Raw genomic sequence first — 72,089 nt, 5'->3', positions numbered from 1 at the left:
CTTAAGGCAGCATGAATAGGACTTGAGGTGTGCTCATGGGGTAAGGAGGTGCGTAGAGAGAAAGTTGGAGGTCCTTTCTGTTTTATTTTAACTGGGTTGAAATCCCACAGCACTAAGATGGACATTTCAAACAGCCACCTTGGAACCCGATAGCCCTGTGACTGCATCCAAACTTTTTCCCGGGTCTGCCGCAACCCCTTCCCCACAATGAAAATCCCATCCTTGCAGGCACATTCTCCAGTGGCAGGTGGTTCAAGAAGTTTCCCAACTTGCCCTGCCCGCCTCAAAGATGGAAATCCGCGTCAAAGTCACCATTTTCCTCACGGTGGTTGACACATGGAACAGATTACACTTATTGGTACCAATGCTGTTTAGTACTGTTATCAAATAAATACTACTCTTCCCTGTCTTGCACCTCTCGTTATAACATGAATTGTATGTGAATCACCAGGTCAAACTAGACAGTGCTGGAAAAACTCAGCAGGTCTGGCAGCATCTGGGGGGAGAGAAACAGAGTTAACGTTTTCAACCCAATCTGACCCTCCATTTGAACTGAAGAGATGGAGAAATGTGATGGGTTTTATGCAGTTGTAAAAAGGGCGGGGGTTGGGGTCTGATGAAACAAAAGGGAAAGTCAGGCCAGAGAGAGCCACCTTATTATCCTCACTGCTGATACCCCTATCTCATGCCCGCAACGTCCATTCTATGACCCTCAGTCTGCCATCATTCACCTGTGCCTTGGGCCGCTCTACGATCTTGAATCTCGGGTGGGTGCATTGCCAACTGCAGCTATCGCTCTCCCTGCTGAGCAATACACAGCTGCCAGTTGTTGATTGGCCAACAGCATACAGGGGTGGGATTTCTGTCCCTGGGGTCCTTGATCCCAGAGATGTCCTGCTGCTGCCCATTTAAGTCCTTGTTCAGCTCTTAATTCATCAGGACTTTCCAAAAGGAGGGTGGTGTGAGGCTCTGACTAGTTCTCCAGCTGGTGAGTAAGGCCACCATTGCCTCTGATAAATGCTGCCCACGAAATGCCATATTTGTGAAACTAACTGTGGGTTGGTGCATCTCAGACAGCAATTTATATTCTTCTGCAATTCAGTTGAATTTGCAATATCTGTGCATAAATAATGATGGGCAGTATCACAGTTACTTTGATAGTAATGTCAATAACAGCATTCCATAAAGTGATGAAACAATAAATTAGTCCCAACTGTTTCAAGTAGTCTAAGCACATCTCTGGTGGCAGTGCTGCTGACAGCCTCCTGAATGGTGATAAGACTGAATATGAGCACTTGTTTGCCATAATTGGATATATTTTGCCCAGTTTGACTGGTCTGCTACACAGAGCTCTGAACCAGCACCTACTGTGGGATAAAATGACCACTTAGCCGAGTCAGGAATTTGGTGTTAAGTAGTAAGAATAGTGAAGTTAAAAGTAGGAAAAAAACAGACGACACATTTTAAAAATTTATAATACTGAAATGTATTCACAATATATTTTTCTGATGGCATTACATTTTGAAGATACTATTCAACAGTAAAAATGTTCATAACCATGATAGATTGTCTTTCTTATCAGCAGGAAACAAATATTTTGGTTATTATTACTCTATTTTGGAAATTAAAATTGTACTTTGTACAATTCAAGCACATAACAGTACTTGAATATTGGAAATAAACTAATGCTAAATGATTTTTCATTGCACGATCGTGGATACTACTACATAACACCTTTCACATATCTTTACTTGATGATGATTAATCATAATATGAAGAAAATATAATTACATCAACCACAAACAATTCTTGCCTGGAATGCTATCTCTATTGATGTCATAAATGTCATATTTTAAACATGTATAGAACCACAGACTTCCTACAGTGCAGAAAGGGACCATCTGGCCCATTGAGTCTGCAGCAGTCTACCAAAAGAGCATCTCAGCATACTTCAAGCAAAACAAGTCAGTAGGTTTGTTCATTACTATGCGTAATAGTTGTGATTTAAAATATTGAATTAGCAGTTATCTTTTGTTACTGTGCTTAGATATGTATTGTCAGAAAACTTTTAGCATAATTTATAGGTTTTGGCGGATTTATCAAGATTTCTACAGGCAAAAAGTGTTTTCCATAGCAATAACCACAAGCTACTACAATTACAACCTAAGACATGTTTATTGTCTATTTTTGGTCTTCACGTATTGGAACATGCCCAGAAAAATCAGTTGACAAGGTGGAAATCGGAAAAGCTTTTAAGGAATGAATTTACTCCAATTTCAACTGCCTAGCTTTGTCTCATTCACTTCTATGTAACTACAACGTCCAGTCACTGGGGCAGATCTAAAACAAAATAAAGACAACAATAAGAAGAAAAGTAATATTTCATGAAACTACAATTAAAATTATGTTTGGATTTCAGTTCTTAAAATCTGACATTAGCTACATTTCCTGTGTTCAACATGTGTGGTCCTTGCTTATTCAGCAGGATAGGAGTTAAACATCTTTCAGTATTCTCCAATATACTTCTTCAATATTTATCTATTTAATTAAACTATTTATTTTTTTTGCACAGCATTAAGATTGGAATATTTTAAGCTAATCCACATTGTTGCAATTTATCATTTATCCAACATTTTTAGCAATCATCATCCAATTCTGAATAGAGGAAATCAGGGATCATCAGCCAAGAGATTTCTCTTCCATATTAATGATTCTACATAGCTGATTCTCTTTCTATTGGAAAATGTGACAGAAAAATCTGTATTTTTGTCGCATATAGAGGTTTCTATAATTCAGTTGCTAGTCATCTATACCAGTAAATAAGGTAACATGTAGTAAAACCAGTGGCATCGGCAGTGGGGATGTACACGCAAGTTCCCAGTGATACCCACCATAAGCATTAGTCTACTCTTGATTATCAGTAGTGATGGAAGGGGTCATCAACAGTGCTATCAGGTGGCACTTGCTTAGCAATAACCTGCTCACTGGTGCTCAGTTTGGGTTCCACCAGGATCACATAGCTCCTGACCTCATTATAGCCTTTGTTCAAACATGGACAAAAGAGCTGACCTCCAGAGGTGACGTGAGAGTGACAGCCCTTGACATCAAGGCAGATTTAACCGAGTATGGCATCAGGGAGGCCTAGCACAAAGGAAGATAGTTGTGGTTGTTGAAGGTCAATCATCTCAGTTCTAGGACATTACTGCAAGAGTTCCTTGGGGTAGTGTCCTAGAACCAACTATCTCCAGCTGCTTCATCAATAATTTTTCTTCCATTAAAAAGGTTAGAAGTGGGGCTGTTCGCTCATGATTGGACAATGTTCAGCACCATTTTTGATATTGAAGCAATCTATGTAGAAATGCATTAGACCTAGACAATATCCAGATTTGAACTGACAAGTGACAAATAACATTCATGATAGATAAGTGCCAAACAATGACCATCACCAACAAGAGACAATCTAGTTATCATCCCTTGACATTCAATGGCATTACCATTGCTGAATCCCCCAGTCTCAACTTCCTGAGGGTTACCGTTAACCAGAAACTGAACTGGACTAGCCATATAAATAGTGGTGCCCAGAGCAGGTCAGAGCCAAGGGATCCTATGGAAAATAAGCCACCTCCTGACTTCCCAAAGACTACTTTACGGCACAAGCCAGGGGTATAATGGAACACTCTCCAGTTGCCTGGATGAATGCATCTCCAACAATAGTGAAGAAGCTTGACATCATTCAGGACAAAGCGGCTCAATTGATTGCTACCTCTTCCAAAAACATTAAACCCTCCACCACCGATGAACAGTGGCAGCCGTGTGTACCATCTACAAGATGCACTGCAAGAACTCACCAAGGCTCCTTAAGCAGCACTTTCCAACACAGGACCACTTCCATCTCAAAGGACAAGAGCGATCGATATATGGGAACACCACCATCTGGAAGTTCCCTTCCAAACCACACAGCATCCTTACTTGGAAATATATGGCCATTCATTCACTGTTGCTGGATCAAGATCCTTGAACTCCCTGCCTAACAGCACTGTGGGTGTATCTACACCACATGGACTGCAGAGCTTCAAGAAGGCAGCTCACCACCACTTTCTCAATGGATGGGCAATTAATGCTGGCCCAGCCAGCAACGTCCACATCCCATCAATGAAAAAACTCTATATGTATATTTCAACAAAATCTCTTGATACGGTGTCACATATGAGATTAATCCAGCACATTGGAAGGCAAAAGATCAAGAGAAACTCCACAGAAATTCAAAATCAGCAAGTCACAGATTTCATCAGAGGATGTAGTATCACATGAGGAGGGAAGGTAAAATGCATAGCTGGAGGATAACAAGTGTATGGAGTGGACTGTCACACAAATTGACAAGTAGCTGGAGAAAAAAAAATATTAAAAAGTTAGAATCTTGGAACAAACTGACTGACCACAATAGCTTTTCCTGGTTCTTTACATACCCAACTTCCATGTTACAATCTCATGCCACCACAATCCCATTTGCTCAGAGGAACCACACAGCCAATAAACACAACCATTCCTTCATTAGGGGAGGTCACTGAAGAGCAAATTGGAAACTGGAGGTCTATCGAGTAGGACATGCCGATGTCTCCACTTTCAGTGTGGTTCATAAGATGCCCCTTGATGGGAAGGGTGCTTGCATGGACACCACTTGCATGTGCCGGAAGTCTCGGAAATAGCGCTGCCATGACATGAAACCACTGCACTGCTTGATTTGATGCACTGTTTACGAACTTGGACAATCTTGGCCCAGTCAAATTATTTGCTTGTCTCTTACCAGTGAACATCTGCTCAGCAGAAGGGGATTCAAGTAGTATGGTTAGTTGAGGGGCTAGTCACCCAATTTACAGTACACATAATTTAGAACAATTTCTGCGATTGCAAAATCTTTGGAAGTACTCCACAGTTTTTCTAGTGGGGTAGTGGTGAATTCCTGTATTTGACAGGAGGTATTGCTGCATTCCAACAGGGAGGGAAGAACATTTGGTAACCTGCTCAAGGAAAGACTGTAACAGGTATCAAGGGCAGCAGTTGCAGTGTGCTGGGTCTGAAACATGGTATGGAAAGGAAGCAGACACAGCAGAGAGGTCAAACTCTGTGTGATGTCTTCTGCAAACTTAGAGCTGGAATCATCCTTTAGTGAGCTGGCACACAAGCTCGCCCTTCACCTAGCCCAGTGCAGACTCCTTGTGCCCAATGGCTTATCACATCTTGATTCAAACACTATGCTCATCTCCCAGATGGATGCAGTGCAAGTATCAGAGCTGACCACAGTGCTGCTCAGAGCAAGTGATCAGGCTGCTTCATCAGAACTGTGCTGTTGCTTTCTCTCCTTGTCCTGAGGCTACTGTGATTGAAAAGACAGCTGTTCTTTGGTTGTTAAGAGCAAGAAATCAGAAGGGGAAGATTGGAATGTGAGAGGGGGGAGCAGGGATGATGCAGTGGAAAGCAAGATGTCCTTAGTCATCACACCATCAGCATCTTGCTGCTCATGCCAGAAAACAGGATGAGGGTGAACTAGGAATGGAGGAAGGAATGAAGGTCAGAACATGCCATCATCCTCAATGCTGTCAGTGATACAGAATGCTGTTGCAACCAGCCCCATAACCTTGAGAACCATTTCCTCTTGTCACCTAAGAAGATACAAGTGTCCTTGGCCCCCATTTCCTCTGCTCTGCTTTTGTTTGTTATTTGTTGGCGGCAATGGGAAGGGCAGAATACCAGTTAGTATGTTTGGGTTAGGCTGGAGAACGTGGGAGCAGTGCGACTGGGCTAGGCTGGAGAATGTGGGAGCAGTGCAACTGGGCTAGGCTGGAGAATGTGGGAGCAGTGCAACTGGGCTAGGCTGGAGAATGTGGGAGCAGTGCAACTGGGCTAGGCTGGAGAATGTGGGAGCAGTGCAACTGGGTGTCAGGTTGGCACTCAGGTTAGACCAACTTGGACCAAAAATACAATCAGGAAAATGAGAAAGCAACATGTTTGTGCAGCCTACATCCACAGCACAGGCAGGTCTGACACTTAAAAACTGTGCAGAATAATTTTTAGCCTGTATGTTCTATGGCAAATTTATAAGAACAAAAACAAAAAAAATTACAGCACAGGAATAGGCCCTTCATCCCTCCAAGCCTGCACCGACCATGCTGCCCAACTTAACTAAAACCCCCCCTACCCTTCCGGGGACCATATCCCTCTACTCCCATCCTATCCATGTATTTGTCCAGACGCCCCTCAAAAGTCACTATCGTATCTGCTTCCACTACCTTCCCCGGCAGTGAGTTCCAGGAACCTACCACCCTCTGTGAAAAAGCTTGCCTCGTATATCTCCTTTAAATCTTGCCCCTCGTACCTTAAAACTATGCCCACTCGTAATTGACTCTTCCATCCTGGGAAAAAGCTTCAGATTATCTACTCTGTCCATGCCCCTCATAATCTTGTAGATTTCTATCAGGTTGCCTCTCAACCTCTTTCGTTCCAGTGAGAACAAACCACGTTTCTCAAACCTCTCCTCATAGCTAATGTCCTCCATACCAGGCAACATCCTGGTAAATCTTTTCTGTATCCTCTCCAAAGCTACTTCTGGTAGTGCAGCTACCAGAATTGAACACTATATTCCAAGTGCGGCCTAACCAAGGTTCCATAAAGCTGCAACATGACTTGCCCATTTTTAAACTTGATGTCCAGGCCGATGAAGGCAAGCATGCCGTATGCCTTCTTAACTATCTTCTCCACCTGTGTTGCCACTTTCAGTGACCTGTGTACCTGTACACCCAGATCCCTCTATCAATACTCTTAAGGGTTCTGCCATTTACTGTATATTTCACATCTGTATTAGACCTTCTAAAACGCATTACCTCACATTTGTCCAAATTAAACTCCATCTGCCATCTCTCCGTCCAAGTCTCCAACCGATCTATATCCTGCTGTATCCTCTGGTGGTCCTCATCGCTATCCGTAAATTCACCAACCTTTGTGTTGTCTGCAAACTTACTAATCAAACCAGTTACATTTGTCTTCAAATCATCTATATATATTAAAAATAGCAAAGGCCCCAGCACCGATCCCTGAGGAACACTACTAGTCACAGCCCTCCATTCAGAAACACACCCTTCCAGTACTACCCTGTGTCTTCTATGAGTGAGCTAGTTCTGTATCCATTTTGCCAGCTCCCCTCTGATCCTGTGTGACTTCACCTTCTGTACCAGTCTGCCATGAGGGACCTTGTCAAAGGCCTTACTGAAGTCCATGCAGACAACATCCACTGCCCTACACTCATCAATCATCTTCATCACTTCCTCAAAAAATTCAATCAAGTTAGTGAGGCACGACCTCCCCTTCACAAAACCATGTTGCCTCTCACTAATACGACCACTTATTTCCAAGTGGGAGTAAATCTTATCTTGAAGAATCCTTTCCAATGATTTCCTTGCCATTGATGTAAGGCTCACCGGCCTGTAATTACCTGGATTATCCTTGCTACCCTTTGTAAACAAAGGAACAACATTGGCTATTCTCCAATCCTCTGGGACCTCCCCTGTAGCCAGTGAGGATACAAAGATTTCTCTCAAGACCCCAGCAATTTCCTCCCTTGCCTCTCTCAGTAGTCTGGGGTATATCCCATCAGGCCCTGGGGACTTGTCTATGTTAATGTTTTTCAAGACCCCCAGGATTCTGTGCTAGTGATCACATTGCAGTTGGAGGTTTAAAATATAAAAGGTCTCTAAGTTTATTCAAGAACAGAATACTGTAATTGGGTTCCTTTTTGATCTCAACATGATCCAAACTATCTACACACTGTTCCTCAGAATCATCATCCACCAAGTCCTTCTCGTTGGTAAATACTGATGCAAAGTACTCATTTAATATCTCTCCCATTTCCTCTGGCTCCACGCATAAATTCCCTCCCCTGTCCTTGAGTGGGCCAATCCTCTCCCTGGCTAGCCTATTGCTCTTAATACGTATGTATGTATGTGTGTTGCAAAGAATCACACTGACAGCATTCACTGAACATTATAATAGATGTAGAAACACTTCAGTTCTTCATTACAATGCTCAGAGAAGATGTGGGACAAGTTGTGGCAAGAGATGATATAGACCAAAAAGTGGAGCAGAAATCAGAGTGTTAAAGGCCGATGGGCAGATTTGAACTTACATCTTTTTAAAGGCCACCTTCTGGATTATTGGATCATATCAATTGAAAATATTTTCTTCATCAGCCTATCTCACTACGCTGCTCATTCTGTGGTGACAATTGTGCAGACTCTATTGGGTTTCTAATTAATTCCCTCTGGATGCGTCCCAAGTATTAGAAGTGCTGTTTCAGCGTCTTTATCTCTCCAATTCTTATATCGGCCATTTATACCTGCAGTCTATATGGAATTATCATTAGTCATTTCTACAGCTGATACCCCAAGCTCTCCAGGGAACCAAAATTCCAGTTGTTCTTTCCCCCCACCTGCCCCCCCCCCCACCTCCACCCCCTCCACCCCCACCCCCCCCCACCCCCTCCACCACCCCCCCCACCCCCCCCCCACCCCCCCACCCCCCCCCACCCCCCCCACCCCCACCCCCACCCCCACTCCCCCCCTCCACCCCCCCCACCACCCCCACCCCCACCCCCCCCACCCCCACCCCCCACCCCCCCCACCCCCCACCCCCCCACCTCCACCCCCCCCACACCCCCCCACCCCCCCCCCCCACCCCCCCACCCCCACCCCCCCACCTCCACCCCCCCACCTCCACCCCCCCCACCCCCCCCACCCCCCCCACCTCCACCCCCCCACCTCCACCCCCCCCACCCCCACCCCCCCCACCCCCACCCCCCCCACCCCCCCCACCTCCACCCCCCCACCTCCACCCCCCCCACCCCCCCCACCCCCCCCCACCTCCACCCCCCCACCTCCACCCCCCCACCTCCACCCCCCCCACCTCCCCCACCCCCCCACCTCCACACCCCCCCACCTCCACACCCCCCCACCTCCACCCCCCACACCCCCCCACCCCACCCCCCCACCTCCATCCCCCACCCCACCGCCACCCCCCCCACCTCCATCCCCCACCCCACCGCCACCCCCCCCACCTCCACCCCCCCCACCGCCATGTATTCTTGGAACTGCAATTTCTCCCTGAGAAATGGGCATTGACCTTTGAGGATTCTGTGCTAGTGATCACATTGCAGTTGGAGGTTTAAAATATAAAAGGTCTCTAAGTTTATTCAAGAACAGAATACTGTAAACAGAAGCATGAATAACAATGAAGTGCAGTCAGTGACTTCCTGCATTCTTGGGAAGCTGGCAGTGAGTTATAAATGTACTACCATAGCCATTTGTAGCTGTATGAAATTCTTGACATTGTGGTATTCTTGATGAGAACTGTTAAGATCCTGTTTACAATCAGTGCTTGAGGAAATTGGGCATTTAATGTATGAGCATCTCATCTTGTATGCGGTATTCCAGTGTTCTCCTGTCCATTATGATAGATTGTGAACAATCTTCTGAGAGAATAGCCCAAACCATCCCATCAAATACTGCAACCAGAGAAATTTGGGTACAGAAAATGGAATTATGCATTAATCTCAGGTACTGCACATTGACATGGAGGATTCTTTACTGTGCATTGCACATAAGCATTGATTAACTGTGAGCATCAGCAGTTAATGGAATTCATAGCAAGTTACCTTATCTTCCTGTTGGTGAAAGGCCATCATGACAAGTTTATTGTTACTGTCTTGTAAACACTATGGTTACAGGAATAGGGCAAAGGTTTTGCACTCCCTGACAAAGGTTCAAGTTCTTACCCCATCAAGGGGGAGACTGCTAGTTCCAAGCTGCAAATTCCAGTGGTTTTACAGTAGGAATGCAAGCAGTTTCTGGCTTTTTAAAAACAAGAAAAGACCAGAACACAAAAGCAAAATACTGCAAATGCTGGAAATCAGGTAAAAACAAAAATTGCTTTAAATACTTTTCTGGCAAAAGGTCAACTCAGCCTAAAACATTGGGCGGGATTTTCCATGCGCCCTTATGTCATGTTTTATTGCTACTAAGAAAGCAATAAAGAAAGGAAAGATAGATTATGAAAGTAAACTAGCACAAAATGTGTCCAAAGATGTGCGGGTTAGGTTGATTGACCAGGTTAGAAATTGCCCCTTAGAGTCCTGGGATGTGTAGGTTAGAGGGATTAGCGGGTAAATATGTGGGGGTAGGGCCTGGGTGGGATTGTGGTCGGTGTAGACTCGATGGGCCGAATGGCCTCCTTCTGCACTGTAGGGTTTCTATGATTTGAAAATATAAAAAGTGATAGTAAAAGTTTTTACAAATATATAAAACGGAAAAGAGTGGCTAAAGTAAATGTTGGTCCCTTAGAAGATGAGAAGGGGGATTTAATAATAGGAAACAAGGAAATGGCCGAGGCCTTACACAAGTTTTTTGTGCCGGTCTTCACAGTGGAGGACACAAATAGCATATCAATAATTGACGGTCATGGGACTGTAGGGGGCGAGGACCTTAAAATGATCACTATTACTAAAGAGGTAGTGCTGGGTAGGCTAATGGGACTAAAGGTAGACAAGTCCCCTGGTCCAGATGGAATGCATCCCAGGGTACTAAAAGAAATGGCAGAAGTAATAGCAAATGCATTAGTTGTAATTTATCAAAATTCACTGGACTCTGGGGAGATGCCAGCTGATTGGAAAACAGCTAATGTAACGCCACTGTTTAAAAAAGGAGGTAGACAAAAGGTAACTACAGGCCGGTTAGCTTAACATCCGTAGTTGGGAAAATGCTGGAATCTATCATTAAGGAAGAAATAGCAGGACACCTGGAAAAGAATGGTTCAATCAAGCTGACGCAGCATGGATTCATGAAGGGAAAGTCATATTTGACTAATTTACTGGAATTTTTTGAGGATATAACGAGTGCGGTTGACAGAGGGGATGTGGTGTATTTAGATTTCCAGAAGGCATTCGATAAGGTGCCTCACAAAAGATTGCTGCATAAGATAAGAGTTGGGGGTAAAGTGTTAGCGTGGATTGAGGATTCGCTATCTAACAGAAAGCAGAGAGTCGGAATAAACGGGTGCTTTTCCGGTTGGCAATCAGTGACTAGTGGCGTGCCGCAGGGATCGATGCTGGGGCCTCAACTATTTACAACATACATAGACGACCTGGAGGAGGGGACCGAGTGTAGGGTAACATAGTTTGCGGATGACACAAAGATGAGTGGGAAAGCAAATTGCGTGGAGGACACAGAGAGTCTGCAGAGAGATTTGGAAAGGCTAAGTGAGTGGGCAAGGATCTGGCAGATGGAGTATAATGTTGGTAAGTGTGAGGTTATCCACTTTGGAAGGAATAACAGTAAAATGGACCATTATTTAAACGGTGAAAAATTACATCATGTGCTGTGGGACATTACTGTGCAGAGGGACCTGGGGGTCCTTGTGCATGAATCACAAAAACTCAGTTTACAGGTGCAGCAGGTAATCAAGAAGACAAATGGAATGTTGGCCTTTATCGCGAGAGGGATGGGAGTATAAAAGCAGGGAGGTCATGCTGCAACTGTACAGGGTACTAGTGAGGCCGCACCTAGACTACTGTGTACAATTTTGGTCCCCTTATTTAAGAAAGGATATATTTAGCTTTGGAGGGGGTACAGAGAAGGTTCACCAGGTTGACACCAGAGATGAGGGGATTAGCTTATGAGGAGAGATTGAGTAGACTGGGCCTGTACTCATTGGAGTTTAGAAGGTTGAGGGGAGATCTTATAGAGACATAAGATAATGAAGGGGCTAGACAGGGTAGAAGCAGCGAGGTTATTTCCACTTACAATGGAAACAAGAACTAGGGGGCATAGCCTCAAAATATGGGGGAGTCAATTTAGAACAGAGTTGAGGAGGAACTTCTTCTCCCAGAGGGTGGTGAACCTTTGGAATTCTCTGCCCAATGAAGCAGTAGAGGCTACCTTGTTAAATGTGTTTAAGTCACAGATAGATAGATTTTTAACCATTAAGGGAATTAAAGGTTATGGGGAGCGGGCGGGTAGGTGGAACTGAACCCACTATCAGATCAGCCATGATCTTATTGAATGGCGGAGCAGGCTTGAGGGGCTAGATGGCCTACTCCTGCTCCTATTTCTTATGTCCTTATGTTCTGCGGCAGCGGAGGTGGCCCTTCATTGGCTGGCAGCAGGACCTTCTGATCCCACCGCTGTCAACTGGTTTCCTGTTCAATGGACCTCCCCCCGCTGCATCTCCACAGATGCTGCCTGACCTGCTGAGTATTTCCAGTCTTTTATAGTTTTATGTTAGAAAATACCAGAAGATCAATATAAATCAGCAAAATCTAAGACCCAAGCAAGATAGTACTGCCCCCAGTAAACTCTCCCTCCATTTGGAGACCTCGTCCCATTATTGCCACTTCTTGGAGCCTATCACGGTCTTTTATTTGGTGGTTCCAAAAGTGGTGATAACTGCGGCATGGTGGCACAGTGGTCAGCATTGCTGCCTCACAACGCCAGGGACCCGGGTTCGATTCCCAGCTTGGGTCATTGTCTGTGTGGAGTTTGCACTTTTCTGTGACTGCGTGGGTTTCCTCCAGGTGCTCCAGTTTTCTCCCACAGTCTGAAAGACATGCTGTTTAGGCACATTGGCCAGACTAAATTCTCCCTCAGTGTACCCGAATAGGCGCCAGAGTGTGGCGACTAGGGGATTGTCACAGTAACTTCATTGCAGTGTTAATGTAAGCCTACTTGTGACACTAATAAATAAACTTAACTTAAAAACTTAAACTGAGTCGAACAAAAAATTCCTGACTCACCCTCTTGTCACTATTGATACATGTCAGTCGGTACAGAATGGCAAACCCAGTAATTAGGGGAGGGAAATCCAGGTCAGAGTGTCGAGGCTACAAAGACCTTACTGTAAGATTTAGCTTCAATTCTGCTTTTAACTAGTCCAATTTGACAAGATCACAGAAGACAGACCAGCCCAAAACGCTATAATGAATACAGAACTATTAACATGCTGCACAAAGATGTAAAGAGCTAATTAAAAAGATTCAGAAGCATTACCACAAGATATAATGAGCCAACATCAAAACTGTAAAAATATTACCCTGACATGTAAGAGAAAATAATACATAATTTTAAAAAAGCATTGCAACAATATTAATTAATTTGCACAGGCCACATTATATTGCAGATGCTATTCTGATCATTAATAGATAATACCGGAAGTTAAATGGACCAAACTTCCAATCTTAACACAGGGGGATTGATTCTCATTTTTGACCAGCTGGTCACTAAACATTGTCCAGAGTGAGCAGAGAAATGAAATCCTGGTGGGGAAATTTGCACCGCTCCTTATAGGACTCATCAGATATTCTTCCATTAATATTACCAATGTGCATTCCTGCCTGCTAGTTATTTCTTTCTATGCTCCGCTTAAGGTGATGTGTGACGTGTGGATGGTAAAGACAAGGCCCCAGATTTTGCTGAAAAACAACTGTGTGCGAACAGCAAACACACTTATTTATCTATAAATTGACCTATATCACACTTATTTATCTATAAATTAATATATAAATAATAAATGTATGCTGAGGAAGCAAGAATCTGTAAATTGTGAACTGCCACAAATAGCTGACCTATTTTCACAGCTCTGTGAAAACAGCACCTCACCCATAAGCACCCTACCTTCTCATGGAGTTACATCATTTTGCATATTAATTGCTGATAAAACTCGCCACAAAAAGTAAATCTAGTAATTAACCGAGTAAGTACACTTTTAATGATGTGATAATTGTTAACAGCTCTCAATCAATCTCTCTAGCCCAAAAAGTAAATTATTACACATGTGGAGCACTATTGTTTCAGGTTGTGAATTGCTTTCAGGAATAGCAGAAAATCACACTTTAAATTGTAATTTATCTTGCTTTTCCTTTCTGTCTCTTTTTCTCTCTCCTAATCCAGTTTTTCCTTCCACTTTATTTTCCTTTATGCATCTGATTTTACATCAAATTCACTGTCCTCCTCCCTACCTCCTCAGTTTATCTCATTGGTTAAGGAGCCACAATGTCTGTCCTGTTGTTCCCCAAGGTACCAGATGCCCTCATGTGCTCAGTGCACCATTTAAAGCCTAAACGTGCACATTCAAGCCTAACAAAACCTTGGCCAGTAACTCCAAAGATTATTCTCCCAATGAGATAATTACCGAGAGTTTTGGTGTGATCGTTTTCGACGGAGCGATCTGAAGCAGCCAGAAAACTTTGCAAAGCCACATCGGCAGTCAATGACCTGATAGATGATGGGATTGTACATTGCAGCTGACTTTGCAAACATGGTTGGTACAAAAGAAACTTTAATTGGCACTGAGTCAGGAGCACCAAAGGCTGACCAGACTGAAACAACAGCATATGGAATCCAAGCAATCAGGAACCCTGCGCATATTAACATTGTCACCTGGTGGGGAAAAAAAGAAAAACATGCTTATCAATCGTCACAACTATCAACAATTGCAAGTAAGCATGATTTCAGTATTTAATGAGAATTGATACCAGAAATACAAGCTGAAAATACTCAGCAGGTCAGGCAGCATCAGTGTTCAAAACCTAGGGTGAAACTGGCCCAATACAGGAATAAGTTAGAACAGCAAACTCATTGCTAAAAATGTGGCTTTGAATTCTCACAGATAATTTTTGCCCGAAAGCATTTAGGTTGCTCCATCCTTCATCAGAATTTAAAGGGCTGATTCACTACTGCCACTCTTCTGATAGAATGTGAATGCCAGAAATTGCAGGCATGAGCCAAGCCACTGATTAAGTTACAAAATATGGATCTGCAATTTTCTGTCATGTGCTCCCTGTAAGTATTTCTGGAAATATGGGAGTTGAGGGTTAGTCCTTGTACATCTTCATACAGCCACAGCAATGTGTTGATTCTCAACTGCCCTCCAAGGGCAACTAGAGTTGACTATAAATGCTGGCCAGCCAGCAACGCCTATGTCCCATGAATGCATTTTTAAAAAATTTGGTGGAGCGCTGAAAATTGATTAGGATCTATCTTTACTATCTTTAAAAAAGGAAGGAGACAAAAGGCGGGTAACTATAGGCCGGTCAGCTTAACGTCTGTAGTAGGGAAAATGCTGGAATCCATTATTAAAGAGGAGATAGCAGGGCATCTGGATAGAAATGGTTCGATCAATCAGACGCAGCATGGATTCATGAGGGGAAAGTCGTGCTTGACGAACATGTTGGATTTTTATGAAGATGTGACTAGGGCGGTTGATGGAGGAGAACCGGTGGATGCGGTGTTTTTGGATTTCCAAAAGGCGTTTGATAAGGTGCCCCATAAAAGGCTGCTGAAGAAGATTAGGGCACACGGAGTTGGGGGTAGTGTGTTAAAGTGGATTGGGGACTGGCTATCCGACAGGAAGCAAAGAGTCGGAATAAATGGGTGTTTTTCCGGTTGGAGGAAGGTAACTAGTGGCGTGCCGCAGGGATCGGTACTCGGGCCGCAACTGTTTACCATTTATATAGATGATCTGGAGGAGGGGACGGAGTGTAGGGTAACGAAGTTTGCAGACGACACAAAGATAAGTGGAAAAGTGAATCGTGTGGAGGACGGAGAAGATCTGCAGAGAGATTTGGACAGGCTGAGTGAGTGGGCGAGGATATGGCAAATGGAGTATAACGTTGATAAATGCGAGGTTATACACTTTGGAGGAAATAATAACAAATGGGATTACTATCTCAATGGAAACAAATTAAAACATGCTACCGTGCAAAGGGACCTGGGGGTCCTTGTGCATGAGACGCAAAAGCCCAGTCTGCAGGTACAACAGGTGATCAAGAAGGCAAATGGGATGTTGGTCTATATTGCGAGGGGGATAGAATATAAAAGCAGGGATGTCTTGATGCACCTGTACAGGGCATTGGTGAGGCCGCAGCTGGAATACTGTGTGCAATATTGGTCCCCTTATATGAGGAAGGATATATTGGCATTGGAGGGAGTGCAGAGAAGGTTCACCAGGTTGATACCGGAGATGAGGGGTTTGGATTATGAGGAGAGGCTGAGGAGATTGGGTTTGTACTCGTTGGAGTTTAGAAGGATGAGGGGGGATCTTATGGAGACTTATAAGATAATGCGGGGGCTGGATAGGGTGGAGGCGGAGAGATTCTTTCCACTGAGTAAGGAAGTTAAAACTAGAGGACACAGCCTCAAAATAAAGGGGGTTCGGTTTAAGACAGAGTTGAGGAGGAACTTCTTCTCCCAGAGGGTGGTGAATCTCTGGAATTCTCTGCCCACTGAGGTGGTGGAGGCTACCTCACTGAATATGTTTAAAGCGCGGATGGATGGATTCCTGATCGGTAAGGGAATTAAGGGTTATGGGGATCAGGCGGGTAAGTGGTACTGATCCACGTCAGATCAGCCATGATCTTATTGAATGGCGGGGCAGGCTCGAGGGGCTAGATGGCCTACTCCTGCTCCTATTTCTTATGTTCTTATGTTCTTACTAAGGAAGAAGATACAGCCTACCTAGCGAAAGAGGAGGTGGCTGACATACTGGCTGAGTTAAAATTAATAAAGAGGAAATATTAAAATGGTTGGCTGCACTTAGCCTAGTCCAGGACTGGTTGAGGTAGATCCAAAAGATACTGATAGGAGTAAGGGAAGAATTTACAGGGGACATAAATTTCCAATCCTCCTCAGATACAGGGGTGATGACGGAGGGCTAGAGACTGCAAATATTCACTTTTGCTCAAAAAAGGATATCATGATAAACCCAGCAACTACAGGCCAGCTAATTCAACCTCAGTGACAGGAAAGCTTATCAAAACTATTGGGGTGATTTTGAGCCCGCACTCTCCGTCTGCGGGAATGGCAGCGAGTGTTCAAAATCCGGACAATGCGATTGGCGCTGAGTTTCTGAGTTCTAATCTTACCGGTCCTTCACTGGTGGAGAGGTGTGAAACACACTGCAGAAAGCTCATTTTAATACATTAGAACATAGAACATAGAAAAACTACAGCACAAACAGGCCCTTCGGCCCACAAGTTGTGCCGAACACATCCCTACCTTCTAGACATACCTATAATCCTCCATCCTATTAAGCTCCATGTACTCATCCAGGAGTCTCTTAAAAGACCCTATTGAGTTCGCCTCCACTGACGGCAACCGATTCCACTCGCCCACCACCCTCTGTGTGAAAAACTTACCCCTAACATCTCCCCTGTACCTAGCCCCCAGCAAATTAAACCTGTGTCCTCTCGTAGCAGACATTTCCACCCTGGGAAAAAGCCTCTGAGAGTCCACCCAATCTATGCCTCTCAACATCTTATACACCTCTATTAGGTCTCCTCTCATCCTTCGTCTCTCCGAGGAGAAAAGACCGAGCTCCCTCAGCCTATCCTCATAAGGCATGCCACTCAATCCAGGCAACATCCTTGTAAATCTCCTCTGCACCCTTTCAATCTTTTCCGCATCCTTCCTATAGTGAGGCGACCAGAACAGAGCACAGTATTCCAAGTGGGGTCTGACGAGGGTCTTATATAGCTGCATCATTATCCCCGGACTCCTAAACTCAATCCCTCAATTGATAAAGGCCAGCACACCATACGCCTTCTTAACCACCTCCTCCACCTGCGGGGCCGATTTTAGAGTCCTATGGACCCGGACCCCAAGGTCCTTCTGATCCTCTACAGTACTAAGAGTCTTTCCCTTTATATTGTACTCCTTCATCCCATTTGACCTACCAAAATGGACCACGACGCATTTATCTGGGTTGAAGTCCATCTGCCACTTGTCCGCCCAATCTTGCATCCTATCTATGTCCCTCTGTAACTTCTGACATCCCTCCAGACTATCCACAACCCCACCAACCTTCGTGTCGTCGGCAAACTGACCAACCCATCCCTCCGCTTCCTCATCCAGGTCATTTATGAAAATGACAAACAGCAAGGGCCCCAGAACAGATCCCTGGGGGACACCACTGGTGACCGACCTCCATTTAGAAAAAGACCCATCTATACCCACTCTCTGCCTCCTTTGGGCAAGCCAGTTCTGGATCCACCGGGCAGCAGCCCCTTGGATCCCATGCCCTCTCACTTTTTCTAGAAGCCTTGCATGGGGGACCTTATCGAACGCCTTGCTAAAATCCATATAAACCACATCTACCACCTTCCCTTCGTCAATGTGTTTAGTCACATTTTCGAAGAACTCCACCAGGCTCGTAAGGCACGATCTGCCCTTGACAAAGCCATGCTGAGTATTCTTGAGCATACTAAACCTCTCTAAATGCTCATATATCCTGTCCCTCAGGATCTTCTCTATCAGCTTACCAACCACTGAGGTTGGACTCACCGGTCGGTAATTACCTGGGCTATCCCTATTCCCCTTCTTGAAAATAGGAACCACATCCGCAATCCTCCAATCCTCCGGCACCTCTCCCGTCTCCATCGACGACGCAAAGATCATCGCCAGAGGCTCTGCAATCTCCTCCCTCGCCTCCCACAGTAACCTGGGGTACATCCCATCCGGACCCAGCGACTTATCTATCTTGATGCCATTCAAAGATTCCAGCATATCAGTAGCGAGCATTCTCTCCAGGACTTACCCCCTCACCGGATATTCAGTAGGCACCAGTGCGACGTCACGCCGGTGCCATTTACAACAGCTCTACAGAGGCGTGAACCTCCAGGGGGTTGTCGGGAGGGAGCACTCAGGAAGCCAGCACCCTCCGTGGTGTATACTGCTAAGGGCGCACTGGAGAGGACTTGGGGGACACAGTTAAGTTCAACTCAAGGCAGGGGATGGGGGTCCCCTCAGGGAGAGGGATTGAGGGGGTCACTTGTAGGCCTTACTTTCCCTTCATGTTGGGGCACCCCTTGCTTTAAAGGGATTGTGAAGGCTTGTATGTGGGCAGCCCTTCCCCTGTCCTCCTTCCTAGGTTCCTCTCCATATCACAGCTGAGGGAGTGCCCTTCCTTATTGGGGGCTGACAAGAGAGTGGGAGGGACATAGCACTCCCATTCTCAGACTCCACAGGGATGAGGTGCTGGGTGAGCATGGTGGTTCCCCCAAGTTTGGTGGCATGAATAGGCAGGGTGGAGGCTCTGTGGGTGAACCAAGTGAAATTTAATGCCAAACATGCAAACCAAAATGCTGATCTTACTGCAGTACTACCTATATTCACCCATGCCCACTAAAATCCTATGGTTTCTTAATCTCCCCAAGCCTCCCATCATGTCGAAGTGTATCCCCAGGACCCACAGCTGAGGTTGAGGCGACCTGCTGACTTCCACGCCCTTTTGCCCGAGATGACCTTGGAAGGTGTCTCCTCGAGGATCGGGACCTTGAGGGTCAAGCCTGCTTTCGGGCAGCACAGATGTTTGATTGCTTCCCTCCTCGGTCTCAGGGGCTGGAGATGTGTCGCTCAGAGGGAGGTGTCAGGTGGGCTGAAGATGCCCAGGGTCCTCTGGCTGGAGGGCCCCAGGCTGTTCTTCTGCTGATCCTTTTCCCTTCGGGCTCCCAGGCGACCCCGTGTTCCTCCATGAGATGGAGGGGCAGCTGGAGGGAGATCCAAAAGCCCCACTGTTCTCTGGCACAGACGTACATGGATTCCTACCAGTGCCTGCACCAGGCAGTCAATGACCTGCACCATGGTGCGGACATCGCCTGCTATTGAGTGCATATCCTGTGCTAAGGTCTCCACTGCTGACGCCACCCTCCCAGTGTTGGGCCTCGGTGCGCTGCAGTGACGGCACCATCTCCTCGGATAGAAAGTGATGGGACTCCCCTAACTGGCCTTGCAGTCCGAGGAGGGATTCTGTCATCCCTTCCTGATATTCACAACTCTGCCGTTGCAGCTCCAGCAGCTGTGGGATGACCGGGCCCAGGGGCACATCATTAGCCTGGGGCTCAGCTGAGTCCTGGGTGTTGGCATCCCTCCGGTTCCCTGGGACATCCCTGCCTCTGCCTGCTATGGATCATCAGAAGCCTGCCTATGTACTGGACCATCGAGGTGTGAGTATCTGCGCTGATGTCAAGGGTACCTCTTCAACCGGGGGTTTGAAGAAGTTCCCTTCTGAACTGCTGGAGTCCAGTGGGTGCAAGGATGGTCCGGCCTGCAAAAGAAGGGACATCATATCAGTGCATTAGAGGGCATATGGAGGGAGCATTGATTACTCATTTGAGACTTGAGGAACGATAGCATATGTGTTGAGGACTGGCATGTTTCTCTGCTGCCCCCATTTCATCAGCAGTGCAGGCACGCTCTTCTCCCTCCCTGGCCACGTCAAGGGCTCACTCCTCAAAACATTTCAGGGTTTCTCAGTTCAGACAAGACTCCAGCTGGCTGCGCCCACTCACACCTATTGTGGTTGAGGTTGTCCTGCAATGAGACAGATAGGGACAGTGTAGGTGGGACTGTTGACATTTAAGATGATGATGAGGTGTGTCAGGCATGGGGGTGGGAGCTGGAATTGTTAGCACTGCTGCCTCACAGTGCCAGGGACCTGGGTTCAATTCCGGCCTTGGGTCACTGTGTGGAGTTTTCACATTCTCCCATGCTTGCATGGGTTTCCTCCAATTGCTCCAGTTTCCTCCCACAGTCCAAAGTCCAAAGATGTGTGGGTTAGGTTGATTGGTCATGATAAATTGCCCCTTAGTGTCAGGGCGATTGGGAGGGTAAATATGTGGGTTTGCAGAGAAAGGACCTGGTTGGGATTGTTGGCAGTCCAGGCTCGAAGGGCTTCTGAACTGTAGATTCTATGAAAGGCCAAGGTGGCTAAGGCGGAGAAAGGAGTGGGGGTGCCAGGAATGTGCAAGGGGGTCAGGAAGTGGTTCACTTGTCCTGGCTGAGTGAAGGAGATTGTTCATCTTCTTTCAACACTGCTATCATATCTTCTTCTGGAGTGCGCTTGCACTGACCAGGGCTACCACTGCGTCCCAGGTCGGGGTAGTGACCCTGCTGGATGGCCATCTCCTGGAGCGGGGGCAGAGGGTGTCCTGGCTCTGCTCCATTCCATCCAATGTCCCCTGCAGTCATTGTGGAACAAGTGCTGGGAAGCCGTTTATATGAAGCTCCCCATTGCTTACAGCAGTTAAGTCATTGAGGGGTGGGTGAATCAGAGGGACCATGCCACTGGAGCAGTGTGAAACTTGTGGGTATAAAATATATTACGAATGAGGCATAAGATTCGGCCCAAAAACATGCCTGCAGATAAACAGGATGCGGATAGGACCGTGAGCGACAGCCATGTTGGCGTGCAACAAGGGAACATCCGCAAAACCTTCATTCAAATGACATATCACAAGTAAATGGCACACTGCCCAAACACTTGTCCCTCTTGTGCACTGAATCTTGTGTCCTTTGTTGCAGGAGATGATCCCGATGCACTGGGCCCATCTGGAATCACCGCCTCTCCAAGACCAGCACCAGTTAGTCGACACTGGCTTCCACCACACAATCCACCAGCACAAAGACTATCACCTCAGTGGGACATGTTAGTGCTGAGGCTTCTGCATCACTCTCTGGTGCACATCACATATCCGTTGATGTACGTCAGGTGGAGGCTGGAATGTCTGAGTGTCCAAGGCCTCTGGCATGCGGAGGCCTGCCGGAGCCAAGGACTCAGCTGACCCCATGCCAGGTGCTGGGCCACTGCGATTAGATCTCTCAGCTGCAGCCACAGAGCCGGGGAATACAAGAGGGTGTGTCGGCAACACTATGGCAACTGCGAAGTTGTTTTGAGAAGTTCAACAGCCTTCGGATGCAGAAGATGATGCCGGCATTGCATGGTGCCTTGGCCAACTCTGGAAGTGTGGGGTCCACTGTGGAAAGCCTGGGGCAGGAAATAATCGACATGGGTGCCAAGACTGAAGGCATGGCCAAATCACAGCGAGTCATGACTGAGGGGCTCAAGAGCATGGCTCAGTCACAGCAGCCCATCTCTGAAGGGCTGCAGAACTTGACTTAGTCCCAGAGGGGACTTGCTGCAGGCATCAAAGGCTTGGCCCAGACTCAGAGGGCCATTGCTGAGGGCTCGCATACCATGGGACGAACATAGTTGGGCCTCCAAAACTGACAGGGCCAGGTGACACTGAGGCTTCGGAAGCACACTCCAGCTGCTCCGATGGGCCATGGGCTTAAGGGCACTCCAAGGGAAGAGGAAGGGCTGGATCCCATTCTGGGGTTTTCCAATCGGGAGACTTTGGCTGTTGCTGGGTCTTTTGATCCCCCTTTCCTGACACCAGGGCATCTCATGGGCAGCAGGATGAACAGGGTGGCACGGATATGTCTGTGACACCAAAAAATTGACTGGGGTTCTCCAGGTCCCAGTTTTCCAGGGGACACCTGGTAAGGGCATCCAGGCCCGGGGTGTAGATCGAAGCTGACCTCTGATGTACATCCTGGGCGGGGGGGGACACCTCAACGTAGGGGTAGAACTCGTAAGATTAAAAAGTTGTTGGATCACCAAGAGGGCACAGGTGAAGGACTCTACTGTAGTTAGGGAAAGGGTAATATGCACTGCTAAATCTCACAAATAAATATTATTGCACCCCACAGCTATGATTAATCTGTGATTCGCCTCTCACGGAGATGACCACAGCCCGAACATTCCCAGAGAGACTCAGAGCATCATTCTACATGGGAGAGGTCCACCGAGAATGTGATCCCCATTTCCCTGTGTCAGAGCCCTGACTGGCATGGAACTCAAAGCACTCATCCCAATCAGTCCCAACATTAGGAGCACAGTAGGCCCATGGTGTCACACAGCCTGGCATGGCATCCCCAGCGTCCACTGGGCCCTGGGACCGTCACCACCCCCCCCCCTCCAAACCAGCCTCCCCTTACCCCATCCAACCCCCCTCCCACCTCCACAAGCACGAGGGGCTTTGTATCGGGTATGGGCCCTTGTACCGGATATGGGCCCAGGCGCCAGTGTGTGATCAGAGAACAAGTAAAAATCAGATTTATATTTCACCAGAGCAGCATCACAGTGTGCCACATATAATTGTCATCACCCTCCTGCCATCCCAGCAGCCTGGGGTGGTCCTCGAAGACTCCGGGGCTGTCAAAGCTGCGCAAGATGCAACTATCATGCACGCTCCCTGGGTAGTGCGCACATACGTGCATGATGTTCATCCAGTGGTCGCCAACCACCTGAACATTCAGGGAGTGGAACCCCTTTCTGTTCATGAACAGGAGTGCCTGACGTTTTGGGGGCCGCAGGGCGTTGCGTGTGCAATCGATAGCCCCCTGCACGTGTGGCATCCTAGCGATGGTGGCAAAGCCTGCAGCCCGGGCTTCCCGCTGGACCTGGTGCACATTGAAATTAATGCCCGGGCGGACAGGGCATCTGTGACCGTATGGACACACTTGTGAACCGATGACTTGGAGAGCCCACAGAGATTCCCACTGGCGACCTGGAAGACCCAGTGGCATAAAGGTTTAGGCCTGCCATGACCTTCACCGCCACCGAGATCGACTGCCTCCCTCTCCCTCGAGATGCTGCATTGTTTTGTAACTGAGCCGGGGTCTGAAAGCTCACTGTACAACATGCATGTCCTGAAATGCCAGGGTCTCTATGTGCCCTAGCCCCCTCTTCAGGTCAATGGGCACCAGTCTCCTGCCCCGACAGGCGGCCCCTGTTCTTCCGCTGCAGCCTCTGGCCTGGATTGGCCTTGCAGTGCGCGGACGTCTCCTTCCCCCTCCTTCTCCTCCGAAGCCACAAGAATGACTGCCAGGCCCATTGCTTCCAATCCAAAATCCAGCTTTCCTCTGTTTCGGTAGGTGGGTCGCGGGGACATAAGCCTGGATGGTAGCAACCCAATACCATCCCCTGTGCCATGCACCACCTCAGCAGGTTGGTGATCATCACTGTAGCCTTGCTATGAAGGGTTTGGAGAGAATATGGGTGGCTGTGGGCGGGATCCCCATTGGGAACCCTTGAAGCATAGACATGAGTGCACCCACCTGCATGTCTGGTGCACTGGCTTCCAGGAACAGCTAGCAGTTCAGACAGATGGGGGAGAAGCACCCTTGTGACTAGCATGGGATGGGTTCCCATTGAGGGAAGCACTGCAGAGTCCATGCAGTGTGCAGAGCTGTGTAAACACTTGCAGAGCTCCCCTGATCGGGTCAACAGCTGCCAGACCTGCTGCTTCTTTCTGTTAGTGAGGCCTAGGATGGAAAGTCTGCAGTCAGCCACGGTGCCTGTCCAGCAGACAGACGGCAGGTTAACTATGGTGACGTCAGCTGAATTGGGAGTCTACCTCGCATGCAACCCCTCGGGGGTTGTGCAGAGGGCAGGGGGAATGCACGCAACATGAGCCCTAAGCTAGCGGTGACCCCTAGCCGCAGGACCCTCATACTGGCATGAGCCTCCCCCTTCCAAGACCCCACCCCACCCCATGGCCGCAGCTGAGAATCTCTTCCCCCTTCCCCCTCCCCCCAGAGGCTGATGCTCACCTCCCCGCTTGCTTTTGTCACTGCTGTGCCTGAACCACATTTATATGGAGCAGCTGTGATTCTTGCTGGTGTGATGTCTCACCGACTAGATGGTAAACGTACGTGAATGTGAAAACAGGCGCTCCGCACTCGCTAATAATACTGAAATCCAGTCAAATGCATGCTAAGGCATGTCACACTCATTCTGGATGTGAAACTGTTCACACTCTGAATTGGTGGCTGGAAAGATGGGCAAAGGCCTGGGTCTGGGCACATTTCCGATTTTTCGCTTCGCATGCAATCTTACACCTCGCATCGCCGAACAACGGGCGGGACATGGTCATAGGATCTCGGCCTTAGTGTCATAAAAGTCTGAAAATGGGAGTGTTTCACACTAGTCTTCTGGGCAAGCATGGCACTGCAATGTATGATCACAGATTTTGTGAAGCCTTTATATATTTTGATCGCATAGTGCTTAAGGGGTAATACATTTGATTTCCTGTGGCTATATCTAGACCAATTGGCCAAGGAGGTCCGACTGATTCGAGATAACAAGGAACATATTTATCTTCACTCTCGGTAGAATAAATTGCCTGCCCTTTATAGAAACTAACCCAACCCGCCAACCCATTGATCTGTATTCAATTAAAATCAGATTTAGCTTTAGCTTGTAATCAATGAGTTTAATCATGAGTTACACCATAAAACATGACTTGTATTTCATGCAGTCCAACTAAGTGCAAAGGTGTGTGGGTTAGGTGGATTGGCCGTGCTAAATTTGCCTCTTCGTGTCAGGGGGATTAGCTGGGGTAAATGCATGGGGTTATGGGGATAGGGCCTGTGTAGATGGGCCAAATGCCCTCCTTCTGCACTGAAGCGTTCTATGATTCTATGTCATTTTCTGATCAATTAACAAGAAAATGTCCGGAAAAAGCTCTGCTTGTTGTTCCTCAAGGAATTAATTGAAAGATTAGGAGATTTTCATCCTGAGTTCTGCCACTTCCTCAGCAAGATTCAAGACATCAGGAGAGAAATGTCAGAAAGGAAAACATTCCAGCACATCCCTGGCACTTCCAAATATTCCCACATAAAGTGATGTTGGGTATAGAGTTTGTCAGCCCAACTATAGGCAAGTTTATTAACAAGAATAATAGATGAGGGAAACACTTCATGTAATGTATTTCCCAATCATTGCATCGTAGCAATATTAGCAGTTGAATTGGTGACTGGGCTACATTGTTGTTCCTACTGTCTGAAGCAGATTCAAGTAGATAAGAGCACTGTCAGGACCTGTCAACAATATTCAAATCATTCTGACTATTTAAATAATCAGCTGTGGTCTAAGTGCACAAACAGGAAGAAGCACAAAGCATTCCCACCTAAAAAAAGGCATTTTTTGTGAGCCTCTTAAATATTGGCGGTAGATAAATAAACAAATTACTACTTACCTTTGTAAGCTTCATTTCCAGTAAATGGTTATTTTGAATTCTTGGAGTGAAGTGTGCAACTTCTTTGGCAGATGATTTTACTTTGGTTATGATTTTCACATAGGAAAATACTATGATGGTTGTTGGAAACACAAGGCAGAAGAATAGTATGCTTATAATGAAGAGCTGTCCGCCCACAGAGGTCTGGGCAAGCCACCAGTTCAGCGTGCATGATGTACCAAAAGGCTCAGGAGAATAGTCGCCCCATCCAAGTAAGGGAACTGTGGCCCAAAATGCAGCATACAGCCAGACGAAACCCAAATACATGAAGGCATGGCGCCTTTGAAGCCAAACACCTGCAAAATTAACATAGTTATTGAAAAAGCTGGTGACTGAACTACTGCTGTTGCAGAAATTCATACTTATATGTTACTTACCATATTGGAAATGGCAAATTTTCAGGTATCTGTCCAAGCTTATAATTGTTATTGAAATTAGACTTCCACATCCAAAGAAGAATCCTGACCATCCATGCCAGCGGCAGCCAATCCACCCAAAGACCCAGCGATGAGCAAAACAAGAGCTGGTCAGGAACGGTATCCCTCCAGCTGAAAAACATACATGGATGATTCACATGACTGAAGGAAGGATATTATACACATGACTTATTTAAGTTGCTTCCCAAACAACAATAACTAAGGCCCTATATTAAAATCTTTGTAATTCTGAAATGCTCCTTTCGAAGTCTTGAAAAATGGACCAAAAAGCTTTGCTAAAAAAATTAAACATTTTCACCAATGTCATTAATTTTCTTTCCAGTTAGCAGTCAGCTGCTATAGGCAGCCTAGACCAGGGTTGAGCATTTCCCTTGCTAGGGCTGCTGGAAATCACTCCTGGAGCCCACTAGGTCTATGATTAATTTAACTGAATGATACTTGTATTGAAATATTTGCTGGGAGCACTGACAAACAAGCCAGGCAGAGACAAAACTTTTGATTTGATTTATTGTCACACGTATTGGGATACAGTGAAAATTATTGTTTCTTGCGTGCTATACAGACAAAACATACCATTCATAGAGTACATAAGGGAGAAGGAAAGGAGAGAGTGCAGAATGTAGTACTACAGTCGCAGCTTTGAAGCAGAGAAAGATCAGCTTCATATAAGGTAGGCGCATTCAAAAATCTGATGGCAGCAGGGAAGAAGCTGTTCTTGAGTTTGTTGGTACGTGATTTCAGGCTTTCGTATCTTTTTCCTGACAGAAGGTGGAAGAGAGAATGTCCGAGGTGCATGGGGTCCTGATTATACTGGCTGCTTTGCCGAGGCAGCAGGAAGTGTAGATGGATTTAGATCAGCTCCCATTCAAGGTATAGAGTTTTGCAAATGATGTCAGTCAACTTATGATCTAGGCAAACATTTTGTTTGTGGTGAAAGAAGTGTTTCAAGTTGTAAAAGGCTGAATCCCAGATTACCTCTGCAATATTCATTTAATGCCAACTCTTGGAACATTTGAACACACTATGAGAATGGTTCATAACTATAGTATTAATTGGTCTCTGCTCTCCACAGATGCTGACTGATCTACTGGGGGTTTCCAGTATTTTCTTTTTGTGGCTTGATCTACTTACTTTGTTTGCTTTACCATGCTTTTTTATATCCCCAATGTAATATTGGCAGGAGTAGAGAAAAAGACAAAATACTAAGAAAGGAAGGATATTAAATGAAATTGCATTGCAAAAATGCAAAAAAATAGAGTAGAAATGACTGATATTTCACAATCTAAATTGTTCTGACCGGCTGCTAACACCAATCACAAATAATTCTTATGGAGCCATATGGGCGTTAGCGAACATGCTGAATGTTCAGCGTGTTTGCCATTCATTGGTCCACAGCAGAAAACACTGTGCTAAATATTCTCATTTGAAAAGACTTCAAACCAATTGGTCAGAATGGCCTCTGTGTTTACAATGATTTGATGGAAAGTAACATCTTCAATGGTGTTTCTGGGCCAATGCACAAAATATGGGGGCTACGCCTCTGTGGTACTGTCAATGAAGAAGTTTAAAGACAAGAATAAGAATTGGTGATATACCGTTGAAAACAATTAGGAAAAAAATTTTTAAATGTACCCCAAGTCAATCACATATATTTGTGCAGCCTCAGGCAAGGCTAGGAGTCTGCTTCCTAATCAACACCTCGTGGTGCCTAGATGTTACAACACTGGCAAGTTTCTGCTCCACTTGGTTTCTGCTCCCCAGACCTAGAACACCTGACGCTAAAATGCTGCCCTTCCTACCTTCCGCAGAGGTTCACCTCCGTTATCCTGATGGCAGTTTACATCCCACCCCATGCGGACATGGAGATCGTGCTGGACGAAATATACACCACTACAAATAGCCTTGAGATGAAACATCCCGAGACTTGTTCATCATGGCCGGGGACTTCAATCAGGCCAAGCTCAAGAGCATACTACCAAGTTATCACCAACACATCTCCTGTTCCACCAGAAGCCCAAACATCTTAGACCACTGCTACACAAATATCAAACATGCCTACCACTCTATCGCCCACCCACACTTTGGCAAATCAGTCCACAAGGCTGTGTTCCTGCTCCCGGCTTACAAGCAAAAACTGAAGCGGGAGAATCCATCAAAGAAAGTCGTGCAATGTTGGTCTGAGGACTCAGATGATCTCCTACGGGGCTGCTTGGAGTCAGTGGACTGGTCAGTATTTTAAAACTCTGACCAGCCTGAACGAGTACGCCACTACAGTAACTGACTTCATTAGTAAATGTGTAGAAGTCTGTGTGCCAAAGAAGCAAATCCGCGTATTTCCCAACCAGAAACCATGGACGAACAGGGATATCCACTGCTTGCTGAAGTCCAGGTCTGAGGCGTTCAAGTCAGGCGACCCTGACTTATACAAAAAAGCCAGATACGATCTAAGGAGATCCATCAAAGATGCCAAAAGACAGTACCGGACCAAGCTGGAGTCCCAGGCTAGCCACACCGGCCCCCGTCGACTATGGCAAGGTCTGCAAGACATCACAGGGTACAAGAAGAAGACATATAAAATCGCCGGCTCCAACGCACCCCTCCCTGATGAGCTCAATGCATTCCACGCCCGTTTTGAGCAAGAGGTCAGCGAGAGCATGCCCTCCAACCTGGAAGCCCTGGATGAACCTGTATCTGGGGTCACCATTGCAGATTTCAGAGCAGCTTTCTCAAAGGCCAACCCATGGAAAGTGACTGGCCCGGATGAGATACCCGGACGAGCACTCAGATCCTGCGCGGATCAGCTGGCGAGGGTATTCGCAGACATCTTCAACCTCTCTTTACAACAATCTGAGGTCCCTATCTGCTTTAAGAAGATGATCATCATCCCGGTACCTAAGAAAAATCAAGCGGCATGCCTTAATGACTATCGGCCAGTGGCTCTGACATCCATCATTATGAAGTGCTTCGAAAGTCATGACACGAATCAATTCCAGCCTCCCGGACTACCTGGATCCACTACAGTTTGCCTACTGCTGCAACAGGTCCACAGCAGATGCCAGCTCCCTGGCCCTGCGCTCATCCCTGGAACTCCTAGATAACAAAGACACCTATGTCAGACTCCTATTTATTGACTACAGCTCAGCCTTCAACACCATTATTCACACGAAACACATCTCCAAACTCAGTGGCCTGGGCCTCAGCTCCTCCCTCTGCGACTGGATCCTGAACTTCCTAACTCACAGACCACAATCAATCAGTAAGGATAGGCAGCAACACGTCCTCCATGATCATCCTCAACACCGGTGCCTCACAATGCTGTGTTCTCAGCCCTGTACTATACTCCTTACACATCAATGACTGTGTGGCCAAATACCCCTCCAATTCAATTTTCAAGTTTGCTGACGACACCACTGTAGTGGGCCAGATCTCAAGCAATGACAAAACAGAGTACAGGAATGAGATGGAGAATCTGGTGAACTGGTGCAGCAACAATAATCTCTCCCTCAAATGAAGGAGATTGTCATCGAGTTCAGGAAGCGTAAAGTAGAACATGCCCCTGTCTACATCAACGGGGACAAAGTAGAAAGGGTCAAGAGCTTCAAGTTTTTAGGTGTCCAGATCACCAACAACTTGTCCTGCTCCCCCCTGCCAACACGAGAGTTAAAAAAGCCCACAAACGCCTCTACTTTCTCAGAAGACTAAGGAAATTTGGCATGTCAGCTACAAATCTCACCAACTTTTACAGATGCACCATAGAAAGCATTCTTTCTGGTTGTATCACAGCTTGGTATGGCTCCTACTCTGCCCAAGACCACAAGAAACTACAGAAGGTTGTGAATGTAGCCCTATCCATCACACAAATCAGCCTCCCATCCATTGACTCTGTTGACATTTCCCGTTGCCTCAGCAAAGCAACCAGCATAATTAAGGACCCCACGCACCCGGACATTCTCTCTTCCACCTTCTCCTGTTGGGGAAAAAGATACAAAAGTCTGAGAACACGTACCAACCGACTCAAGAACAGATTTTTCCCTGCTGCCGTCAGACTTTTGAATGGACCTGACTCGCACTAAGCTGGTCTTTCTCTGCACCCTAGCTATGACTGTAACACTACATTCTGCACTCTCTCGTTTCCTTCTCTATGAACGGTATGCTTTGTCTGTATAGCGCGCACGAAACAACACTTTTCACTATGTTAATACATGTGACAGGAATAAATCAAATCAAAATCAAAATTAAACATTTGGCTGATTTCCCATGTTGACTGGTTTCTTTAGTTGTCCCCAGCATATCTGAGATTTATAAATGTTATCAATCAGATTTATCAGTTTTTATTGGAAAAATACTCTTAAGAAATTACTAACTTTTTACATGAATGAATGTAAATCTATTGGTAAACTGAAGTTAAAAAGGAGCACTATTGTTATACCAAGAACAATAGAATCCCTAGTGGAGAAGGGAGCCATTCAGCCCATCGAGCTTGCACCAACTCAGCATCTTATCCAGGCCCAAGACTATTCAGGAAAGCTCATTTATATAGGGACACATCTTTGCATCCCTGATATTTGGCTTCACAACGATGGGTGTGTGGACAGGGGTTAAATTTTGATTCGCTTGAAGGGAGTTGAAATAATTTAGCTTCCAGAAAATATTAGAAATCTTCAGCAAATAAAATTAAAAATTAAAACTCACCAGAAGCTGATGTTCATGATATATTGTAACATTACACTCACAAGAGAAAGCACAGAGCTTATCATAATTCTTTTAATGACTGCAAACCATGAAATTCAGTTTTGATCTGGGACACATCTACACTTCTACTGTTGTTAAGTTAAGCAGAATATCTAAGCTCCTACGTCTGTTGCAATATAAGCTTCTTCAAAGTATCTTTTGCAAGCTTTGAATAAAGCATAAAAAATCTAAAGCATCTTAGATATCACAACAGAATTACATATTTACCTTTAATTTAATTGGTAATACAAAACTCACTGTCTTAGTGTTGTACTATGTGAATTTCACCAGTAGATAGCAGTATTAAACTATCTAATACCTACCCCCTATTCTGCTGCTGCAAGGTTTTAAAGCTGCTGTAGTGATTGAATTTTGTCTGCCATTTCTGGGTCCAGGTTTGCTCTGGGGGTGGAGATGGGCGGAACGATGGCACAGTGGTTGGCACTGCTGTCTCACAGTGCCAGGGACCCGGGTTCTACTCTGGCCTCGGGTGACTGTCTGTGTGGAGTTTACACATTCTCAGCAAATCTGCATGGATTTCCTCCGGGTGCTTCAGTTTCCTCCCACAGCCCAAAGATGTGCGGGTTAGGTTGATTGGTTGTTATAAATTGCCCCTTAGTGTCAGGGGTGTAGCAGGGTAAATACATGAGGGTTGCGGGAATAGTGCCTGGGTGGGATTATTGTCAGTGAGGGCTCGATGGGCCTTCTGCACTGTAGAGATTCTATGATTCTATAAACTAATGACTGGATCATCAAACTATAGAACAACTCATGTTGTTAGTTGGAGCAAATGTTGGTAACTGGTTAGCACAAAAGGTGCTGGATGGAATATGATGGTCACAATGTTGTGGGAATTTGGAACATGAGTTGCATCCCTTTGATGATCTGGAAATTGAGATCTTCCTTCTTGCCATTGCATTGGGCAGTCAGACTAATTCACCCTCTCAGTATGAATCTTTTGCCATCACATTGCCATAGGAAATTTGACTTTCACCAACTTTTACAGATGCACCATAGAAATCATTCTTTCTGGTTGTATCACAGCTTGGTATGGCTCCTGCTCTGTCCAAGACCGCAAGAAACCACAAAGGGTCGTGAACGAAGCCCAGTCCATCACTCAAACCAGCCTCCCACCCATTGACACTGTCTACACTTCCCATTGCCTTGGCAAAGGAGGCAGCATAATTAAGGACCCCACGCACCCCAGACATTCTCTCTTCCACCTTCTTCCATCGGGAAAAAGATACAAAAGTCTGAGGACACGTACCAACCGACTCAAGAACAGCTTCTTCCCTGCTGCCGTCAGACTTTTGAATGGACTTACCATATATCAAGCTGGTCTTTCTCTACACCCTATCTGTAACTGTAACACTGTACTCTGCACCCTCTCCTTTCCTTCTCCCCTATGTACTCTATGAATAGTATGTTTTGTCTGTATAGCGCAAGAAACAATACTTTTTACTGTATCCCAATACATGTGACAATAATAAATCAAATAATAAATCTTGAACAGAGACTATATTCCCTCCAGTCAAGTTTAACAGTCATGTTTTCTTTTTGTGAGAAGCACACAAGCTTACAATTGCCACAGCATTTTAAGAATCTGTGTTAATAATCAAGTGATAAAAACCTGTTTATAATTATAAAAGTTATAAACATTTGTGTTCAAAATTACATTACAAGCCTTTATAAGATATCTGTGAATAAATTACTTATTCTTTAATTGTCTCACAATTAAGGCAATTAATGTTGTCTACTTAACTATTCTGGAACGTTTCCAATAATGCTGGTTTGGTTTTTATTAATATAAAATGCTGAAGAACATATTAATTCAAACTACAAAATGATAGTCACACTAAAATTAGTGATTTTGAAACAACCAACAGGATATTAGGAGTGTGCTGCTTTCATGGAGGGGAGCAGATGTCCTCCTGATACCCTCATAGCTGAAAGGTTCCAAGAGGATACAACCTTGTCCAATCATCAGGAGACAGCTCTTCTAACCTTCCTATACACTTTGTGATTTCTGAGGAATGATTCGAACCATCACTAAGAGGACGGGTCCCGTATTCACACTTGGGCCTTAAGAAGTTCAGGATTTCAGACATCTTGCAGGGTCTGGTGAAGCAGGTGGACTGGAGAGGGTGATATGAGTGTGCTGGACTGGTGTATAAATATAGCGCCAGCACTTTCAAACCCGCTACCTGAGGATGGGCGGCTGAATCAGCTGCTGACCTGCAGATGACTCAGAGGAGAACTTGCCTGTGCACAATTAATGTGGCTTCAAACACAGAATCTGGCAGCGGGACTGGAGAATCCCAGCCGAGGGCGAGGTCAGAGAATTCCACGGTGGCCCCGTCACCGAGAAACACGCAGCTGAGAAGCCAGAGAATCCCTCCCTTAGTCTCAAAATGGAAAAATTCCACCTTTAGAGTTGTATCTATTTTGTAGCAGTCCATCTCCGTAATTGTTAAAAATGTAGCTACACTTATCGTTTCAGACTTCTTAATTATGTCTGTTGTGATCTCGTAGTTTTGCCATTGTGATTGGAAATGGCCAAACATTGTCCAAACAAAGAATCCAGTCCAGATCCTGAAAGGTAATTAAAATGCTCTGAATCAGTTAACTTTATTCGCACCAGATTCTGCTCCATTCCTGACCCTCGTTGCCCTCGCCACCTGTTGCTCCATAGTCAGCAATTTATTGTGATCCTAACAGAAGATAATTCGAAAATAAATTTACCTGCGATCCCAAAATCACAAAGTGCCAAGTTTATTGTCATTAATTCAGCAGGTTTCAGTTTTTCCTTCTGTTTGATTGGCATATAAATCACATATCCATTTCCAAATATTGATATGAATCCTTAAAAAACAAAAAATAGATTTATATTCTTAGCATTGACAAGAACAATACTTCCAGACATTTATCAAATAGAGACAGAGATGAGTGATTCTGTACTGTCTTTTATTCTATGTATAGTGGAGGTCAATTGGAAGATTCACCAGAGAGGAAGTGATAAAGTTCTATTGAATATTGTACTCTGAACTACAGCCACATCAATACCACTCACTCCAATGTAAGCAACCCTAAGGAAGCCATTGTTTCATGGGTAAAATTTAAAGGGGCATAGCCCCTTAAAGGTAATTGATCATAAAATAGTGAAATTACAATACAAATGGTCTAAATCTGTTCATGTCAAGCTTAAATTAATAAAATTACCCCAAGAGAATAGAGAGAAAACAAAATACATAAATTCATGGTTATGACAAACATAAATGGCATGTAATACATTTGGTCATTGCCTGGTCTCCAAATATCCAAAGCTGCAAAGATCTATCTATCCTGAGTTAAATTGGTTGGCATTATTAAAGTAAGAAAGACAACCCAAGGGGTTGTCAAGTAAGTACTATGGTTAATAATGTTGAAAACGTGGTAGACAATTTGTGCACAGCAAGATCCCACACCATTAATCAAATGATGACCAAGTAATTTTTTTGAATGAGGTTGATGCAGGGATGAACAGTGGCCTGGACATTGAATCCCTACTCTTGTTCAGTGTCCGGGAGTGTGAACTTTCATGTTAACTAATGGGAGCAGCTGAGTCACTGGTTTAATATCTCATCTGAAAGATGGTAGGCGGAATCTTCCCAAAACATTGTCATAAAAGTTGAAAATGGCTGTGTTCCACACCTGTCTTTTGCGAGTTTGGCACTATAATCTCCCACACACTCAGTTTTTCTGACAGCAGGGTGATTCGCATCGGTGGGCTGGGGGGGAGGGGGGGGGGGGGCTAAACTCGCAGGGTAACCGGCTCCAGAGTACTCAGGCACCTTTGTGCAGGGCGTCCCAATCTTAAGGTGATCTGGGAGACCACCTCCCAACCCCACTCCCCCGTGCCCCCCACCTCCCATGGACAGCGGACCACTCATCACTGGCAGCATTCTCGCCCCCCACACCAACACAGGTCACTAGCATCGGGGCATCAGGACTCTCCTGATGAGTTCCCTGGCAGACTACCATGCTCCCCTGCACCCACCTTGCATAGCCACCGCTTGCAGAGCCTGTTCTGCACCACCCTCTTGCATAGCCCCCTGCAATCCCCCTGCATAGCCCCCCTTGCAGAGCCCCCTGTCATTGTGCATAGCCCCCCCAGTCATAGCCCCACCTCCCTGGGGCCCCAGCCCATGGCACTGCACATGGCACACATTTGGTGCCCAACCAGGCATTTTCAGGGTGACAGGTGGGCAGTGCTAGGTGAACATTGCCAGGGTGCTAGGTGGGCACTGCCCAGCCAGTCCCTGATCATTCTGGAGTTTCAATGGCCTTCAATCTCCCCGGCGTGGCCATCACATCTGGTCTCCTCTGGTGGAGACCAGTAGTGACTCTCGCTGGCGTGACCTCACACCAGCGAGGGGAAAAGCAGCCATGAGGCCAAAAGATGCTGTGAGGGATCTGTTAATATCATTCAAATGAAAAACCGATAAGAGCGTGCACGGTACCTCTGAGAGTGCTGCACTCCTTTGTACTGCACTGGAGTATCAACCTAGAATTTGATTTGAACATAAATCCCTGAATCCACAACCTTCTCATTCACAGGCAACAGTGCTACCATGGGAGCCATGGTTAATACTTCTAAGGAAAGAAGCATACAGTCAAAGAGTGGAGTTTAATTCCAATTGTTAGTGTTGTCCTAGCAGATAAAAATGATATTTCATTTTGCCATGGGATAAACAGTATACCGTTATATGTTATGTTATCAAATCATAATTTAAATACTATTCAAAGAAGAAAAAACTGTTTGTTTTTAGTGCTCTATCACATCTTTGAGACATTTCATTGCCAATGAATTACTTTTGAAGGCAATCTTTGTGTTATGTTTGCAATTTCAACACAGATAAATCTCACAGCTTTTGATGGTGTTAGTCAAGGGAAGAAAGTTGGCTAGGATGGCAGGAATACTTGGCTGTTATTCAACTTTGAAAGAACTGCATCAAAATTATACCACAGAAACAGGCTGTTATTACAGGTTAGATTTTCTCTTCAAATCCTTTAGTGAGAACTTGAAATGCATCATTTTGATGAGTTAAAGAGGATGTTGCCAACCAATAATTATTCCCATCATCATATTGAGATCAAGCACAGAACAATGGCCAAGCATTAGCATTCAAAATGAAAACAATTGGCCAGAACAGGTTTGGAATAAAAACAACATGAGGAGATATCATCAGAATTCTACTCAGGAGTTCATCTAATTCGCATTCAAAAATTTAAAATACCACTAAGAACATTAAATCACATTAAAGGACAGCCTCGAGGGGGGAGGGTGGGGGAGGTGGAGGTGTAACTTGCTCTTACAATAATCAAACTCCAGGGAAATATCAGGGAAACTAATGGAGCTTATCTTTATACCCTTATCATCACAAACCTAATGATGTGAAAATGTAAACACAAACTCTAAACAGAGAAGATAAGCTGAGGTCCAACTGCCTGCTCAAGTGAACAAACATTAATCCCAAGGCACTATTTGAAGAACAGATTTCTCCGCTAGTATTTTTCATTCAACTGCTATCCACCCCACAATAAAGGGGCCGAGAGTTTCTTTGGAGATTTGTTTTTGCCTGCAAGATGTTTCCTAGGTGTTGAATCCCCAGGGAGCTTCTCAGTAAGCATCTCTCTCAGTGGCGATCTGCTGCCATCCTTTGGTCTTTTCCTTCCTAAATTTTGAGGAATCTCTCTTTGTATTTTTAGGATATGTATATTCAGGACAAAGGATTACAACCTCTGGCCTACCTGGAACTCCATCACAAATGCAGAGCGTGGCAGGGGGGAGTGGCAGGCTGTGCATGCGCAGTTCTGGGTTTCCTTTGTTAGCTGTTCAGATATGATGTGAAAACCTAAAAATGGGACCTGGAGAAATTGCATGAAATGAGCGATCAAGTAACCAGGGTTTAAGGCGTGAGTTTCATTAGCCCAAGAGAGAGGAGTCCTGTGAACAACAAGTCTCCAGAAGTCTGTGAGCAGTGGTTGCTCAGTGCAGCTAGGTGTTGGGGTACTGGAAAAGCCCTGGAACCGTGTCAGCTGAAGAGGGATCTGCTCAGTGTAGCTGGACAGCTGGGATTGTGCTGATGATCAGGTGCTGGTGTGCAGCCTTGTGAATCCAGTGGGACACAGCCTCGAGAGAAGAGATTGGGCAACTGGAAGATGAGCATTTGTTGGGAGCAGTCTGAGCTGTAACCCTGTTGCTTGACAACTCATTGCAGTCAAAAGAAAAAGAAGGCTTCCAGGTTGAATTGGAGCTGCTACTGAGGGAAATCAAGGTTTAATCCTCAAAGTAGAGGAGCTGAAATCCCTCATGAAGTCAGAGTTTAAAGGATTTATTTTGACTCACAGTGATCACGAACATCTGGGTGGACTGCCGAGGAAATTTGTGAATCTGTCTGCCATTTAATGTACAATATGTGGCATGGTTGACCATGCTTTGCCTGTTAATTCATGTTTATCTTATGTTAACTCTCGATGTTAGGGTATAGCTTTGTTGACTCTTGTAAAGTAAAAATTCTTCTGATTGTTTAAGACCATTGAATCTTGTGATCTTGTGGGTTTAGTGCTCTTAGCAAATAACTTGGCTTTCCAATATCATCTATTTTAAAATAAAAGTTCCTAACCGGATCGTAACAAAATCTTCTCTTCTGCTGTTCATGTTCCTCAAATTCTAACTGTATGCCAAACTACAAGTTAACTGTTAGTTTAAATACCCTTTGTTTGTTCAAATAACATCCCCCAATGTTACTTTGCGAGCTCTTATAAAGATCTGAAAAGGACCAGGAGATGTGGATTAAACATGGCTTCAATTTCCTGGACTGCTCTAGACATCAGGACCAGATTTCTGCACTGGACTATATTGGAATAAATCATAATACACTGCTTGAGTCTATAATCAGTTGCCTTTCTCTACACATTGAGCTGTGGAAGAGTGCTGGAAAATCTAGATCTAGATCTTTTCTCAATCCTAACTTCAGATTCCTGGAGTTCTCTTACCATCAAAAAGATGACTCTGCTCTAGACTGCACTGGACATACTGTAGGATCCAACTTCCGATTTGGTGTGCCTTTGAGATACTGGAAGTAACTTGGATCAGTGCGCAGAGCTTCCCCATAAATGCTGTGACTGTGAAACTTCAGTCTCCTGCTGAGCCTATGATAGGCCATTGATTATACTGTGTTTTCAGCTTCAGTCTGTTCCTGGCCAGCAAGTCAGCCACCTGGGCTAAAGAACAAACTTAGCTGCTGCTTCTGGATTTTATGGTGCCCTTCAACTTTGCCATCGTCTTTCTAATCCTCTAACAAACCCTGTACACCAACTAGCCTCATTTCCATCAGTGTATCCTTCACTACACCACCCTCAAAGAGCTGCTGGGCTGATACAGCTGACAGTATCAATGAGCTGTTTTCTGTCACCAAACTCAGAAAACGGTTCATTGATACTGTGTGATGATTCCAAACCTACTTCACCATATTCCACCATGGGATCTACAAATTTAACTCTGGACCCCTTCTGGTTATCTACATCTATTTCCTATTTACAGTAATGTTTTTAATGTATCCTAATTTATATGCAACTGGGGCTGCGTAACGTGACCTTTCCCCGAGTCCAATTGCGTGTCTACTTTTGCTGCCATCATTTTATTTCCACTTTCTTATTTTCCTTTTACTTTCATGGACTCCTCACCTTCTGTCTACACTTCTCTCTCAGGTACTCTGCCTCCCGATTCCTTGCCCCAACCATTCATTACTTGTCAACCTTCCTGCTTTCTTGCTGACATCCCAGGCTTGACTTTCTGTTAGAAAAACCAATTCATTCTGTGCCTCTCTTGACAAGCTCATCAAGGCATTCAGCGCTGACTGACTATAAGTCGCAACCCCAACCACCACTTTCATCTGAGCTCATTGCCCTCTTATCCTCTCTAGGGTTCTTTCTCCATTTAAGCTTTCCTACCCATATTCATGACCAGCCTCTTGAACATGCCATCTCATCTGATCTTGGTAGTGTCAGTGTCAATCACAGATAAGGCTATCTTTGATCATTTCCTTGCATCACTCTCCCCTCACATTCCTATTCCATGCCCCAGCCTTACTCTCTTCTATATTCTCCCCAGGAGGAAACTATCCTTGAAATCATTTACAATCACCTTTTCCCAATAAAACCTTAAGCTTTCACACCCCGGCAATTCCTCTTGACACAGTCCGAAAGAAAACCAGCCCTTGACAACACAGCACTTGCAAAATACTGCAGATGCTGGAAATCTAAAACAAAAACAGAAATGTTGGAAATATTCAGTGGGCACGATTTTCCAGCGTGCTTGCCCCAACACAATTCCTGTGACGGGTGGGATGGGAAAACCACCCCCCCCCCCAGCAAGCCTGGCAGTCTCTAGGGAGAGCGAAACATAGTTAATGCCCCAGAACTTCCATTACTTGGTGTTTGTACCCTGCAAGTACCCCAGAAGATACACTGCTTGGAAGTGTGGTGGAGGCTGGTACAATTGAGGTATTCAAGAGATTATTAGATGATGATTTGAACAGAAATAACGTGCAGGAGAATGGGAAAAAGACAGAGCAATGGCACTAACTCATGAATCTCTGGATGTTGTGGGTTTGGCTTTGGACTGCACCAATTTGGTGAAGATGGCAGAAGTCCGAGGTGGATTGTTGACAGGCAAGGGCACTGGCAGAGGGGTTGTGGTGAGTGAACTCTGCCATTGCGATTGAACAGCAGTTCATGCCCATTGAGTCACTGCCATTTCTCATGGGCAGCACTACAACATTCCTAGTAATCTGCTGGAGCACAGATTGCCTCTTTAACTTGATAGTATGCATATCCTGTTGAGCACTGAGATCTGCAGCCGTGATAGCAGCAGTCGAGGCCAACATAGCAACAAAAATGGAGCTCATGAGCACAATTTGAGCTTCCACTGCAGCTCAGATGTTGCGTGGCTTCTACTAGGGGATTTTCATAGTAACCTCATTGCAATGTCAATGTAAGCCTACTTCTGACACTAATAAATAAATTTAAAACTTAAAATTGTGTTGCATTAGTGACCACCAGCGGGTCCGCATGTCACAGACATGGCCATCAATTCCACGCTGGGAAGGGTAAGCTACAAGATTTGGACATTGGAACCAAAATCCTCCATGCTCCTTGTCAGTGATTTGAAGCTGTCTGCCAATGCACCAAATATCCCGACATGCATGTTCATCCACTTTCAAAGATTATAGAAATATAGGAGCATGAGTAGGTCATTCAGCCCAATCAGCCCCCCTCCCCCCATACCCCACCCAAATACAAGAATGACCTGAGTCTTGGATCTATTGCACTCTTCGTCATTGGAAATCTTGCTAGAACTGCCAGCAACTCTCTTTGTCCCACTGAGGGGCAGAAGTCCCACTCTCTGCTTGTTTAGGCCACCTACAGTGTGATATCACTCCAGGGCAGTCTTTGTTTAAAGTCGGTTAAAACCTCACTACCATTTCCTACAAAGTGACAAGCAATATGTCCCCACCATAAACCCAGCCTAGGGGAACATAAACTTTAAAAAGAGCTTTCCATTTAGGGATGAAGGCAGTTTTTCATGCAAAGGATAGTGAAAATCTGGAAGTCTTGCTCAGTAAATGGTGGTAGAAAGGTAGAAATTGGGCCTGGAAGGCTTTATATGATAAGAATGATAAGAATAGATTTTCTTGGTAAGATTTGTTGATAAGGGTGTCAAGGGGATTAAGGACCAAATTATCCACAATTGAATAGAATAATGGAACAGATTTGCGGGCTGAATGAACTTACTCCTGCTCCTATCTTCTTATTTCTGTGTAAATCTGTTCTGCTCTAATGTCCTCCTCCACGGGTTCCTGTTTATCTGAATAACACTTCCATGGCTTCAACCCAGGAAGAACTTTGCAGCCCAATTACTTTTTGAACAGTGAACAAAGTGGTTTTAAAAAGTGCTCGTCAATTGGGATAACAATTAAATCTAAAGGTAAGTTGAATAAAAACAAACCATTTTTCCCACTTTATAATGCCAATTATCTCTGTATCCTTCACCACCTTCATCTGAAGATATTGAACTGAATTTATTTTTACTCGTGGTTGGGAAATGAGGTAGTGAGGCCTTTAGCCAAATCCCCATCCCAGCGAGCAATACCAAAAATGCTCCTACACTGAGGTTGCCATACCCCCAGCATTGTCCTGGCATCATCAGAAATTAAAGATTAACCTCTTGGAATAATGTGAGCAACCCAGGAAAAAGTCATAAGGACTGTAAATAATATGCTTTCTATTGTCGTAAGTACAAGATCAGACCTCCACCAGCATCACCAATCCCCTACTCTGTTGCAAACCCATCTTGGCTTGCAGGTCATCAAACATGAGGCATGGACGTCCAGTTAAATTACATCTCTGGGGGCTGAAGAGGGATAAGAGGTGATGGTGCGATGGGGGTGGCAGGGCAGCACCACATTGGGTACGCTAAAAGGCTCAAGAGCTCCAAATAAGAAAGTCACTGCAGTCTTTCAAGTTTTTGGCTGAGACCGAGGCCTACAAAAGTAAATGCTGGGAGCAAAACTGGAAGCAGAGCAGGTCTCTACTTGACCTTTTGCTTCCAATTGTAGATATTAGGTCCAATATCATCAATACCCCAGCCTACTGGTAGCTCCCATTAGTCCAATGAGTGATGGCAAGAGGGACACAAGGAAAGGAAACGGGCCAGGAGTATGTTAACTTGTTGGTATTTACATGCAGGGAGCAGGAAAAGGACAATGGCCAGCAGTTCCAATGAGGCTGAATGAAGAAAAATTAGGCTCAAGATAGGAGGCAGCAGTGGGCCTCAATGTCCTATTTTTCCCGACATCTCTGCTACTGTCCCATCTAATCTGGAGTGGGATAGCACAGGAAAATCCAGCTCAGTGTGCCAAAGAATAGCTGGCAACAATGACACATTCCAACTGAAACACCACTTCACCCTTGATTTCTTTCCTATTTCGCTCTCAAACCTTTTGGATTATGTGTTCAACTTTCTCCTCCTTACCCAACACCAATATCTTTCAGCACGGGATCAGCACATCAGTTATACCAATAAAACTTTGACAGGAATAAATATACCTGAACCACACACGTGTTATCATTCAGTGAATACTGTTAATTTATCAGTAATTCATTCAGTTAAATGCATGCAAGTATTTTGACAGATTGTGCCTTGGTCACAAACAAGTCCCAAGATGAAAATTAAATTGCCTTACCTATGACTATTAGGTAGATTCCTGCGATTACGTCAGCTTCCCAGGAAAGCTTTGAAGTGAATGGATCTTCATGGGGCAGAGAGGGAGGAAGATCACTTGAGAGAGGAACTGTATTGTTCTCACTGTGTGACATTCTTATACAATATGTCACCTTAAAGAAAGAAAATCAGTTAATAATCTTTTCAAAAAGCAAATCATGCTTATTTACTCTAAAACAATAACCTTTTCAGCTACAGTTTGACTGTATCCTAACTCATACCAAGCTTTATTCACTTATCACTCCTGTGCTCGCTGACCAATGTTGCCCCCAGGTCCAGCCATGCCTTCATTTAAAATTCTCACCCTTACATTCAAATTCTTCCACCCCTTCACCCTAACCTCTGTCAGCCCTCTGAGAGCTTTGTGTTCATCCTATGCTGGCCTCTTATGCATCCTCATTTTCCATCACCACACTATCGATGGTTGTCCTTTAAACTATATTGGTCCGAGGTTTTGGAATCACCTCACTAAATCTCTCTGTTTTTCTATTTTTATCTTCTTCTTTAGGTGATCTTTAAAACCTACCTCTTTGATTAATCTTTTGTTTACCGGTTTTAATATCTCTTTATGTCGTTCAGTGACTCCTATGAAGTAATTTGGAATGTTTTGAGATGTTAAACGCAAACTGCCATTGTGTTGAAAGGCTTTATAGGTGATCTGAAGTGAAACCCTAGCAATTAGTCAAATGATAAAATGTACTGAGTTGCTTATGCGATTTGGATTTGTAACAAAAACTCTGACTTATTAGCTTCACGAGTTTCAAGTTAAGAAATTTGGCTTAAACTACAATAAACCCCTGATGTGAATATCTTGTGGATTTTCATGTGAACCAAAGGCTGGCACATGAACTGAACAGACAACTTATTACCTCTAAGGACTGAAATTCTTCTCCTTTGGAAACATTGAAACATGAGTAGGCTATTCAGCCTCTCAAGCCTATTCCATCATTCAATAAGATTATGGTTAATATGTATCTTTATTCCATCCATCTGTTTTGGTTCCACATCCTGTGATGATAGTAGTGCAATTGACAGAGATATATTTATGTTTAAGCGGAACGTTTAAGAAAATCAGTTTTATTCTACAGGTAGTCAGTGTGTCTGGTAGGAATGCAGCTCAGGTGCTGGAAGAGCATGGTAATTATTCTTTTCAGCTAGGAATGTTAGGATAGAACTAATGGAGTTTTGTTTACACTAAAGATTCTTTGGGAAGTTGATTGACAGGGTCCTGTGAGGATATGGTTAATGGGCAGAGCTGGGTCTGCAGCAGAGAGAAAAAACTTTTGCAATTTAGAGTTGCAATTTTAGCTAGGAAATGTTTGAGGATAGAGGCTTCTACAAAATGCTTTGAAACTCATTATTCTCTCTGAAAACTTCAAGACTGTTTGCGTTCATTAATGCAAGTATATTTATGACTGCTAACTGTATTTAAAATTGTATTTAAGTCTGTAAGAGGAATGTTACTTATTTGGAATGGGAACAGTCATAAGCTAAAAAGTAAAGTTGCTTCCTTTCATTTTTAAATATTGTTCAACTGTTCATGGTTAAGCTGCTTCATTTGTTAGAGTTATATTTAAACTATGTTATTAAATAAAGTTTGTTTTGTTGTAGAAGATCCCTATTTTTGTCAGTGGAATTATTCCTGGAACGAAGCATCCTATCCTGTCAAAATAGAAAAACTGTTGGGATCTAGTCTGGCATCCTAATACAATTTGGAAGTCTGGTCCAGTCCCCTAACAACCCTATTAGGCCCAGTCTAGCAAAAAACATCAAGTTTTAAATGATTAATTGAGCTGGCATCAATAGCTTTCTATGGAATGAAGTTTAATATTCCTACCACCCTTTTCATAAAAAAGTGTTTCCAAACCCCTCACCTGATTTTAAAGTTATCTCCCTTGTCCTAGTCCCTCCACCAGTGGAAAAGTTTCTATCTACCCTATCAATTATTTTTGTATCCTAAAAACCTTAGTCAAATCATCCTTTAATCTTCTTATTGTCCAGGCAATATGAAGTTTACTTAATTTCTCTTCATAACCTAACAGTTGGAGGCTTAGGGATATTCTGATCATTCTGTTTGTCACTCCTTCCAAAGCAAATCTATCTTTGCTGCAGTGACGAAAAATGTACGCGGTAGTCCATGTGTCGTTTAACTGAGACTTTGTAGTGCTGTAGCAAAACTTCCTTATCTTGATACCCAAGATCTCAAGTTATAAAGACTCATGTTGTATTAGCCTTTTTCTATTTTACGTGCCTGACTACTACTTATGCAACATTATTATTCGATGTGTTAACAGTAATACAGATTTTAACGAAGGCATGAACTGTCAGCTTGATTCACCAGGTAGCAGTCAGTGAGGAATGCCATTGAAGACAGTGGGCTGGAATTTCCTCAGAGATGCTCCTGCTTTGCTGCTGCAACTTTGCCAAAGTTCTGCAGACGCTCCATCCTGTTTGCTGTGCAGTATAGTGCTCTTGTCAATGTAACATATACAAGAACACAAGCATTCAGAACAGGAGTATGCCATTCTGTGCCTAGAACCTGCTCTGCCATTCGATAAAATCATGGCTGAATCCAACTGGTTTCAACTCCACTTTCCTGCCTGCCACTAATTTTTAAAATGTGTCCCCTAGTTCAAGACAAGGAAAAACATTTCCTCAACATCCATGCTACCAAGTCCCCTCTGGATCTTATATGTTTCAGTTTGATTGTCTCTCATTCTTCCAAACTCCAATGACTTTAGGTCCAACCCGCTCAACCATAATTGTCTCATAAAATAATCCCCTCATTCCAGGAATCAGTCAAGTAAACCTTCTCTGAATTACTTCTAATGCAATGCTATCCTTTCTTAAATAAGGTTAGGCCATCCTTTGAATCATCAAATGCAGCAATGCAGGAGGTATGGACCTGAACTTTCAAGATGGCAGGGGCTTGGCCCTCACCATCTGAGGAGTCGGTGGGGAAAATGATGGCAGCAGCCTTGATGCCATATTACACTTTACCAAGCATTGATTGGCATGAGGTGGGATCTGTGCCCCTCACTTGGGAGGAAGTCCTGTCATGGAGAGATGCTAGCACTATCAAATTGACCTACAGCTCTCCAGTCCCTCCAGGCACAGTACGGCAGTAACTGGAAGAGCAATGCAGGTAACTGCCTGGCACTAAGTCCCTGAATGTGTAATATTGTAAAATGTGTAGCATTCTAGCCTTTCTATTTTTGGTTCCATTTAATTTGATGTATGCAACTACTAAAGTTAAAACTCACTTCCAGTGGATTTGTGACCTTGTCATTCATACAGTGTAATCTGCTCCGGGTATAAGTCTTTTAAAGGATATCAAGAAGTTATTGGGTGAGCAGCTAGCCTCTGGCACATGTGTTGGAGACCAGATCAGAAACCCCAAGGTATATTATGAAGTTAGACTAGACTCCAACTATTTTTATCATTTTGGCGTCAATGTGAAGATACGATGTTTCACTCCAAGTGTGTCTCTACTGACCCACTAACAAGCTTTTATCAAAACAACCTTTATTTAACAAACAGTTTAATTATAATGAATGAATTAGCTTAACTTTGACCAAATAAGATACTTAAACATGCCAAGATAAAATTCTTAGCTGCTAACCTATCTGTATTAGTTCTAATTTAAGCAATATTCCTCATATACTTAAACTCATCTTCAAAATCCGTTAGCAAACAACACAGGCTTATGTGCTGGTATGTGAGCTTCCAGTCCTCAAGCCTTTAAACACTTCGGGAGATAGGAAGGCAGAGAGACACCTGTCTTCTGACACTCAAACAGCAGCCTCCAGAGAAAGAGGGGGAGAGAGAGACATCTGGGTTCTTTCAGGATCAAGCAGAAATTCAGTAATTTTCCCTGTAAGCTTAACTCCAGCCTTTCACTTGACTCTGTCTCTTGTCAATTATCCTAATTAAACCATACTCTGAAATCCCAGGGGAAAATCCAAAACTGAACCAGAAACGCATTAGCTCAGATGAAGACAAACACCATAATATCTAGATTCAATTATTCTCCTGCATCCTCAGCATATGAGCTGCCTGCTTTTCTGACAGATCAACACCAGGTAAACCAGAGCGGAATTTTAAACATACCCATCACAAGAAACATGATACAAATACATTTTTTAAAGGCACAGTATCATCACACATGACTGCATAATTGCTGCAAGTTGAACACTTTTGATCTGTCCAACGTTGACAGCTCTGCTAGTCAGAAAGCGTCACTGTAAAAAAAAGGTTTAGCTTTCAAACTAGATGGGTTCTGTTGCTGGAGAAGGCTGATTCATAGTTTAGAATGCTCAAAGCCCATTTTGCATCAATTTAATGTTCGTGCAGTATGAATTTTGAGTCAACACAACAGTCTTTGATTAAAAAATAAGTATATGATTCGATCCAAATTCTTCATCAGAACAGTTGGTTAGATTTTCCAATGTGACATAATTCAAATGTTTAGGCTATAATATACACCTTTTTTCTACCAGTAATTTACAGACCATAAATAATGGCTAATAGTGGAAACTGTTTGACAATTCAAATGTTGAATAAGGAATGACATTTTAAATGACCATGCAATGACTGCGGGCGGCACGGTAGCACAGTGGTTAGCACTGCTGCCTCACAGTGCCTGGATCCCAGGTTCAATTCCTGGCTTGGGTCACTGTCTGTATGGAGTTTGCACATTCTCCCCGTGTATGCGTGGGTTTCTTCCGGGTGCTCCGGTTTCCTCCCACAGTCTGGAAGACATGCTGGTCAGGTGCACTGACCCGAACAGGTGCCGGAGTGTGGCGACTAGGGGAATTTCACAGTAACCTCATTGCAGTGTTAATGTTAGTCTTACTTCTGACTAATAAATAAGCTTTAACTTAATCAACAACTGGTGTTAAAGAAATATATATATAACAGCATTCAAAAAAGATGAAAGGCTAATTAACAGAGACAACCAAAGTCAATGCCAAAGTCTTATTTCTTCAGTGTTGCTCTGTAAACTGTGCCAAAAGTGGAAGTAGACAGAAGTGCTTATCTCTAACTGGAAAATGTTTATAAACAGCAGGATGATTTTCATCCATCAAATGTTCCATCATTTCTACCAGTATCACACTCAACTTAACATATGATCATTGAAACAATTCAAGAAACCTCAGGTCTGGGAGATTGGATATCGTAAATCAGAGGTTGAATTAACTGTAATCTATCTTCATTTGTGTAAGTGTATCTGTGTGTGTGTGTGTGTGTGCAGGTATGTGTGCATGAGACCAAGTATGTGAAATTGCATTATTTGGGGGGTAAGTGTGTGACAATAAATAACCTTCTTTACTTTAAACTCACAATTGCTTGCTGCTGAATTATTCAATTGGCATACACCTTCCAAAGGTAAGAAAAGAAACACCTCATTCCATACAAAATACACTGGGTCATAGCATTACATTTGGGGATGTTGCACTAGGGAACCCCTCTTATAACTTCCCATGTAAGAGTTTACCAGGCAATTGTCCAGAAGGGCTTCTATCCCTTGGAGAATTGCACCAGGCTGGAACCATCTGGCAAAGTGTTTTAAATTGCTAATTTTGGATGGTTCCCCCAGTTTTCAACTCATAGGATGGGATTTTCTGGCTATTCCCACTGGCCAGATCTTCCGGCCTGTGGATTGCCTAGTGGGAGAGGGTGCAAACAATAAGAAATCCCATTGACAGCAATGGAACCGGATGATTTCCCCCAGTCAATGGCGGGCTGCCTCTGCCGCGGACAGGGTGGAAGATCCTGCCCAAAGTTTCTCTAAAGCACTTCTAACTTCAGAGTAGCTATTATAAACATTCAGGCCAAGCCACGTGTGGTACACTCCCCACCACCCTGACTCCTTAGATGCCCCCCACCCCCCACACCTGCAACCCTAAGTGCCAAATAAGCACTTCACCCCGCATGGTATTTCCACCCAGCCCCAACACCCTGTAACCAACCACCCCTCCGACTCAAACAACAACCGTCGGCCAGCACTTCCTCCTTGGTCCTCAGAGGCTTGGTGTTGTTTGCAATGTAGAAGACGAAAAATGAAAGAAAATTTCAGTAGCTGGTGGGCTAACTGAGATAGGCTGTGTGGCCTGCGAAGGCGCATGAAATGTCTGTTTCCAAAAGTCTTTGTGTTCCCACTCTTTGAGTTGGCATTGCTAAACATGGTCCAAACAACTTTACAGCTGCTGTTGGCCTTCTTACCTCTCCAACCCCATTAGTTGTGCCTTTCAGGAGTACTAGCATCTCTTGGTGGTGTTGGTGGGAGATTAAATTCATGGAAGACACTGGAGGTTGAACAAAGCATTTTGTGAGTAGTTTAGATGGGAAAGAGTGATAGGAATTGCAAACAGGTACAATCAGGTCTGGTGGGAAATGGAAGGTTCTGTACATTCTGAGGGAAGATGAACTTTCAGATTCTTTATTGGAGAGGGATGGGCCCAACACATGGAACAGATACATATTAAAAATCTTTGGCGCAGTTCTGAATCGCAGCGAAGCTTGAATGGCTGTCACAAATACAAACAAAGGGAAATTGGAGGAATCTATCTTACCTGGGCAGCCGTGGTGGTATTGGTAAACTGTATTTTACACTGCACTGGAATCCTTAGATTTAGTGAGCTAACAGTAAAAGCCAGAGTAATCATTCCTCTCAATGCACAGATGGCGAGCTTTCTACCATCAATCTCAAATAGTTAACTCCTGCAATGCAGCTCATTTAAAAGCACATCCAAGCCTGATTTGGAGCACTTTGCAGCTTGTAATTTTCTCACCACTCTTTCTGCATCTTCATTTATAACTTTGAACACCTTTAAGTGGCCACAGCATAAATAAGCTTAGTAAGGTAGGATTTGCACAGCCTGCTCACTTGTAGCTATACAAATGATACAATTGGAAATGTGATTTGATTTATTATTGTAACATGTATTGGGATACAGTGAAAAGTATTGTTTCTTGTGCGCTTTACAAAGCATACCATTCATAGAGTACATAGGGGAGAAGGAAAGGGAGTTAGCACTGGGGTCTCCCTGCACTTCCAGCAAAAGTGCAGCATTTGTTTCCTGCAGAATTTCAAGGATCTTTATGTGCATGCTTCAAGGGATTCTTCAGATCACAGGATTTGCACCGCCTTTAAGTTTCATCTTGTGAAGTTTCCAGAAATTTGAATTCTGAGTCGACAGATTCTATTGAGTTTTAAAAAGTTGATGAGGCACTGTTTAATTACACAAGTGACCTTATCAAATTTTTGACTCATCAAAAGATGACAAAATACTTAACCTTTAGAAGCACCGTTATGTAAATATCAAATATTAACCATGGATATGAGTTTTCTTGTTCAATGACAGCTCTTACACGCATGTTAAGCTATTGTTGGGCTGAAAAGGTCGATCAAGTCCATGTTGTAGCACAATTTGTGATGTTTATATCAGTATTGTGCTAAACACAAATTTCCTCGCTCTTTATCGCAGTGTAAATCTTACACCTGTGAAAGCTCTTCAGAGTCCAACTGTTTTTTTAAATGTTTGTTTGTATATTAGTGTCACAAATAGAAATCATAGAAATCATAGAAACCCTACAGTGCAGAAAGAGGCCATTCGGCCCATCGAGTCTGCACCGACCACAATCCCACCCAGGCCCTACCCCCATATCCCTACATATTTTACCCGCTAATCGCTCTAATCTACGCATCTCAGGACACTAAGGGGCAATTTTAGCATGGCCAATCAACCTAACCCGCACGTCTTTGGACTTACATTACAAATAGGCTTACATTAACACAGCAATGAAGTTACTGTGACCATCCCCTAGTTGCCACACTCCGGCACCTGTTCGGGTACACTGAGGGAGAATTTATCATGGCCAATGCACCTAACCAGCATGTCTTTCGCACCATGGGAGGAAACCGGAGCACCCAGATGAAACCCATACAGACACGGGGAGAACATGCAGACTCCGCACACACAGTGACCCAAGCCTGGGAATCGAACCCAGGTGAGGCAGCAGTGCTAACAACTGTACCTCCGTGCTGCCTCAGGTATAACATTATAACTGTGTAGCTATATTGTTCAATTGAAAAGAGGTCCTTTGTGTTTATGCCACTTCTGTAATTGGCAGTAGCTTACATGCAAAAACAACCAATTCAGCCAAATGTAAGTGAGAATTTGGTGAACTGAAGATGGCACCAACTTCATTTACTGAATATAGACTTTTGAGGAGCTGTTTTTAATTGCTCCCTCCCTATATTTTAATTACCAACACCTTTACTTTATTTTACCATAATGTTTTCCACTTTGCCCAGAAAAAATATGGTTAATCCATACTTCCTCATCCTGAACCCACACTCAGATTGACTGCAGACAAGGGATGGTTTCCTCATGGGCATCCAACACTGTGGCCACAAAAATAAAGCAGCATTAGATGCATTTCTCCAAGGATATCATTGGGCATCTCTGTCAACTGTATTACAAAGATTTACAGACTACCTCCACTGCCACTACGCTGTGGAAACTGAAGTGACAGCAACACTAAACTTTTACTGCTCCACATCCTTCCAGGCTACCATGTGGCATGCGTCTCATTTACCCCCATGCAGTTGGGTCAGGTATCTGACATCCTTTTTCATAAATCAACTCAGCTTCTCCATTTGGCCATTATCCATTCGCAGCAGAGGCACAGAAACAGGGATACCTACCGGATGTTAGAGCAAAGTACTGCAAATGCTGTAAATCTGAAATACTAACATGAAATGCTGAAATCACAAAGGGTCACCAACCAGAAATATTGGGTGCAATCTTACCACCTCGTTGTGCCTGTTGATCAGCGTGGTGAGGTGAGAAAACAGCATGCGATGATTTGCAACTGGTGCCAGTTTGCTATCTTCCCAGCCCTTTTTAACTTGTGTGAATTGCTTCATGCCCAAAATGGGCGTGAAGATTATTAGCATGCATTTGAATGGATTTCAATATCATTAGCGAGGTTGGCACGCATGCTTCCCACTTCTCCGGCGAGATGTCACTCCAGCGCAAATCACTACTGCTCTATGAAAGTGTAGTTCGGGTGCAGCAGTAGCGAAGGAGAGCGCGGAGGTGAGTATCACTCAGCACCAACCACCAGGATGCAGAGGGAGTCTCAGTCGCTGCCAAGATACTCTGTATCTCTGCTCCTCTCCCCATTTTAATTTGTCCTTCTCCTCCTGTGCTATTCTCTGATTCATTCTGATGTGATTTCTGTCACTCTCGTGATCTGTTGAATGTCTTTTCCTCAAGGTGATTTCCAATTGATTTTCCAAGCAACAATGTTTCCCAAATTTATATTCCCTCAACAAATCATTGCTGAGTTTATAAAATGGGAATTAAAACCGTATCTCAGGAGTACAAGCAGCGGTGTTGCTGCAATTCAACTCACAAAATATAAACAACTCTACTCTTATAGCTTTGATGTTTTAATCTGTTTGAACTGCTGGTTCGAGAAGTTTGGAAAGAGTTGTTCTGAGCACTGTAGCTTCATTTTGTTCAAATCTGAAATCAGAACACCAGGATCTAACATAAGCAACTTCAACTGTACGGAAACTAATAGGTAACTTTATATGGCCTCAAACAACAGTAGTATGAACATAACTGATCAAAGCGGCGCAGTGACATGGTGGTTAGCACTGCTTCCTCACAGCGCCAGGGACCCGGGTTCAATTCCAGCCTCAGGTCACTGTCTGTGTGAAGCTTGCACATCCTCCCCGTGTCTGCATGGGTTTCCTCCAGGTGCTCTGGTTTCCTCCCACACTCCAAAAATGTGCGATTAGATTGATTGGCCACGCTAAATTGCTGCTTAGTTCCGCAGATTAGCAGGGTAAACATCTGTGGTTACAAGGATAGGGCCTGGGTGGGATTATTGTCGGTGCAGGCTTTATGAGCCAAATGGCCTTCTTCTACACTGTCGGGATTCTATAATTCTACAAGAAATGAAAACGTCTGTACATTTCTCATACTACATTCAAAAGTCTTTGGAGTGTCAAATGGGTGATCAGTGAACATTATAGAAACTGACACACAATCCACACTTGCCTTTTCAATGCTTTATGCATGATCTCCCAATTCTTATTCTCTGCTCCAGTAATAAAGGGAACTATCACCTCTGTCTCCTTGACCACCTTATCCACCTGTCTAATTTCAGGCATCTGTGGACCTGCACTCCAAGGTGCCTCTGTTCCTCTACACTTCTCAATTGCCTTATTAGCCTTCCCCAGATGAACTAACTCATTCTTTTCCCCGACTGAACTCCACTTTGCCATATTCCGCGCCCCTCGACCAGTCCATAGGTATCGTCCTGCGGCTTTCTGCTTGTCAACCCCACAGCAACACATCAACTCTAAATACTCCTTTCTACGCTTCACCCACATCTCTCTTACTTACTTCCTTTTGCATGCATCATGTTGCTTCTTGAATGGTAATTGCTATCTGCTTTGACTGTTCAGCAGTGGAGCGAATACCCCACTCTGTAAAGAAACATCTCCTAAATCCTTCACTTGATCTGTTAGTGGTTGCTTCATATTTCTGCCGCCTTGTCCGGCATGTACCCACAAGTGGACAGTTTTTCAACATCCGCTCTGTCTAACTCCTTTATTAATTAAAGAAAGCAAGTTTCCTTTTATCCAGCAGGATTGGAAATGTAAATCAAAGCGCTGTAATGTATATTGCTCATCACATCCTGAAACCCCTTTGAAAGTGGCATTGTGATTAAGAATGGACAGCAATGCAAACACCCTAAAAAACATCGCCGGTCCTAATACTGGATTCTCTTCCGATTAGGCTCGATTGACTGACCCACGGAGTATTTATTGTAAATGACAAAGTTGTGTATTTAGCAGTGTTAGCAAGTCCACACCCCACATCACCTCAATCCGCCTCTTTCAGAATCTACTGCGCTAAAAGTTACTGTAATAATCTCGTTAAAAAAAACTTAATTCATCACCGCTAAAGTTTCAGAGATATTTTAGAAACACATGTTTTAGTAAATCGGTATTAATTAACAATCGCATTGATTAAATTACAAGGCCTCTAAAACATGACCACTCAATATAACAAATGTTTTTTTTTAAATGACAACCGTGAAATGACAGCCAGGAGAGCAGGAATGTCTAATGAGGCCGTGCCGAGAAACAAAAGGAAAAGAAATAAAGATTGAACACTCAAAGACCGAAAGATTAGGTGCGCAAGAGAAATAGATACAACACTCAACTCTACCACGGAGTTCACAACCTTGGCAATGGTATCTGAAATCTACTCCGTGCCTGGAATCTCAAAGTAGACGCTGCAAAAATAATATTGGCGCCTCTTGGAAGTCGATAGTGTGTCTGCTTCCGAGCAGAGCTGAGCGTACCACTTGGTCTAAACTTTACATGAACACTCACTAACTGCTAATCCACTCCCTGCCCAATGACACTGACTGTCCGAGCTAGTCACCTGAGACTGCACGCACTCCCTGTTCAAATGTTCCAGTTGGTCTGTTCAAAGCTGGGCTTGTACAGCACATCCAACAATGACATCTTCATTCTTAAATCAAGTCACATGCAAATTCATGCTACCAGGCACCCTCAGGCAAAGTGCGACGGACAAAGAAAGATCCAGTATTTTATCCGCAATTGAAACTCCTCAGAGCTTCGCAGCTAATGAAGTATTTTCGAATGTCAATCTGTTTCAGTGATTTAATTGAAGAGTAAATGTTGTTGGCCAGGGCAGTGAGAGAATTCTCCTGCTCTTCTAGAAATATTGCCACGTGCAATTTTTTATGCCTACCTGAAAGGTTTAACGAAAGATGACACTTTGGACAGTGAAGGACACTGATGGGGTAAAAAGAAATAAATTTTCCCTCTTAGTGGAGGAGTCCGTAACCAGGGGGCATAGATTTAAGGTAAGGAGCTGGGGATTCGGAGGGAATTTGAGGAAAAACCTTTTCACTCAGAGGGTGGTGGGAATCTGGAACGCACTGCCTGAAAAGGTGGTAGAGGCTGGAACACTCACATTTAAAAAGCTTTCAGATGAGCACTTGAAGCACAATAGTATACAAAGCAACGGGCCAAATGCTGGAAAGTGGTATTAGAATAGATAGGTGCATGTTGGCCGGTGCAGATGCAATGGGCTGAAGGGCCTCTTTCTGTGGGCGCAATTTTCCCAGTCTGCTGCACCAGTCGATCAGCATGGAGAGCTGGGAGGATAGCATGGGACGTCAAAAATTCAATTGGCACCCTTAAAAATAATAAAATTTAAAAGGACTTACCTGGTTCGGCACAGGTGCTTCCACCCTCCCAGATGCTTCTGCCCTTGGCGGCATGATGTCACGCCAATAAGAGTCACTTCTACTCTGCAGTAGCAGAGACCAGGCGCCACAAACACGCTGGGGGGATCAGAGATCATTGAAACCCTTGAGTGGTAGAGAGCATGGCAACTGGCACCCTGGCAGTATCTACCTGGTACCATGGCAGTGCCCGGTTGGGCACTATAAGTGTAGTAAGAAGTTTAACAACACCAGGTTAAAGTCCAACAGCTGCCAGGGGCAGTGATAAGGGGGTGGGGCCTGAGTGGGGATGGGGCTATGGCAGAGGGGATTATGCACATTGACGGAGCACTAATGCCGAGGGGAGATCTGCAAGGGAAGTTGTTGATGCACCATCAATCGAGCAAAGACTAGTTTGTATGCAAGAACAAATAGGCTTTTATTAGCAAAAGACTTGGAGCACACCTATGCCGATGAACTGGTCCAGACCGAGGCAGGGGGGTGGGGAGCAGTCGCCTTTATACCTGGACCGGGGGGGGGAGGAGTCTCGGGTAGGGCCGGCAGGGATGTGTCCAGGCATGTCAGATATACAACTAATAAGCTAACAGTGGTTTACCACATTCACCCCCTGTTTTAAAAAAGAGTCCGACGGGGGTGAGGTGGGTGGAACGATATTTACAGAATTACAAATTTAGTCTCTGTGGGGGCTTGATCTGCCGCTGCGACTGCCGTAGTGCCGGTTGAGGTGTCGGTTGAGGTGGCCGTGGTGTTGGATCAGGCGCCAGGTCGTAGTCGCTCGAGTCGTCTGTAGTCCCTTCAGATTGTCGGGTGCGTGGTGGCGGCTCCTGGGGCTCAGGCGTGCTGGATACGGGCACCAGGGGAGCGTGCTGTGGCCCTGCTGCTGTATGGACAACGTTGGGGGTTGGGGGTGTGGGGTTGTGGGTTGTAGTGGTTCCTGGGGCACCTGCGGATGCCAGGTCTTGAATAGAGACCGTGTCCTCCCGCCCGTCGGGGTATGCCACATAGGCGTATTGGGGGTTGGCGTGGAGGAGTTGGACCCCTTCGACCAGGGGGTCTGACTTATGGGTCCTCATGTGCTTCCGGAGCAGGACAGGGCCTGGGGACGTCAGCCACGACGGTAGTGAGGTTCCCGAGGAGGACTTTCTGGGGAAAACAAACATTCTTTCATGAGGGGTAGCATTGGTAGCTGTGCAAAGGAGTGATCTAATCGAGTGTTGTGCATCAGGGAGGACCTCTTGCCAGCGGGTGACTGGAAGACCTTTAGATCTCAGAGCTAGTAAAACAGCCTTCCAGACTGTCACGTTCTCCCTCTCTACTGTCCGTTCCCCCTGGGGTTGTAGCTGGTGTCCTACTCGAGGCTATGCCTTTGGAGAGCAGGTACTGTCGCAGCTCATCACTCATAAAGGAGGATCCCCGGTCGCTATGGATATAGCTAGGGAAACCGAGCAGGGTGAAGAGGCTGTGCAGGGCCCTGACGACCGTGGCCGAGGTCATATCCGGGCAGGGAATAGCGAAGGGGAAACGTGAATATTGGTCAATGACATTGAGGAAGTATATGTTGCGGTCAGAAGAGGGGAGGGGGCCTTTGAAGTCGACGCTTAGGCGTTCGAAAGGGCGGATGGCTTTTATGAGGTGTGCTCTGTCTGGCCGATAGAAGTGCGGCTTGCACTCTGCGCAGACCTGGCAGTGTCTGGTTATAGACCTGACTTCCTTAATGGAGTAGGGCAGGTTACGGGCTTTAATGAAGTGAAAAAACCTGGTGACCCCCGGGTGGCAAAGGTCGTTGTGGAGAGTCTGTAATTGGTCTATTTGTACGCTGGCATATATTCCCCGGGACAGGGCGTCTGGGGGCTCATTGAGCTTCCCGGGCCGGTATAAGATGTCGTAATTGTAGGTGGAGAGTTCGATTCTCCACCTCAATATTTTATCGTTTTTGATCTTGCCGCGCTGCGTGTTATTAAACATGAATGCAACTGACCGTTGGTCTGTGAGTAGGGTGAATCGTTTACCAGCAAAGTAGTGGCGCCAGTGCCGTACAGCTTCCACTATGGCTTGGGCCTCCTTTTCGACAGAGGAGTGTCGAATTTCAGGGCCTTGGAGGGTTCGTGAGAAGAAGGCCATGGGTCTGCCTGCCTGGTTAAGGGTGGCGGCTAGGGCGAAGTCAGATGTATCGCTCTCCACCTGGAACGGGATGGATTCGTCTACAGCGTGCATCGTGGCCTTCGCGATGTCTGCTTTGATGTGGTCGAAGGCCAGGCGGACCTCTGCCATCAGGGGAAAAGAGGTGGATTTGATGAGCGGACGGGCTTTATCCGCATAATTAGGGACCCACTGGGCGTAATACGAGAAGAAGCCCAGGCATCTCCTCAGTGTTTTGAGACTGGTGGGGAAGGAGAGTTCCAGGAGGGGACGCATGCGGTCGGGATCGGGACCGATGACCCCGTTTTCCACAACACAATCAAGGATGGCGAGGCGGTGTGTGCGGAATACGCACTTCTCCTTATTATAGGTCAGATTTAGGAGTGTGGCAGTGTGGAGGAATTTGTGGAGGTTGGCGTCGTGGTCCTGCTGATCATGGCCGCAGATGGTGACGTTATCCAGGTACGGGAAGGTGGCCCACAGCCCGTTCTGGTCTACCATTCGGTCCATCTCACGCTGGAAAACCGAGACCCCGTTGGTGACGCCGAAGGGGACCCTAAGGAAGTGATAGAGGCGGCCATCCGCCTCAAAGGCAGTATATTGGCGGTCCTCCGGGCGGATAGGGAGCTGGTGGTATGCAGATTTTAAGTCGATGGTGAACACCCGATATTGCGCAATCTGATTAACCATGTCAGATATGCGGGGAAGGGGGTACGCGTCCAGCTGCGTGTATCGGTTAATGGTCTGACTGTAGTCAATGACCGTGTGATGTTTCTCCCCAGTTTTAACAACTACTACTTGGGCTCTTCAGGGGCTGGTACTGGCCTCAATGATCCCCTCTCCTAGGAGCCGTTGCACTTCGGACCTGATAAAAGCTCTGTCTCCAGCACTGTACCGTCTGCTCTTGCTGGCGATGGGCTTGCAATCGGGGGTGAGATTTTCAAACAGTAAGGGGGGGGGGACTTTAGGGGTCGAGAGGTTGCAGGTGGTGCGCGGTGGGCAATCTAAGAACTGCTGATTGCAAACGGAGAGCGGGGGAAAAGGCCCATTGTACTCCATGGTGACACTCTTAAGGTGACTCAGGAAATCTAGCCCCAGGAGTACGGCAGCGCAGAGTTTTGGCAGCACGAGGAGCCTGAAATTTTTGTACACTGTGCCCCGTACAGTCAGGGTCGCCACGCAGTACCCGAGGACATCCACTGAGTGGGACTTTGAAGCCATGGAGATAGTTTGTTTCACTGGCAGTACTGAAAGGGCGTAGCGACTCACTGTGTTAGGGTGAATAAAACTCTCCGTACTCCCACCGTCAAACAAACAGTTTGTAATGCGACCGTTTACCTCGATGTCCATCATGGACCTGGTGAGTTGGTGAGGCCTGGATTGGTCCAGCGTAAGCAAAGCCACCGTTGGATTTTGCGAGTAGTCGCCCGCGGCTGACGGCATCCAAGATGGCGGCCCGCACGGCCCACACGCGGCTGATGGCGTCCAAGATGGCGGCCCACACACGGCTGATGGTGTCCAAAATGGCGGCCCGCACGGCTCACACGTAGCTACCGGCGCCCAAGATGGTGGCCCCCATGGGTCGCACGCGGCGCTACTGGGCTTGGAGGTCGATTTCGCTCTGCATACCTTCACGTAATGGCCCTTTCCACACCCGGAGCAGATCGCATCCTTCGTCGGGCAGCGTTGTCGGGGGTGCTTCCCCAGGCCGCAGAAGTAGCACTTCGGGCCTCCGGAGACTGCCACAGCAGTCGGGTCATTGGTGGGACGTGGCGAGGCGTAGGCCTGCGGCCCTCCCGAGTACAGAGGTAGCGGTGGCCGCGGTGTCCATGATGCGTCCCCGTGGTCGGGGGTGTAGGCCTCGAGATTACGGAAGGCCACCTCTAACGAGTCGGTAAGCGCCACAGTCTTTTGTAGGTCCATCCCACCCTGTTCCAGCAGTCGTTGTCGGATATAGATTGACAGGAATTGATCACCCGATTCGCCTGGCTGTTGTCTGCGAGTAGCCAGAAGATGTCTAGCATAGATTTCATTAGACTGTTTGTTGTACTGGCCTTTTAAAAGTTTGATCGCATCCTCATAAGGTTCAGCGTCTCTAATCATCGAGAATACTTGATCGCTTACCCGGGCGTGGAGCACGTGTAGTTTGTCGGTTTCGGTCCGGACGACGGAGGAGGAGGTGAGGAAAATTTCAAAACAGCGCAGCCAGTGATCGAAGCTGTTAGAGGCTCCTACAGCTTGAGGATCCAATTCGAGTTTATCGGGTTTTAGTATCTGCTCCATCCCAAAACCTTTGCTAATTAAATTGATGCACCATCAATCGAGCAAAGACTAGTTTGTATGCAAGAACAAATAGGCTTTTATTAGCAAAAGACTTGGGAGCACACCCATGCTGATGAACTGGTCCAGACTGAGGCAGGGGGGTGGGGAGCAGTCGCCTTTATACCTGGACCGGGGGGGGAGGAGGCTCAGGTAGGGCCAGCAGGGATGTGTCCAGGCATGTCACATATACAGGTAATAAGCTAACAGTGGTTTACCACAGTTGTCATGCAGGGGGAGGACATGCGGGGGATGTGTGGGGGTTGTGCAGGGGGGGATGTGCAGGGGGATGTTCAGGGGGTACGTGAGGGGAGGTGTGCAGGAGGGGTGCATGTGGGAGGGGGTGTGCAAGGTTGGGAAAAGGGGTTCACCTTGGGGAGGCATTTGGGGGTTTGCCAGGGCACTCATCGGGAGGGTCTTGTTGCCCCGATGCCAGCAACCCATGTTGCTGATGATGGGAGGGTCCAATGTCTGCAGGCAGAGGAGGAGTGGGAGGTCATCTCAATGCAGCACTCCCTCAGCACTGCACTGAAGTGTTCAGCTCTGAGGAAATTATAGGAAATGTATTCCTGATTAAAGTTTGCCACGTTACCAGGAACCAATTCAAAGGACATTTAAATTTTTGAAATTCCACGTGTCTTGAAAAATGAAGCTGCAAATGTGTGTGCTATATATTTTTGTGATTCTATATATAGCATACATACATGTAGCACACACACAATTGTATAATGTGTACAGGAACAGTGGGACCTGGGATTTATGTGCATAGATATCTGAAGATGGCAGGATAGAATGAGTAGCGAAAGTAACTAGCAAAACGTTTGGGATTCGTAAATAGAAGAAGTGAGAACAGAAGCAGCGATGTGATACTGCATCTTTCTAATGGTCTCCTCAGGCCATAATTGACTGATGGTACCAGGATTAGCAGAATGAGGTTCAAGGGTTTGGGCAAGAGATGCAAAATGGATGCGAGGAAGAATTTTTTTTAAATGCAGTGAGTGGTAATGATCTGGGAATTGCTGCCAATGAGGCTGGTGAAGGCAGAGATGATCACTGATTTCAAAAGGAAATTGGATAGGCACTTGAGGAAAATAAAGTTAAAGAGCTCCAAGGATAGAGTGAATGCATGGGACTGCTTGGATGACTGCACAGAGAGCCAACACGAGTTCCATGTCCCATTATGACTCTATTACTCTTGCCATACATGCACACATATACACAGAAATGGATCTCCGTAACAAAGCTCACTGTGTTCATGCATTCTATGGTCGGAATTGTACACACTCTGCATCCCTCCAAAAAAGGGCTGAGAAGAGGCGAGGGAATAAAACTTTGGGTGGGATGGCAGGTGTGTCAAGCATATTGCCTTTCTGCCTTCACCAGTATTTTACCAGCGCACGTCCACCCACCCTTAAACCAGTTGAGGCCCTTAGATGGTCAATTAATGGACACTCAAGGGCCTCTTTGCACTGCCATTGGTACATGGCCACTTGGGGAAGCCGTGCAGTAAAACCAGACAGCCTCCTTATGGGCTTAGAGGGGTGTCTAACCTGATAACACAACTCTGTGCTCCTGCATTAGGTGTTTACCATTGCCCTTCCAATCAACTTAGCCTCTCCCCCCGATGGGGCTTGCATCATTGGCCCTAGCAAAAGTTGATCTCGCTTATCTTTCCTTTGGACCTCCTCAATGGTCACTGGTCTAGGAACTGCTACTATCCCAACAGTGGCCATTGCTCCTGATTGCAATGGTGGGACTGAAGAACTGCTGACCCAAGAGCCAGCAGCTCCTGGGTGTGGTTACTCCTGTCTCAGAGGAGTGAAATCCATGTCTGCCGGCAACTAATGGTCTGAAAGTGAAAAGTTCAGCCATGGCTTCCAGGCCATCTTTGCAGCTGGTGACTGGAGCCACCATCTCCATAGGAAATCCAGGCCAATGTTTGACAACCACAGGAGTAGTTAAATCACGTGAAAAAACCATTAGAGGAATAAGTCAAATTTCATATTATTGCACGTGTTTCACATTGTTTTTCAACAGTGCTTTGGGATCAGATTGCCTAACTATTCATCGTTCTCTGCAATCTGTGAATGCAATGTCTTTATTTTTTAACATATTCATAGGATCCTTACAGAGTAGGAGAAGGCCATTTGGCCCTTCGAATCTGCACCAATTCTGACAGGGCATCTTTAAAAGGCCCTATCCCCGTAACCCTGCTAATCCCTCTAACCTATTTGTCTTGTGACAATTTCGTATGGCCAATCCACATCTTTGGACTGTGGGAGGAAACACATGAAGACAGTCACCCAAGACTAGAATTAAACCTGGGTTCCTGGCATTGTGAGACAGCAGTGCTAACCACTGTCTCACCATGTTGCCCTTAATTTTTTTTAATGTTGTGCCTCTTCCTGGCCAAAACCAGTTGTGTTTGAAGCTCAATGGAAAGCACCGAGTGGTGTAAAAATGGCCACAGTGGCTGCTGAAATTTTACACAATGACAGACAATACAACATATTTTTTAAAATGCAACAACTACAAGGAAAGGGAAACTCCTCACTCTTGCAGTTGGAAGTAGTAATTTGAGTGTGAACCAGCAATATTTGCAAGAAACACTGAGACTTGTTCCCATGCTCATTTCCCATCACTACAACAATTCTCCAGAACTCTCCACACCTAAGGTTCTCAAAGGAATTACCCATTTAAGACAGAGCTGAGAATTTTTTCCCCTCAGAAGGTAGTGAATCTTTGGAACTCTCGTCTTCAATAGGCAGTGGAAGCAGAGTCATTGAATATTTTAAAGGCAGAACTAGATAGCTTCTTGATAAGCAAAGGGGTGAAAGGCTATTAGAGATAGGTGGGAATTTGGAGTGGAGGTTAAAATCAGATCAGTCATAATGTTATTAAGTGGCAGAGCAGGCACAACAGGCCAAGTTGCCTACTCCTGCTTCTAATTCATATATTTGTATTGTTGTGGTGGACTTCTTCCAGCTAACCACACGAGACTCAGAGACAGATTACAATCATTTATTCATGATTCAAGCATGGAGGGCACTACCCCAGAGAATCCTCCAAAGCAGTATTGTCCTGCTTAAGAAGGTGGTTAAGAAGGCGTATGGTGTGCTGGCCTTTATCAATCGAGGGATTGAGTTTAGGAGTCCGGGGATAATGGTGCAGCTATATAAGACCCTCGTCAGACCCCACTTGGAGTACTGTGCTCAGTTCTGGTCGCCTCACTATAGGAAGGATGCGGAAAAGATTGAAAGGGTGCAGAGGAGATTTACAAGGATGTTGCCTGGATTGAGTGGCATGCCTTATGAGGATAGGCTGAGGGAGCTCGGTCTTTTCTCCTTGGAGAGGCGAAGGATGAGAGGAGACCTAATAGAGGTGTATAAGATGTTGAGAGGCATAGATCGGGTGGACTCTCAGAGGCTTTTTCCCAGGGTGGAAATGTCTGCTACGAGAGGACACAGGTTTAGGGCGCTGGGGGGTAGGTACAGGGGAGATGTTAGGGGTAAGTTTTTCACACAGAGGGTGGTGGGCGACTGGAATTGGCTGCCGTCAGTGGTGGTGGAGGCGAACTCAACTTTTAAGAGACTCCTGGATGAGTACATGGAGCGTAATAGGGTGGAGGGTTATAGGTACATCTAGAAGGTAGGGATGTGTTCGGCACAACTTGTGGGCCGAAGGGCCTGTTTGTGCTGTAGTTTTTCTATGTTCTATGTTCTATGTCCTCAAATACAGCTCTCACAGGGGAGAACTCTAATACAGCTCACTCTTCTCAATCAAAGATACACGCTGCTTCTACAGTTAAGTCAGTACACAGAACAATGTTTAAAGCTTTGATCTTACCTATTGTTAAACATTCACCCAGAGGCAGGTCTGCTTCTCCTCTTAGCTAGAGACTTATCTGCTCCAACATAAACAACTAAGGCTTTGGTGAATGGTTCTTGCTGATCTCAGGTCCTTGAAGGTGTGTAAAGTTCTCTCGGTGTATAAACATTTAACTACCATGTGCTCTTTATTTTTAGCTCTATACTATTTTTTTTACTAAATCTATTAATTCATCCCAATAGTGTGTAATTCAAATAACAGTTAAACGGTGTGCCTGATTTGCAAAAATTAAAAGTATAATTCTGAAAACGAAGAAGCGCTAGCAGAACATTCTCAAGGATTTAGGAAGGTAAGGCAAAATTTGCAATCTGCACTCAAACCTCTTGAAGCAGACATCTCGGCACTCAACTCTTCAGCTTCTTCAGGAGTGAGCCAAGCAGAATTAAAACTTTAACCGGCAGATACGTAGACCTTCGAATTGAGAAGCTTGGTAACCCAATTTGAAGATCTGGAAAGGGAGAAATCTACCTTGGCACTTCAACATTGAATGGACTGAAATGCATGACCTGAAAAAAATAGCACCAGATTGTGAATGAATCTTCGAATTCTTTGATGGACCTGCTGTGACTTGAAAAGATACACATATGGCATACTGTCAGTCTTCGGATCTATTTACCTGTATGAACAAATGTTTTCAAATGTTAATTTCTTCAACAGCGAGTTGAGAAGCTAATTGAATAATGAAAGTTTACAGTCCAGTTAGAAAATGGAAACGGCAGCATGAATGATACTCCAAGGAGTTCCAACAGCAGAAATCGCATTAAAGGAAGAGGCTTTTTTTTCCATTTAAGGAAGGGATGTTAATTAAATGATGTGTTTTGTTGTTTTAAAATTTATTAACATACTTGTGAAAAAGTTTCAATTAGCAAGTTTCTGTAAAAACTGTTAAAATTTTATAAGTAATCAAATGTCCTTTTTCATTGATATTAATATGAGAACATGTATGACTATCAATAAAAATGTGTTGCGTGAAAGTCCATGATTGTGGTTCTGTCTTGTTTTTGTTTTCATCAATATTGGCGCTTGAGTAATCACATTACCACTCTTAAAATATTGTGTTTCTGACTAAATTGGAAAAAACGGTTTGTCTTGTTATTAAGGTTAAAAATCCCTGAGTTAGGTTGATTAACTGTTAATGGTACAACCTGGGAAATTGTGCACACTGCACAGTTCGTGATTTTGGGCTGAATCTTCCCCATTTAATCCCTGCTGAATTATTTTCGGGTCAAAAGAATGTGTGGTTTATAGGAGGCAGCTGGAGCAGTGCAGCGGGCCAGGAGATTTAAGCGGAAGCTGTTCCGCGGACTTCCCACTGAGCACCATGGCCTCTGTACGTCTCTGCCCACCGGATTTCCAGCGCCGTCGACTCTGTGCCAGAAATCAGATTGGAGCTGGATAAATTATGTTAATAGCAATTTACATCTGATTAGCGGGCCCAGAGACTTCAGTCTGGGGCTCGCTAGCATTTCCCCCCCGCCCCGCCAGCAGTGTTTCACTCCAGCGGCATGACCCCCCTGGCGTGAAGGGGGCCATGGAGGCCACCCAGGAGGTCGGGGTTAAAGGGGGTGCCCCCGGGAAATGTCAGCTTGGCAATGCCAACCTGGTCCCCCAGCAGTACCCAAGTGGCAATGCCCGGAGGGCACCTTGGCACTGCCCACCAGGCATTGATTGGGCAGTGCCAAGGAAGCAGGGCCAAGAGGGAGGGGGGCCTCTCGGGTGCAGGGAGACCAGTGATCGGGGCGTGGGGGGGTCACACAGCCAGTGATGCGGGGTGGTGGGGCTGGCCAGCGATCAAGTAACAGTTTTAACAACACCAGGTTAAAATCCAACAGGTTTATTTGGTAGCAAATACCATTAGCTTTCGGAGCACTGCTCCTTCGTTTATAGGAATCTCCTGGCCTGCTGCACTGCTCTAGCAGCCTCCTATAAACCAGCGCTCCGAAACCTAATGTTATTTGCTACCAAATAAACCTGTTGGACTTTAACCTGGTGTTGTTAAACTTCTTACTGTGTTTACCCCAGTCCAACGCCGGCATCTCCACATCATAGTGATCAAGTGGCCAGTGATCAGCAGGCTGGCAGTGTGATGGTACTGTGCATTCGCCAATCTCCATTCTGACAGATCGACGCATCGCAATGGCCCACTCAGTGCTGTGCTGCCGGCCTCTCCAGCGGGAATAGATTTTTAGCGTGATTTCACGCGAGGGCATTCTGTGATGCACAGAGTGCGGGAGATTCATTTTGAAAATCCTGTTGCAAAAACCAGTGGGATTCACTCCAGTTTTTACGTGAATTTGCCACTTGGATTTTCTGGGAGAATCACACCCATGGTCTTTCCCAGAGTAACACAATTATCATCTCAGCATCTGATTCCCCAAGCAAGCAAAGAGGATAGGTGAGATGGTACACCTAAACTAGCAAAGGAGGATCTTTATTTAAAAGGAGCTGATCAGAACTCACAATGGTAGCAGTGATTGCTGGAAATAATCCAGTTTGAGACAGCAAAGACTTGCAGCATGAATGGAAGACATGGAAAGACTGTTTATTAATGGGTTTGGCCCTGGGGGTGATGATTCATGAGTCATAGAGTCATACAGTGCTGAAAATACCCTTCGGCCCATCGAGTCTGCACCAACAATAACTACCACTAAAGTTGCACTAATCCCATTTTCCTGCACTTGTGCCATATCCTTGCATATGATATTTCGAGTGCTCACCCAAATATCTCTTAAAGGTTGCAAGGTTTCCGGCCTCCACTACCTTCCCACGCAGTGCATTCCAGATTCTCACCACTCTCTGAGTGAATTTTTTTTCTCAAATATCCTCTGAATGCCCTGCCCCTCACCCTAAAACTATGCCTCCTCATAATTGACCTCTCAACCAAGGGGAACAGCTGCTTCCCATTCACTCTGTCCATACCCCTCAAAATCTTATGCACCTCAATCATGTCCCCCTTAGCCTTCTCTGCTCTAAAGAAAACATGATGTGGAGATGCCGGCGTTGGACTGGGGTGAACACAGTAAGAGTTTTAACAACACCAGGTTAAAGTCCAACAGGTTTATTTGGTAGCAAATACCATTAGCTTTCGGAGCGCTGCTCCTTCGTCAGATGGAGTGGAAATGTGCTCTCAAACAGTGCACAGAGACACAAAGTCAAGATCTACCTTCAAAAAAATAAATTTCAGATTTAATTAATAAGGCAAAACATTTCTACAGTATTTGTATTGGTTCCACATACTAGCGATGGCTCAATTGGTGGTACTCACGCTGCTAAGTCACGAGGATTTGGGCTCAGGTCCCACTCCAGCGCTTGAGCATAAAAGTTAAGCCTGAGTGCAGTGCTGCATTGTTGGAGGTGTTGTCTTTTGGTGAGATTTTAAACTGGGGCCCCAATAGCCTGGCTGGCTGGATGGAACTATTTTGAAGAGTAGCAGGTGAGTTATTCTGGTTTCCTGACCAATGTTTATCCCTCAATCAACACAACAGAAACTGATTATCGGGTTATTATCTTCACTGTTTGCACAAGTTTGCTCTGAACAAATTGGTTGCCGCGTCATGAAGAGTGTAATGAAAAGCACTATATAAATGCAAGTCTTTTTTTTAATTATAGGCATATTCTTGAATGTGCATGTAACAGGACTAGGAAATAGTTTCAACTGATTTGAATAAACTTACATTCTGAAATACTTTCCTCAACAGGATTGTGCTGCAATATTTTACAGAGACATGTAAGGTAATACTAATGATATTATCGTTCACCGATGAATGGTTCCTGTATATTTTATCATGTTTGCATTTCCTGAGGCTACAAGTTACACATGCTGAGCTATATCTGAGTTGCATGGACACCTGCATTTCTTCCGTTAATGTGAATTTCTTACACTCCTTTAAACCCACGGCAGCCATTAACAGCCAGAAGAATGCCAATGCAGTGCTGAGGAAGCTGCTATTGGCAGTAGCAGTACTGTTGAGACAGAAGATCTCCAATGTTGCAGAGTTCAGCAGTACACTGGAGAAAGTGTTGCAGAACCGATGTTGTAGAAACAACACTTATTTGGCAAGTGAAAAAAGCAGCAAACTTCAAATTGCAAAAGAAAGACAAGAAGATGTTCTGAGTATGGAATTGAGTATTGTGGAAGATTAAATGGATTGGCAGTATGAGGCGCGTCTGATAAATAGACAAGGCTGATGTTGCCAGGAACAGAAGGCTTTTATTCGCTAAAAAGGAACGATGTGGAACAGAAAATAAATGCTGGTACCGCACCCTCCGGCCCCTCGCCCCTCACCCCCGATGCCCACCCTGACACACCATTCCATCCTGACGCTCCTGTGCAGCACTGTGCTAGTCCAGCCCCTGTGTACGAGGCTGGACTAGCACAATACTAGAACAATACTGGGCATGAGGATCTCCCGACTGAGGCCGGAGGGGGAGGGCTGCAGCCTTTATACCCTGAGGGTGGAGCCTCCAGTTAAAGGTGCAGCCGAATTAAAGGTGTCTCTGCTTCCTGTTAGATAGCCAATCCTCAATCCACGCTAACACTTTACCCCCAACTCCGTGTACCCTAATCTTCTGCAGCAACCTTTTGTGAGGCACCTTATCGAACACCTTCTGAAAATCCAAAAACACCACATCCACCGGTTCCCCTCAACTGCACTTGTTACATCTTCATAAAAATCCAGTAAATTCGTCAAACACGTCTTTCCCTTCATGAATCCATGCTGCGTCTGCTTGATCGAACCATTTTTTTCCAGGTGTCCTGCTATTTCCTCTTTAATGATGGATTCCAGCAATTTCCCAACTACGGACATTAAGCTAACTGGCGTGTAGTTACCCGCCTTTTGTCTACCTCCTTTTTTAAACAGTGGCGTCACATTAGCTGTTTTCCAATCAGCCGGCACTTCCCCAGAGTCCAGCAAATTTTGATAAATTACAACCAGCGCATCTGCTATTACTTCTGCTATTTCTTTCAAAACGCATCGGTTTTTAATTTAATACTCTCCTTTATTGCCTTAGTTATCCACGGCTGGTTATCCCTTTTCTTACATTCCTTCTTTATCACAGGAATATATTTTTGCTGAGTACTGGTGCCAATGTCCCATGAATTCAAACCCATTCCTCCCACACCAATCTTTGAGCCACGCATTTACCTCCTTAATCTTATTGACCCTGTGCCAATTCGCTTGTGGCTCAGGTAGTAATCCAGAGATTACCACCTTGTTGGTTCTGCTTTTTAATTTGGCTCCTAGCTTTTCATACTCCCTCTGCAGAACCTTTGTTCCTGTTCTGCCTATGTCGTTGGCACCTACGTGGACCACTACAACTGAACATAAGATTCTTACCGTCCCACTCCAAGTTCCTCTGCAGCCCAGATGAGATATCCTGGACCCAAGCACCAGGCAGGCAACACAACCTTCGGGATTCTCGATCCTGGTCACAAAGAACAGTGTCAATGCCCCTAACTACACTATCCCCAATTACCACTACATTTCTTTTTTCTTCATCCACTTGAACGGCTCCCTGTAGCATGGTGCCGTGGGCAGTTTGCTCGTCCTCCTTGCAGTCCCCGTTCCCGTCCACACTGGGAGCAAGAATTTCAAACCTGTTGTACAGATTCAGGGACTGAGGCTCTTGCAACTTTACCTTCTGGATCCCACTTCCTGCCTCACTCGCAGCCACACCCTCTTGTCCCTGACCCCCGGCTGAATTAGTTAGTCTAAGGGGTGTGACTGCCTCCTGAAACACAGTGTCCAGGTAACTCTCCCCCTCCCTGATATGTCGCAGTGTCCGAAGCTCAGACTCCAGCTCATCAACCCTGAGCCGGAGTTCCTCAAGCAACCAACACTTACTGCAGACATGCTCACTGGGAACCACAGTGGGGTCCACCAGCTCCCACATCATGCAGAAACAACACATCACATGACCCTCCATCCCAATTTCCTAGTTTAAGTTATTACAAACTAAGAAATAATCCTCCCTGCCTCGCCCGTTTCCGCCTAAACCCGATGAGCCAAAGCCCTTTAGCTCTCACTCCGCTGCCCGCTGGATAGTGCAGCTTGCCTTTTAAACTTTACGCGCTAAAAAACCCCTTCCCAGCTCACCCCGCGGCACACTTCCGCTTTACTTTTAAAGTAACTTTTTTAAAAAAAAGAAACCCCGCGAAAAACTAAAAATCAGCCAGTCGCTTACCTTCACTCTCCCGCCACAAATCGATCCTCCTCTCAGCTTGTTCCGACGAACAATGAGGACAATTAGAGTTATTTAAGGAAATAACTAGTGATGTGGATAAATGGAAATTGTAGACGTGATGTACCGTGATTTCCAAAAGGCTTTTGTTAAGGTGTCAGATCAAAGGTTATGACACAAAATAAAAGTTAATGGTGTAGGGGGCAACATATTCACATGGATAGTGGACTGGTTAACAAACGGAAACAGAGGGTGGGTGTAAATGGGTCATTTTTGGGTTGCATGACCAGCTGTAACTGTAGAGTGCCACCATGATAAGTACTGTATTCTCAAATATTTATAATGGTTTGGATTCAGAAGCCAATTGTATGGTGCTAAATTTACTGATGACACAAAGATAAATAGGAAAGTAATGTGAGGAGCACATAAAGAGCCTAAAAGGATTTAGATAAGTTAAATGAGTGGGGAAAAAAATGGTAGATTGTGTCTAACATGGGAGAATGTGAACTTGGAACAATGGGCAATTGTAGGGGTGGGGGTACTTGAGATGTATTCAGCTGTGAAGGGAGAGATCAACAAACAAAGCTCAACAAACAAAGCTGACTGTGTCGTCTAAAAATCATTCAGGTGTCAAAGGAGAGTTACAAGGACTGGGCTGAAATTTAATGGAAACAAGGCTTTTCAAAGGATTTGAAGGGACTTCAAAGGCTTTGCGCTTTCTGTGAAGGCTCAGAGACATGAAATAAATGCTGTGTTAAAAGAATGGGGCTGTGAGCAACTGTGGAGAAGAGAATCCCGCCTAGTGAAAGTGACTGACTTCAGTCAGTCAGAAGACTTGAAAGGGATCTACTCACACCTGCAGTTTCTCAGAGAAAGAAAGGGGAATCCCTTCTGCAGAATGGAGTGCTGTTATAATATGGAAGGTTGCCAGGTGTCCAGGGGACATGGAGGTTAAAGTGACCAGCCCACTTCAAAATTTTCACAGTCCACAGACCAGAATGAAGACTTTGATCAGTGTAACACCTGAAATCACCATGCCAGGCACGACGTTCAGGTTTCCCAGGGCTTGAAGGGGCAGTCTAACCACTCGACCCCCATCTGGAGGGGAAAATGCTGAGGTTAAACACTTGCCCTCAGCCTAAGACCATCAAATTCCCCAGGACCCTTGGGGGTCCTCCCTCTGCAGCCTGGCAGCAGCAGAGGGCACATAGGCACTGCACTTACCTCCTTAACCCCTCCTCGGGATCCAACGTGCCAGGTCCACATTTGTCAGGACCACCACCAAACCCCATCTGGCGCAGATCGCGCTAGGAAGATGGGTGAATGGCAGGATGGATTTGAATCAGGCTTCAAGTCTGCTAATTATATTTAATGCAGGTCTTTTGAATAATTACCGGGTTCCCGCCCACTCTGGAAACCTGATTGGAGCCAGCGTAGTGGGCTGGGAGCATTGCAAAGGGTTTGGCGTCCAATGCAAAGTCTGTTTTCCAGATCAAGGGGGCAAGTGGGCCAGGAGAATCTCCATCTTTCCCCTTGTCTCATGCTATATGACTCACCCAAACTATCATGCATGCACACAAATTAAATGCAGATGAAGATAAAACAGTAATAAAAAGGAAATTTAGCTCCGTCTCTATTTTGATGCAGGCCTGTCTGAAGTTAGTCGAATTATTACACCTTGCAGATGCAGAGATTTCTCAATCATTGCAATGGTTGCTTTAATTGATTTCTCTGCAGCTTAATTTCTCAGGTGAGCTTCAAGATGGAACAGATTAGAGAAGATAGAGAGCCCTCATTCTCTTTCAAGGTACCGTGGTTAGACACTTTGGCTGCTTAGTTGACAGCAGTAGACAGATGGCTTTGCATGCCAGAGCCCCTCTCTCTCTGATGGGATTCTGTCTCTGATCAAAAGCAGTTTGCATTTTTGTCATAACTTTTAGCAGGAAGCAAAGATGGGCATCTAAACCTCGTGACGCTGTTCAAATAAGGTAATGTGGTCATTCAAACAGCAGTCTGCTTCCCTTCTCTCATCTGTGGTTTCAGAGGCCAAAACATTTCGGGACAAATTTTCCTTTTCCGCCCGCCACGGGAATTGTAATGACGAGGAGCGGACCATGGAAAGGTCCGTTGACCTTGAACGGGGTTTTCCGGTTTCGGGGCGAGCGCAGCCGGAAAATCCCACCCTTTGTTTTGAATTAAATAAGTCTGAACTTAACAGTAAAGGTGTGATGGAGTTTGTTTTAACCCCGACCCAAACCACTGAATCATAACCAAATCAAATATTAACATTGCCCTCTCGAGAGATAAGACAATTTGATTAACAAAACCATGTGGTAATCCTCTAAGTCATTTACAATTCCAGTCTTTTAAAAAATACAGCCTTTAAAATATAGCATTAAAGATTTTTATCACCATCATGCAGGTAATAGTATCATAGAATTTTACAGCACAGAAGGAGACTATTTGACCTATTGTGTCTGCATTGGCTCCCTCAAGAGCTACCCAGCTAGTCCCCTTCTCCCGCTTTATCTCCTTAGCCCTCTAAATTAATCACTTTCAAATATGCATTCAGCTCTCTTTTATACCTCCTATGGAATCCGTCTCCACCACTCTCCCGGCAGACTATTCCAAATCCCAGCAATTCTGACTAAAGAAGTTTCTCCCCGTCTCACTCTTTGCTCTCTTGTTGACCATTTTGAAATTGTGACCCTTCCTAGTCACTGGCATACCGACTAGTGGAAACAGAATATCCTTCTTTACCCTGTCAAAATAGTTCATAATTTTGAACACCTCAGTAAGGTCAACT

General features: G+C 45.1%; 1 protein-coding gene across 1 annotated transcript; it reads right to left on the bottom strand.

Annotated features, from left to right (window-relative positions):
- Nucleotides 1-14,222: 14,222 nt before the first annotated feature.
- On the bottom strand, nucleotides 14,223-42,540 carry opn5 (opsin 5). Its single transcript, XM_078213729.1, has 5 exons — nucleotides 42,408-42,540; nucleotides 33,862-33,981; nucleotides 26,329-26,499; nucleotides 25,913-26,247; nucleotides 14,223-14,474 (listed from the first exon to the last, which is right to left on the bottom strand). Exons 1-5 carry the CDS (start codon nucleotides 42,538-42,540, stop codon nucleotides 14,223-14,225), a joined length of 1,011 nt encoding a protein of 336 aa, XP_078069855.1.
- Nucleotides 42,541-72,089: the final 29,549 nt, after the last annotated feature.

The sequence above is a fragment of the Mustelus asterias genome, chromosome 5 (genome assembly GCF_964213995.1).
Source record: "Mustelus asterias chromosome 5, sMusAst1.hap1.1, whole genome shotgun sequence".
Taxonomy (NCBI): domain Eukaryota; kingdom Metazoa; phylum Chordata; class Chondrichthyes; order Carcharhiniformes; family Triakidae; genus Mustelus; species Mustelus asterias.
This window is presented reverse-complemented; position numbering and strand designations above follow the sequence as displayed.

Excerpts from the sequence above, each read along its gene's own strand:
- opn5 (XM_078213729.1), bottom strand. The coding sequence starts at position 42,540 with ATGTCACACAGTGAGAACAATACAGTTCCTCTCTCAAGTGATCTTCCT. Across the intron at positions 26,500-33,861 it reads TTGTGATTTTGGGATCGCAG|CTGGAGGGATACCGTTCCTG; the intron begins GTAAATTTATTT and ends TATGTTTTTCAG. Across the intron at positions 14,475-25,912 it reads TGGAAATGAAGCTTACAAAG|GTGACAATGTTAATATGCGC; the intron begins GTAAGTAGTAAT and ends TTTCCCCACCAG.